Source organism: Petromyzon marinus, chromosome 79, assembly GCF_048934315.1.
Source record: "Petromyzon marinus isolate PM22_M1 ecotype Great Lakes invasive population chromosome 79, UKy_Petmar_22M1.pri1.0, whole genome shotgun sequence".
NCBI classification, from domain to species: domain Eukaryota; kingdom Metazoa; phylum Chordata; class Hyperoartia; order Petromyzontiformes; family Petromyzontidae; genus Petromyzon; species Petromyzon marinus.
Genome location: NC_133745.1, coordinates 20,992,179 through 21,064,267, shown reverse-complemented (window position 1 = coordinate 21,064,267; position 72,089 = coordinate 20,992,179). Strand labels below are relative to the sequence as shown.

General features: G+C 44.1%; 2 protein-coding genes across 2 annotated transcripts in view; one reads left to right on the top strand and one right to left on the bottom strand.

Annotated features, from left to right (window-relative positions):
* The first annotated feature begins 15,589 nt into the window (after positions 1-15,589).
* LOC116958549 (uncharacterized) lies at positions 15,590-57,407 on the top strand. The gene is made up of 32 exons (XM_032981258.2): positions 15,590-15,919; positions 16,061-16,144; positions 16,424-16,579; positions 17,074-17,229; positions 27,966-28,124; positions 28,914-29,069; positions 29,358-29,513; positions 30,008-30,166; positions 30,755-31,090; positions 31,245-31,328; positions 31,606-31,764; positions 32,351-32,788; positions 33,542-33,610; positions 33,728-34,060; positions 34,202-34,285; positions 34,565-34,720; positions 35,214-35,372; positions 35,962-36,393; positions 36,824-36,892; positions 37,340-37,492; positions 39,335-39,766; positions 40,795-41,211; positions 42,257-42,415; positions 43,894-44,310; positions 45,356-45,514; positions 46,999-47,415; positions 48,257-48,388; positions 49,384-49,556; positions 50,387-50,457; positions 51,976-52,127; positions 54,372-54,508; positions 55,831-57,407. Exons 12-32 carry the CDS (start codon positions 32,599-32,601, stop codon positions 55,930-55,932), a joined length of 4,413 nt encoding a protein of 1,470 aa, XP_032837149.2. The 5' UTR covers positions 15,590-15,919; positions 16,061-16,144; positions 16,424-16,579; positions 17,074-17,229; positions 27,966-28,124; positions 28,914-29,069; positions 29,358-29,513; positions 30,008-30,166; positions 30,755-31,090; positions 31,245-31,328; positions 31,606-31,764; positions 32,351-32,598; the 3' UTR covers positions 55,933-57,407.
* A 9,954-nt stretch (positions 57,408-67,361) lies between these two features.
* LOC116958557 (uncharacterized) overlaps positions 67,362-72,089 on the bottom strand; it is a 183,495-nt gene continuing 178,767 nt past the window's right edge. Inside the window, exon 35 of the mRNA XM_076057101.1 lies at positions 67,362-71,541. Coding sequence (XP_075913216.1) covers positions 71,385-71,541 — 157 coding nt within the window. The 3' untranslated portion in view covers positions 67,362-71,384. The remainder of the gene's footprint in view (positions 71,542-72,089) is intronic.

Below are 72,089 nucleotides of genomic sequence, written 5' to 3'. Positions count from 1 at the left end.
ACAAGGAGCCAGAACCATCACCCCCAACTCCAGGCACAGGTACGATATTGGAATTAGTTGCAAAATCAAATATGGATACTATATTAAATGCAATCATACATTCAATTCAAGCAACCATATGCTCCGGTAGGTTCGGGACATTGCCGGTTACTAAAGTCTATCGTAGGGTCATGAAGCATTGTAAAAGTGTGATTTTGTCCTGCTTTATAGTCTTCTGGTCCCATACTTGGCACATTTCACTGGAACAGGGTGGGACTAATGAACTCTAGGCTGGGTTCATAGCCGAATAGGAGTAACTTACCGAGCAGTAGGTCAGCTTGTTACCGCTTGAAACTACCAACTATGTGGGCAGTGCTGGAGATTAAGGCAGCGTATCTACGTAAAAGTGGATCATGCTAAAAGAAGGAGTTGGCAGCTCACTGTTCTTTAGCTTTGAGCCTCCACAACATTCTAAAGGTTTACGTATGGTTAATTCAGGATGAAGACACTCATTGTATACTTCCTGTGCAAAATGATATACAAAGTTTGTATTACGCTCATAGCAATGGAGCATTCATAGTTTTGATAGAAATTTTAGCTTTCAGAACATTACCGTGGAGAAAAAGGAGTTGATATATAGTAGTCGTTTGAAAACTGATTTAAAATGTATCTTTGCAGAAGACTGTACTCCAGGATGGTCTGATTGGTACGATGAGCAATATCCTGATGAAGAAAATGGCGGAGATGAGGAATCTTACCAGAAGGTCATAGCCTCAGGGAAAGTGGTTTGTCTGCCTGACTCACCAGTGCAAAACATTGAATGCAAAGCAGAGAGATTCCCCAATACCCCATGGCAGGAATTGGGCCAGACAATCACTTGTGACAAGAATAAAGGACTGAAATGTGTAAATGAGGATCAAGGAGGACTGCCATGTTACAACTACAAGGTCAGATTCTGCTGCTCCAGAGCAGGTGGACCTCCTGCACCAAGTCCATCTTCACGAAGCCAAGGTACATTGGTAAAATGAGTTGCAAAGCACATGGTTAATATATTGATATCATCATATCCACGATGTTTTCTGGGTTAGATCGCATTAATATAAATTAGTTTTTAACTCCGCTACCACCCGACACAGCCAATTAGTAAGGTTTGCGCTCCTCTTCCAGAACCAACTGCATCGAAGGACAAGACACCCCCACCTCCAACCACCGGCAACAAGGAGCCAGAACCCTCACCCCCAGAAGGGCCAGGTGTGATAAATTTTATAAGATTATATATACAGGAAGTATACTGCTTATGATCAAATCAAACAACGGGACTTAATTTGTTAGATCTCAGAAACTAATTAAGACTTGCTTATGGATAGGTGTTGGATAGGTGACAATCTGTGTAACAGATGTCATAGGATGATTATTTACAATATAGACTTCACAGAGCAGAATGCCACACCTCTTAATTGTGATGTACTTCCATGCTCCCTCATCGGACGTTTAATAAACCCCACTGAAGAGCATGATGAAGGATGGTAAAATAACCCCCCCAACGCAGACACTCTGGGGAGGATTTAATTGAGCAGTGTATTGGCAAACAGCTATACATGATTTAGTATAACTTTCAAGTAAATTATTCGTAATGCAAATTGGAAATATCGACTGAAGGTTGCTTACAACATTTTACAAGGTTCAACTGAAAATGCATGAGTAATCTGAATTCTGTCAACATCCATCCCTTGCTTTTTTTTCAAAGTGACACCCAAACCCCCGGTTGAGGAAAAGCCAACAAAGCCAGCTCCAGAAGAGAGTGGCGCTCCTCCTCAAGAACCAACTGGACCGAAGGACAAGACACCCCCACCTCCAACCTCCGGCAATAAGGAGCCAGAACCATCACCCCCAGAAGGGCCAGGTGTGATACATTTTACGAGATTATATATACAGGAAGTATACTGCTTATGATCAAATCAAACAACGGGACTTAATTTGTTAGATCTCAGAAACTACTTATGACTTGCTTATGGATAGGTGTTGGATAGGTGACAATCTGTGTAACAGATGTCATAGGCTGAATATTTACAATATAGACTTCACAGAGCAGAATGCCACACCTCTTAATTGTGATGTACTTCCATGCTCCCTCATCGGACGTTTAATAAACCCCACTGAAGAGCATGATGAAGAATGGTAAAATAATCCCCCCAACGCAGACATCGTGGGGAGGATTTAATTGAGCACTTTATTGGCAACTAAGTATACATGATTTAGTATAACTTTCAAGTAAATGATTCGTAATGCTAATTTAAAATATCGACTGAAGGTTGCTTACATCATTTTACAAGGTTCAACTGAAAATTCATGAGCAATCTAAATTCTGTCAACATCCATCCCTTGCTTTTCTTTCAAAGTGACACCCAAACCCCCGGTTGAGGAAAAGCCAACAAAGCCAGCTCCAGAAGAGAGTGGCGCTCCTCCTCAAGAACCAACTGGACCGAAGGACAAGACACCCCCATCTCCAACCTCCAGCAACAAGGAGCCAGAACCATCACCCCCAACTCCAGGCCCAGGTACGATATTGGAATTAGTTGCAAAATCAAATATGGATACTATATTAAATGCAATCATACGTTCAATTCAAGCCACCATATGCTCCGGTAGGGTCGGGACATTGCCGGTTACTAAAGTCTATCGTAGGGTCATGAAGCATTGTAAAAGTGTGATTTTGTCCTGCTTTATAGTCTTCTGGTCCCATACTTGGCTCATTTTACTGGAACAGGGTGGGACTAATGAACTCTAGGCTGGGTTTGTAGCCGAATAGGAGTAACTTACCGAGCAGTAGGTCAGCTTGTTACCACGAGAAACTACCAACTATGTGGGCAGTGCTGGAGATTAAGGCAGCGTATCTACGTAAAAGTGGGTCATGCTAAAAGAAGGAGTTGGCAGCTCACTGTTCTTTAGCTTTCAGCCTCCACAACATTCTAAAGGTTTACGTATGGTTAATTCAGGATGAAAACACTCATTGTATACTTCCTGTGCAAAATTATATACAAAGTTTGTATTACGCTCATAGCAATGGAGCATTCGTAGTTTTGATAGAAATTTTAGCTTTCAGAACATTACCGTGGAGAAAAAGGAGTTGATATATAGTAATCGTTTGAAAACTGATTTAAAATGTATCTTTGCAGAAGACTGTACTCCAGGATGGTCTGATTGGTACGATGAGCAATATCCTGATGAAGAAAACGGCGGAGATGAGGAATCTTACCAGAAGGTCATAGCCTCAGGGAAAGTGGTTTGTCTGCCTGACTCACCAGTGCAAAACATTGAATGCAAAGCAGAGAGATTCCCCAATACCCCATGGCAGGAATTGGGCCAGACAATCACTTGTGACAAGAATAAAGGACTGAAATGTGTAAATGAGGATCAAGGAGGACTGCCATGTTACAACTACAAGGTCAGATTCTGCTGCTCCAGAGCAGGTGGACCTCCTGCACCAAGTCCATCTTCACGAAGCCAAGGTACATTGGTAAAATGAGTTGCAAAGCACATGGTTAATATATTGATATCATCATATCCACGATGTTTTCTGGGTTAGATCGCATTAATATAAATTAGTTTTTAACTCCGCTACCACCCGACACAGCCAATTAGTAAGGTTTGCGCTCCTCTTCCAGAACCAACTGCATCGAAGGACAAGACACCCCCACCTCCAACCACCGGCAACAAGGAGCCAGAACCCTCACCCCCAGAAGGGCCAGGTGTGATAAATTTTATAAGATTATATATACAGGAAGTATACTGCTTATGATCAAATCAAACAACGGGACTTAATTTGTTAGATCTCAGAAACTAATTAAGACTTGCTTATGGATAGGTGTTGGATAGGTGACAATCTGTGTAACAGATGTCATAGGCTGATTATTTACAATATAGACTTCACAGAGCAGAATGCCACACCTCTTAATTGTGATGTACTTCCATGCTCCCTCATCGGACGTTTAATTAACCCCACTGAAGAGCATGATGAAGGATGGTAAAATAACCCCCCCAACGCAGACACTCTGGGGAGGATTTAATTGAGCAGTGTATTGGCAAACAGCTATACATGATTTAGTATAACTTTCAAGTAAATTATTCGTAATGCAAATTGGAAATATCGACTGAAGGTTGCTTACAACATTTTACAAGGTTCAACTGAAAATGCATGAGTAATCTGAATTCTGTCAACATCCATCCCTTGCTTTTTTTTCAAAGTGACTCCCAAACCCCCGGTTGAGGAAAAGCCAACAAAGCCAGCTCCAGAAGAGAGTGGCGCTCCTCCTCAAGAACCAACTGGACCGAAGGACAAGACACCCCCACCTCCAACCTCCGGCAATAAGGAGCCAGAACCATCACCCCCAGAAGGGCCAGGTGTGATACATTTTACGAGATTATATATACAGGAAGTATACTGCTTATGATCAAATCAAACAACGGGACTTAATTTGTTAGATCTCAGAAACTACTTTTGACTTGCTTATGGATAGGTGTTGGATAGGTGACAATCTGTGTAACAGATGTCATAGGCTGAATATTTACAATATAGACTTCACAGAGCAGAATGCCACACCTCTTAATTGTGATGTACTTCCATGCTCCCTCATCGGACGTTTAATAAACCCCACTGAAGAGCATGATGAAGAATGGTAAAATAACCCCCCCAACGCAGACATCGTGGGGAGGATTTAATTGAGCACTTTATTGGCAACTAAGTATACATGATTTAGTATAACTTTCAAGTAAATGATTCGTAATGCTAATTTAAAATATCGACTGAAGGTTGCTTACATCATTTTACAAGGTTCAACTGAAAATTCATGAGCAATCTAAATTCTGTCAACATCCATCCCTTGCTTTTCTTTCAAAGTGACACCCAAACCCCCGGTTGAGGAAAAGCCAACAAAGCCAGCTCCAGAAGAGAGTGGCGCTCCTCCTCAAGAACCAACTGGACCGAAGGACAAGACACCCCCATCTCCAACCTCCAGCAACAAGGAGCCAGAACCATCACCCCCAACTCCAGGCCCAGGTACGATATTGGAATTAGTTGCAAAATCAAATATGGATACTATATTAAATGCAATCATACGTTCAATTCAAGCCACCATATGCTCCGGTAGGGTCGGGACATTGCCGGTTACTAAAGTCTATTGTAGGGTCATGAAGCATTGTAAAAGTGTGATTTTGTCCTGCTTTATAGTCTTCTGGTCCCATACTTGGCTCATTTTACTGGAACAGGGTGGGACTAATGAACTCTAGGCTGGGTTTGTAGCCGAATAGGAGTAACTTACCGAGCAGTAGGTCAGCTTGTTACCACGAGAAACTACCAACTATGTGGGCAGTGCTGGAGATTAAGGCAGCGTATCTACGTAAAAGTGGGTCATGCTAAAAGGAGTTGGCAGCTCACTGTTCTTTAGCTTTCAGCCTCCACAACATTCTAAAGGTTTACGTATGGTTAATTCAGGATGAAAACACTCATTGTATACTTCCTGTGCAAAATTATATACAAAGTTTGTATCACGCTCATAGCAATGGAGCATTCATAGTTTTGATTAAAAAAAATTTAGCTTTCAGAACATTACCGTGGAGAAAAAGGAGTTGATATATATAGTAATCGTTTGAAGACTGATTTAAAATGTATCTTTGCAGAAGACTGTACTCCAGGCTGGTCTGATTGGTACGATGAGCAATATCCTGATGAAGAAAATGGCGGAGATGAGGAATCTTACCAGAAGGTCATAGCCTCAGGGAAAGTGGTTTGTCTGCCTGACTCACCAGTGCAAAACATTGAATGCAAAGCAGAGAGATTCCCCAATACCCCATGGCAGGAATTGGGCCAGACAATCACTTGTGACAAGAATAAAGGACTGAAATGTGTAAATGAGGATCAAGGAGGACTGCCATGTTACAACTACAAGGTCAGATTCTGCTGCTCCAGAGCAGGTGGACCTCCTGCACCAAGTCCATCTTCACGAAGCCAAGGTACATTGGTAAAATGAGTTGCAAAGCACATGGTTAATATATTGATATCATCATATCCACGATGTTTTCTGGGTTAGATCGCATTAATATAAATTAATTTTTAACTCCGCTACCACCCGACACAGCCAATTAGTAAGGTTTGCGCTCCTCTTCCAGAACCAACTGCATCGAAGGACAAGACACCCGCACCTCCAACCTCCAGCAACAAGGGGCCAGAACCATCACCCCCAGAAGGGCCAGGTGTGTTCCTTTTGTAAGATTATATATATACAGGAAGTATACTGCTTAGGATCAAATCAAACAACGTGACTTAATTTGTTAGATCTCAGATCTAATTACGACTTGCTTATGGATAAGTGTTGGATAGGTGACAATCTGTGTAACATATGTCATAGGCTGAATATTTACAATATGGACTGCACAGAGCAGAATGCCACACCTCTTAATTGTGATGTACTTCCATGCTCCCTCATCGGACGTTTAATAAACCCCACTGAAGAGCATGATGAAGCATCGTCAAATAACCCCCCCAACGCAGACACCGTGGGGATGATTTAATTGAGCAGTGTATTGGCAAATAGTTACACACGATTTAGTATAACTTTCAAGTAAATTATTCGTAATGCAAATTGAAAGTATTGCCTGAAGGTTGCTTACAACATTTTACAAGGTTCAACTGAAAATGCATGAGTAATCTGAATTCTGTCAACATCCGTCCCTTGCCTTTTCTTTCAAAGTGACACCGAAACCCCCGGTTGAGGAAAAGCCAACAAAGCCAGCTCCAGAAGAGAGTGGCGCTCCTCCTCAAGAACCAACTGGACCGAAGGACAAGACACCCCCACCTCCAACCTCCGGCAACAAGGAGCCAGAACCCTCACCCCCAGAAGGGCCAGGTGTGATACATTTTATAAGATTATATATACAGGAAGTATACTGCTTATGATCAAATCAAACAACGGGACTTAATTTGTTAGATCTCAGAAACTAATTAAGACTTGCTTATGGATAGGTGTTGGATAGGTGACAATCTGTGTAACAGATGCCATAGGCTGATTATTTACAATATAGACTTCACAGAGCAGAATGCCACACCTCTTAATTGTGATGTACTTCCATGCTCCCTCATCGGACGTTTAATAAACCCCACTGAAGAGCATGATGAAGAATGGTAAAATAACCCCCCCAACGCAGACATCGTGGGGAGGATTTAATTGAGCAGTTTATTGGCAAACAGCTATACATGATTTAGTATAACTTTCAAGTAAATTATTCGTAATGCAAATTTAAAATATCGACTGAAGGTTGCTTAAACCATTTTACAAGGTTCAACTGAAAATTCATGAGCAATCAAAATTCTGTCAACATCCATCCCTTGCTTTTCTTTCAAAGTGACACCCAAACCCCCGTTTGAGGAAAAGCCAACAAAGCCAGCTCCAGAAGAGAGTGGCGCTCCTCCTCCAGAACCAACTGCATCGAAGGACAAGACACCTGCACCTCCAACCTCCAGCAACAAGGGGCCAGAACCATCACCCCCAAGTCCAGGCCCAGGTACCATATTGGAATTAGTTGCAAAATCAAATATGGATAATATATTAAATGCAATCATATGTTCAATTCAAGCCACCATATGCTCCGGTAGGGTCAGGACATTGCCGGTTACAAAAGTTTATCGTAGGTTCCTGAAGCATTGTAAAAGTGTGATTTTGTCCTGCTTCATAGTCTTCTGGTCCCATACTTGGCTCATTTTACCGGAACAGGGTGGGACTAATGAACTCTAGGCTGGGTTCGTAGCGGAATAGGAGTAACTTACCGGGCAGTAGGTCAGCTTGTTACCACGAGAAACTACCAACTATGTGGGCAGTGCTGGAGATTAAGGCAGCGTATCTACGTAAAAGTGGGTCATGCTAACAGAATGAGTTGGCAGCTCACTGTTCTTTAGCTTTCAGCCTCCACAACATTCTAAAGGTTTACGTATGGTTAATTCAGGATGAAAACACTCATTGTATACTTCCTGTGCAAAATTATATACAAAGTTTGTATTACGCTCATAGCAATGGAGCATTCATAGTTTTGATAGAAATTTTAGCTTTCAGAACATTACCGTGGAGAAAAAGGAGTTGATATATAGTAATCGTTTGAAAACTGATTTAAAATGTATCTTTGCAGAAGACTGTACTCCAGGATGGTCTGATTGGTACGATGAGCAATATCCTGATGAAGAAAACGGCGGAGATGAGGAATCTTACCAGAAGGTCATAGCCTCAGGGAAAGTGGTTTGTCTGCCTGACTCACCAGTGCAAAACATTGAATGCAAAGCAGAGAGATTCCCCAATACCCCATGGCAGGAATTGGGCCAGACAATCACTTGTGACAAGAATAAAGGACTGAAATGTGTAAATGAGGATCAAGGAGGACTGCCATGTTACAACTACAAGGTCAGATTCTGCTGCTCCAGAGCAGGTGGACCTCCTGCACCAAGTCCATCTTCACGAAGCCAAGGTACATTGGTAAAATGAGTTGCAAAGCACATGGTTAATATATTGATATCATCATATCCACGATGTTTTCTGGGTTAGATCGCATTAATATAAATTAGTTTTTAACTCCGCTACCACCCGACACAGCCAATTAGTAAGGTTTGCGCTCCTCTTCCAGAACCAACTGCATCGAAGGACAAGACACCCCCACCTCCAACCACCGGCAACAAGGAGCCAGAACCCTCACCCCCAGAAGGGCCAGGTGTGATAAATTTTATAAGATTATATATACAGGAAGTATACTGCTTATGATCAAATCAAACAACGGGACTTAATTTGTTAGATCTCAGAAACTAATTAAGACTTGCTTATGGATAGGTGTTGGATAGGTGACAATCTGTGTAACAGATGTCATAGGCTGATTATTTACAATATAGACTTCACAGAGCAGAATGCCACACCTCTTAATTGTGATGTACTTCCATGCTCCCTCATCGGACGTTTAATTAACCCCACTGAAGAGCATGATGAAGGATGGTAAAATAACCCCCCCAACGCAGACACTCTGGGGAGGATTTAATTGAGCAGTGTATTGGCAAACAGCTATACATGATTTAGTATAACTTTCAAGTAAATTATTCGTAATGCAAATTGGAAATATCGACTGAAGGTTGCTTACAACATTTTACAAGGTTCAACTGAAAATGCATGAGTAATCTGAATTCTGTCAACATCCATCCCTTGCTTTTTTTTCAAAGTGACTCCCAAACCCCCGGTTGAGGAAAAGCCAACAAAGCCAGCTCCAGAAGAGAGTGGCGCTCCTCCTCAAGAACCAACTGGACCGAAGGACAAGACACCCCCACCTCCAACCTCCGGCAATAAGGAGCCAGAACCATCACCCCCAGAAGGGCCAGGTGTGATACATTTTACGAGATTATATATACAGGAAGTATACTGCTTATGATCAAATCAAACAACGGGACTTAATTTGTTAGATCTCAGAAACTACTTTTGACTTGCTTATGGATAGGTGTTGGATAGGTGACAATCTGTGTAACAGATGTCATAGGCTGAATATTTACAATATAGACTTCACAGAGCAGAATGCCACACCTCTTAATTGTGATGTACTTCCATGCTCCCTCATCGGACGTTTAATAAACCCCACTGAAGAGCATGATGAAGAATGGTAAAATAACCCCCCCAACGCAGACATCGTGGGGAGGATTTAATTGAGCACTTTATTGGCAACTAAGTATACATGATTTAGTATAACTTTCAAGTAAATGATTCGTAATGCTAATTTAAAATATCGACTGAAGGTTGCTTACATCATTTTACAAGGTTCAACTGAAAATTCATGAGCAATCTAAATTCTGTCAACATCCATCCCTTGCTTTTCTTTCAAAGTGACACCCAAACCCCCGGTTGAGGAAAAGCCAACAAAGCCAGCTCCAGAAGAGAGTGGCGCTCCTCCTCAAGAACCAACTGGACCGAAGGACAAGACACCCCCATCTCCAACCTCCAGCAACAAGGAGCCAGAACCATCACCCCCAACTCCAGGCCCAGGTACGATATTGGAATTAGTTGCAAAATCAAATATGGATACTATATTAAATGCAATCATACGTTCAATTCAAGCCACCATATGCTCCGGTAGGGTCGGGACATTGCCGGTTACTAAAGTCTATTGTAGGGTCATGAAGCATTGTAAAAGTGTGATTTTGTCCTGCTTTATAGTCTTCTGGTCCCATACTTGGCTCATTTTACTGGAACAGGGTGGGACTAATGAACTCTAGGCTGGGTTTGTAGCCGAATAGGAGTAACTTACCGAGCAGTAGGTCAGCTTGTTACCACGAGAAACTACCAACTATGTGGGCAGTGCTGGAGATTAAGGCAGCGTATCTACGTAAAAGTGGGTCATGCTAAAAGGAGTTGGCAGCTCACTGTTCTTTAGCTTTCAGCCTCCACAACATTCTAAAGGTTTACGTATGGTTAATTCAGGATGAAAACACTCATTGTATACTTCCTGTGCAAAATTATATACAAAGTTTGTATCACGCTCATAGCAATGGAGCATTCATAGTTTTGATTAAAAAAAATTTAGCTTTCAGAACATTACCGTGGAGAAAAAGGAGTTGATATATATAGTAATCGTTTGAAGACTGATTTAAAATGTATCTTTGCAGAAGACTGTACTCCAGGCTGGTCTGATTGGTACGATGAGCAATATCCTGATGAAGAAAATGGCGGAGATGAGGAATCTTACCAGAAGGTCATAGCCTCAGGGAAAGTGGTTTGTCTGCCTGACTCACCAGTGCAAAACATTGAATGCAAAGCAGAGAGATTCCCCAATACCCCATGGCAGGAATTGGGCCAGACAATCACTTGTGACAAGAATAAAGGACTGAAATGTGTAAATGAGGATCAAGGAGGACTGCCATGTTACAACTACAAGGTCAGATTCTGCTGCTCCAGAGCAGGTGGACCTCCTGCACCAAGTCCATCTTCACGAAGCCAAGGTACATTGGTAAAATGAGTTGCAAAGCACATGGTTAATATATTGATATCATCATATCCACGATGTTTTCTGGGTTAGATCGCATTAATATAAATTAATTTTTAACTCCGCTACCACCCGACACAGCCAATTAGTAAGGTTTGCGCTCCTCTTCCAGAACCAACTGCATCGAAGGACAAGACACCCGCACCTCCAACCTCCAGCAACAAGGGGCCAGAACCATCACCCCCAGAAGGGCCAGGTGTGTTCCTTTTGTAAGATTATATATATACAGGAAGTATACTGCTTAGGATCAAATCAAACAACGTGACTTAATTTGTTAGATCTCAGATCTAATTACGACTTGCTTATGGATAAGTGTTGGATAGGTGACAATCTGTGTAACATATGTCATAGGCTGAATATTTACAATATGGACTGCACAGAGCAGAATGCCACACCTCTTAATTGTGATGTACTTCCATGCTCCCTCATCGGACGTTTAATAAACCCCACTGAAGAGCATGATGAAGCATCGTCAAATAACCCCCCCAACGCAGACACCGTGGGGATGATTTAATTGAGCAGTGTATTGGCAAATAGTTACACACGATTTAGTATAACTTTCAAGTAAATTATTCGTAATGCAAATTGAAAGTATTGCCTGAAGGTTGCTTACAACATTTTACAAGGTTCAACTGAAAATGCATGAGTAATCTGAATTCTGTCAACATCCGTCCCTTGCCTTTTCTTTCAAAGTGACACCGAAACCCCCGGTTGAGGAAAAGCCAACAAAGCCAGCTCCAGAAGAGAGTGGCGCTCCTCCTCAAGAACCAACTGGACCGAAGGACAAGACACCCCCACCTCCAACCTCCGGCAACAAGGAGCCAGAACCCTCACCCCCAGAAGGGCCAGGTGTGATACATTTTATAAGATTATATATACAGGAAGTATACTGCTTATGATCAAATCAAACAACGGGACTTAATTTGTTAGATCTCAGAAACTAATTAAGACTTGCTTATGGATAGGTGTTGGATAGGTGACAATCTGTGTAACAGATGCCATAGGCTGATTATTTACAATATAGACTTCACAGAGCAGAATGCCACACCTCTTAATTGTGATGTACTTCCATGCTCCCTCATCGGACGTTTAATAAACCCCACTGAAGAGCATGATGAAGAATGGTAAAATAACCCCCCCAACGCAGACATCGTGGGGAGGATTTAATTGAGCAGTTTATTGGCAAACAGCTATACATGATTTAGTATAACTTTCAAGTAAATTATTCGTAATGCAAATTTAAAATATCGACTGAAGGTTGCTTAAACCATTTTACAAGGTTCAACTGAAAATTCATGAGCAATCAAAATTCTGTCAACATCCATCCCTTGCTTTTCTTTCAAAGTGACACCCAAACCCCCGTTTGAGGAAAAGCCAACAAAGCCAGCTCCAGAAGAGAGTGGCGCTCCTCCTCCAGAACCAACTGCATCGAAGGACAAGACACCTGCACCTCCAACCTCCAGCAACAAGGGGCCAGAACCATCACCCCCAAGTCCAGGCCCAGGTACCATATTGGAATTAGTTGCAAAATCAAATATGGATAATATATTAAATGCAATCATATGTTCAATTCAAGCCACCATATGCTCCGGTAGGGTCAGGACATTGCCGGTTACAAAAGTTTATCGTAGGTTCCTGAAGCATTGTAAAAGTGTGATTTTGTCCTGCTTCATAGTCTTCTGGTCCCATACTTGGCTCATTTTACCGGAACAGGGTGGGACTAATGAACTCTAGGCTGGGTTCGTAGCGGAATAGGAGTAACTTACCGGGCAGTAGGTCAGCTTGTTACCACGAGAAACTACCAACTATGTGGGCAGTGCTGGAGATTAAGGCAGCGTATCTACGTAAAAGTGGGTCATGCTAACAGAATGAGTTGGCAGCTCACTGTTCTTTAGTTTTGAGCCTCCACAACATTATAAAGGTTTACGTACGGCTAATTCAGGATGAAGAGTCTCATTGTATACTTCAATGCAATCTATAGAAACTCAAAACTACTTACCTGTCCTAACAAACATTATTTTGAGAGATATAATATTGAGTGATGATGATGTGTATTATTTTACGCGATACACACCATAATTCACGTATATTTTTTGCAGAATGGATTGTTCCTGCAACACAGCAACCAATTGAGGCTACAAAACCAAATGAAACACCCACCAAACAAGGTAAGGATTGGAGTGTGGTAAGATAGTCTTGAGGCCTGTTTTAATGCATACCAATGGTTTCAATATTTTACAAAATCTGTTTGAATTTCATCACTGATTAATGTTATATGTTTGCAGAAGATTGTGCTTTAGGCTGGTCTGAGTGGTACGATGATCAATATCCTGATGAAGAAAATGGCGGAGATGAGGAATCCTACCAAAAGATTATAGACTCAGGGAGAGAGGTCTGTCTGCCTGACTCATCAGTGGAAAAAATTGACTGCAAAGCAGAAAGATTCCCGAATACCCCATGGCAGGAATTGGGCCAGACGATCACTTGTGACCAGAGCACAGGCTTGAAGTGCTTCAATAACGATCAGGACTATTTGCCATGTTACAACTACAAGATCAGATTCTGCTGCTCCAGAGCAGGTGGACCCCCTGCACCAACTCCATCTAAAGCAAGCCCAGGTACCATTCTGAATGCTAAACTCATTTATTGTGCTGTACGTCCATGCTCCCACGTCTTTTAAATGTACGTTCTTTCAACATCTATATCTTGATTTTCTTTCAAAGTGACACCGAAACCCCCGGTTGAGGAAAAGCCAACAAAGGCAGCTCCAGAAGAAAGTGGCCCTCCTCCTCCAGAACCAACTGCATCGAAGGAGAAGTCACCTCCAACCTCTAGCAACAAGGAGCCAGAACCATCGCCCTCAGAAGGTCCAGGTGTGTTCATTTTGTAAGAGTATATATAAAGGATCTATACTGTTTAGGATCAAATCACACAGAATGTCACTGAATTCGTTAGATGCTAGAAACTAAACATGGTGACGCATGGATGATTTTAGATGGGTGACTACCTGCATAATTGATGTCATGAGGCTGAATATTTCCAATGTGGACTACAGAGGACAAAATGCCAGAAACCTTTATTTTGCTGTACTTCCATGCTTCCCTGTCCATTATTCCCACACTCGCACTAAAGAGAATGATGAAGCACCGTCAAATAACCCCACAAACCCAGATAGCGTGGGAGGCTTTAATTGAACAGCGGATTGGAAAAACTGTACATTATTTTGGAACACTTTCAAGTTGTTCAATTGAAATGCAGATTAAAAGTAACGTCTGAAGGTTGTTTACAACTATTTGCAAGGGGTAATTGGGATTGCATGCGCAATCTTCATTCTATCAACATCCATCCCTTGCTTTTCTTTCAAAGTGACACCGAAACCCCCGGTTGAGGAAAAGCCAACAAAGCCAGCTCCTGTTGAGAGTGGCCCTCCTCCTCAAGAACCAACTGCACCGAAGGACAAGACACCCCCACCTCCAACCTCCAGCAACAAGGAGCCAGAACCAACACCCCCAGAAGGGCCAGGTGTGTTCATTTTGTAAGATTATATATAAATATACCGGCTGTATACTACTTAGGATCAGATTACACAATGTGAACATAATGTGTTAGATCTCATAATCGAATTAGACTTGCACCTGGATGAGGTTGGGATGGGTGACTACTTGTGTAATAGATATCATATGCTAATGTTTAACAATGTGGCTGGAGAGGGCAGAATGCAACGTACCTTTATTGTTCTGTATGTCCATGCTCCCACGTCTAAACAATCTACATTACGTCAACATCGATCCCTTGCTTTTCTTTCAAAGTGACACCGAAACCCCCGGTAGAGGAAAAGCCAACAAAGCCAGCTCCTGAAGAAAGTGGCGCTCCTCCTCCAGAGCCAACTGGATCGAAGGACAAGACACCCCCACCTCCAACCTCCAGCAGCAAGGAGCCAGAACCATCACCCCCAACTCCAGGCCCAGGTACCATGGTGGAATTAGTTGCAACATCACATGTGGATAATATTTGACATACAATCACATGTTCAGTCAAAGCAACCATATGTTCTGGTTGTGCCGGGACATTCCCAGTTTCAAAAAGGCTATGCTAGTGTCCAGAAGCATTTTAAATGTGGGCTTTTGTCCTACTTTACAGTGTTCTGGTCCCAAACTTGGCTCATTTACTGTAACAGGGTATGACTCACAGACTCTAGGCTGGGATGGTAGCAGAATAGGAGGAACTTTCGGAGCAGTAGATTAGCCTGTGTCAGAGTAATCGAGCGACCGTATCTTCGTAAAAGTAGGGGGTGCTAACAGAAGGGGTATGGCAGCTCACCAGGATTTCGGGTTGATACTCAACGAAAATTCAGTAGCTCTATGTACAGTCCATTCATGATGATGACTCACTGTATGCTTGCTGTACGTAAATACATATTTCGCTATACACGCCTACCAACGGCACATTAATAGGTATGATGCATTTTAAAGCTGTCAGAACATTATCTTATAGAAATGTAGTTGATATATACATAGTAACCGTTTGAAGACTGATTAACAATGTATCTTTGCAGAAGACTGTACTCCAGGCTGGTCTGACTGGTACGATGAGCAATATCCTGATGAAGAAAATGGCGGAGATGAGGAATCTTACCAGAAGGTCATAGCCTCAGGGAAAGTGGTTTGTCTGCCTGACTCACCAGTGCAAAACATTGAATGCAAAGCAGAGAGATTCCCTAATACCCCATGGCAGGAATTGGGCCAGACAATCACTTGTGACAAGAATAAAGGACTGAAATGTGTAAATGAGGATCAAGGAGGACTGCCATGTTACAACTACAAGGTCAGATTCTGCTGCTCCACAGCAGTTGGACCCCCTGCACCAACTCCATCTAAAGCAAGCCCAGGTACCATTCTGGAATTAGTTGCAAAATCACATGGATAATATATTAAATGCCATCATTTTTTTTGTTGGATCAGGTGAATGTGTATTTAAATGCACCACCACCTGGCACAGCCAATCAGTGAGGTTTGCATTCTTCCTACAGAACCAACTGCATCGAAGGACAAGACACCCGCTCCTCCAACCTCTGGCATCAAGGAGCCAGGATACTCAAACCCAGAAGGGCCAGGTGTGTCCATGCTCTAAGAATATATATATACACAGGATGTATAATGCTCATAATCAAATCACGCAAAATGCGACTACATTTTTAGATCTCAGAGACGAAGTATGATTGTAACTGGATGGTATGAATGGGTGACCACGTCCGCTAACATGATTCATAAACTGAAAGTTTTAGGCTGCAGAGGTCTGAATGCTAAACACATTTATTGTGCTGTACGTCCATGCTCCCACATCTTTTAAATGTACGTTCTTTCAACATCTATATCTTGATTTTCTTTCAAAGTGACACCGAAACCCCTGGTTGAGGAAAAGCCAACAAAGGCAGCTCCAGAAGAAAGTGGCCCTCCTCCTCCAGAACCAACTCCATCGAAGGAGAAGTCACCCCCACCTCCAACCTCTAGCAACAAGGAGCCAGAACTATCGCCCGCAGAAGGGCCAGGTGTGTTCATTTTGTAAGAGTATATATATAAAGGATGTATACTGTTTAGGATCAAATCACACAGAATGTCACTGAATTCGTTAGATGCTAGAAACTAAACATGGTGACGCATGGATGATTTTAGATGGGTGATTCCCGGCATAATTGATGTCATAAGGCTGAATATTTACAATGTGGACTACAGAGGGCAGAATGCCAGAACCCTTTATTGTGCTGTACTTCCATGCTTCCCCGTCCATGATTCCCACACTCGCACTAAAGAGAATGATGAAGCACCGCAAATAACGCCGCAAACCCAGACAGCGTGGGAGGCTTTAATTGAACAGCGGATTGGCAAAGCTGTACATTATTTTGGAACATTTTCCAGTAACTCATTTGAAATGCAGATGAAAAGTATCGTCTGAAGGTTGTTTACAACATTTTACAATGGGTAATTGAGAATGCATGCGCAATCCTCATTCTGTCAACATCCATCCCTTGCTTTTCTTTCAAAGTGACACCAAAACCCCCGGTTGAAGAAAAGCCAACAAAGCCAGCTCCTGATAAGAGTGGCCCTCCTCCTCAAGAACCAACTGCACCGAAGGACAAGACACCCCCATCTCCAACCTCCGGCATCAATGAGCCAGAACCATCACCCCCAGAAGGGCCAGGTGTGTTCATTTTGTAAGATTATATATATACTAGCGGTAAGTACCCGGCGTAGCCCGGGTAAAAAATCTATTTCAAAACTTCCCTTTAAAACCGTACATATACATACACAGATAGTAAGCTATTATGAAAGCCCTGTGGGCCGTTTGTCCATTTCTCCACCAATGAAATTATAAGAAGCTTGCACAAGTCCAGAAAGTTATAGAAAGTGGGGGGTAAATAGTTGATCTAAAAGGTTTCTGAAAATTGTCGACCCCCCCCTCAAAAATATCTTTACCCCCGCGTAGGTATATATACCCTACATAAAACAGAGGAAGTAGTATCTATTGATTCTGTAGTTGTATCTACTGACTGTATCTACTGAGCCTGTAGTACCTACTGTGTAGTAGTATTTAGTGACTGTAATAACTACTGACCGTAGCAGTATTTACTGGGCCTACAGTAGTATCTACTGACTCTACAGTAGTAACGACTAACTGTCTAGTAGTATCTGCTGACTCTATAGTAGTATCCACTGACTATAGTAGTAACTACTAACTCTAAAGCAGTATCTACTGACTGTATAGTAGTAACTACTGACTCTATAGCAGTAGTTACTGACCGTAGTAGTATCTACTGACTGTGTAGTAGTATTTGCTAACTGTAGCAATATTTACTGACTGTAGTGGTATATACCGACTGTTTTAGTATCTACTAACTCGATATAGCAGTATCTACCAACTCGATAGCAGTATCTACTATTACTACAGCACTGCATACTGACTGTGGTGCTACCTGCTATGATTACAGCAGTGCATACTGATTGTGGTGGTATCTGCTATTATTACAGCAGTGCATATTGTGATGGTACCTGCTATGATTACAGCAGTGCATACTGACTGTGGTGGTACCTGCTATGAATACACCGTGCTGTGGTGGTACCTGCTATGATTACAGCAGTGCATACTGCTGTAGTGGTACCTGCTATGATTACAGCAGTGCATACTGACTGTGGTGGTACCTGCTATGAATACACCGTGCTGTGGTGGTACCTGCTATGATTACAGCAGTGCATACTGCTGTGGTGGTACCTGCTATGATTACAGCAGTGCATATTGTGGTGGTACCTGCTATGAATACACCGTGCTGTGGTGGTACCTGCTATGATTACAGCAGTGCATACTGCTGTGGTGGTACCTGCTATGATTACAGCAGTGCATATTGTGGTGGTACCTGCTATGATTACAGCAGTGCATACTGACTGTGGTGGTACCTGCTATGAATACACCATGCTGTGGTGGTACCTGCTATGATTACAGCAGTGCATACTGCCGTGGTGGCACCTGCTATAAATTACAGCAGTGCATACTGCTGTGGTGGTACTTGCTATTACAGCATTGCATGCTGACTGTGGTGGTATCCTGCTATGACTACAGCAGTGCATACCGACTATGGTGGTTCCTGCTATGATTACAGCTTTCACTACAATAGTACATGCTGACTCTATCTATCTTATATATGAAAGGAAAAGTTGTGAATATGTGTCTGTTCGAAATGTCTGTTCATTTCACCTGAAGACGGCCGCTTGCATTGTGGCCGAAACGTCGTGAGAATTTTATCGTGTTATTTTATTATTTTATTCTCATTCTACGTGACTTTACCGAAAGAATCAAAGAAGATTTTGATTTAAAGCTTTCGTGACTGCAGTAATTCATATTCTTAGCTCTTTCAGTAAAGTCACGTTGAAGGGAAACAAGAAAATAATAAAATATATATAAAACAATAAAAATTCTCACGACGTTTCGACCATAACACAAACGGTCGTCATCAGGTGTGTCGGTTTGCATTAATTTTTTTATTTTAAAACGGTGGATTTATTTCTTTATAAAAAAACGTCAGCGCCACGCGCAGCGATTTGGCAGTTTATTTAGAAGGACTAGTCCATCTATGTTCTGAAAAGAGGAGGGGGGAAACGATACATTAATGTATGCTGTCTGAAAGCCACTGTAAGTGTGAACAATCAATTAAGACCTGAAATGGTTTATCAAATCTTTCCAATGATTGCTAAGCCAGAATTCATCTTCTCGGTTGAAATTGTCTCTGTGCTTGTATATGTGGATAGCCTCATGAACGAATCTCTCATGGTAGCCAGATGGCTTACAAAGAACCTCTGTCTTGGAAAAGTCAATGTCATGTGAGCCTACTGAATTATAACAATGATCCACCACGGCCGAGGTGTTGGTCTTACCGTGTTTAAGGTCTGCTTTGTGTTCACGAATGCGGTCCGAGACATGGCGTTTGGTTTCTCCAATGTAACTACTACCACAGAGGCAACTTAGTTTGTAGACACCAGTGTACTGTATGTCCAGAATCACATCTTTTACAGACAGAACCAGATCACGGATTTTATGTAATGTGTTGAAACGGACCTGGATCTTGTGTTTATTCAAGATTTTGGAGATCTTTTTTGTGATCCCCACAATGTAGGGTAAAGTGATGGTTTTGAAAGGCTCTTCAAGAGGGTCCTTCTTCATGGTTTGAGTGATAGCTTTGCGGATTGTATAGTCAGAGTAACCATTAGCCTTAAGAGCTTGGTGTACGTGCTTGAGTTCACTGCCTATGTGTTCCTGGTCGGATATGCATTGGGCTCTATGATACAGAGTCTTGATGAGATAATTCTTGTGTGATGGATGGTGGTGGGAATCCGGTTTCAGATAAGCATCCATATGGGTAGCTTTCCTGTAGACAGAGTGGCTCATTGAACCATCAGGTCTCTTTTTAATTAGGACCGCATTCGTGAACACAAAGCAGACCTTAAACACGGTAGGACCAACACCTCGGCCATGGCAGATCATTGTTATAATTCAGTAGGCTCACATGACATTGACTTTTCCAAGACAGAGGATCTTTGTAAGCCATCTGGCTACCATGAGAGATTCGTTCATGAGGCTATCCACATATACAAGCACAGAGACAATTTCAACCGAGAAGATGGATTCTGGCTTAGCAATCATTGGAAAGATTTGATAAACCATTTCAGGTCTTAATTGATTGTTCACGCTTACAGTGGCTTTCAGACAGCATACATTAATGTATCGTCTCCCCCCTCCTCTTTTCAGAACATAGATGGACTAGTCCTTCTAAATAAATTGCCAAATCGCTGCACGCGGCGCTGACGTTTTTTTAATAAATAAGTACACCGTTTTAAAATAAATAAATTAATGCAAACCGACACACCTGATGACGACCGTTTGTGTTATGGTCGAAACGTCGTGAGAATTTTTATTGTTTTATATATATTTTATTATTTTATTGTTCCCCTTGAACGTGACTTTACCGAAAGAGCTAAGAATAAAAACCAAAGAAGATGTTTAGCATACTTGCCAACATGCAACCAAATTATATTATCATACACTCACTCACACAACCACTGACCCATTCACTCATCATACACTCACTCATCATACGCTGACTCACTGACACATCATACACTGGGAGTTGCATGCTGCCAGCTATGGCTGCTAGTTTGGTCATACATGTTATTTATATCGTTTATTGTTAAATGAGAATCGCAGTTCCTATGATTACTGTTGTAAAATTGTTTTTGAAGCTTTTTTTTGGTTATTTCGAAAACATATGGTTAATCTATCTTATGGTTGGCATTGTTTGACTTGCATCACACTGGGATTTGAGCACACAGCGTTGTAATACTTTTTTTGTAAGATTTGCTGGTTTATCCATTATGTCTGTTGCGCGTCGTTGCTTCAAGACGATTCCAAAGGAATCTACAACCTTCGATTCCTTTGCGCGATTTAAAGAATCGATTCTTGGCGCGCTCGGGTTCATAGTTCATATATTTGGTATAGCCCTGTGAGCCATTCGGCTCTTGAATCGGGTGCAACCGCCACAAACAAAAAAAAACATGAACAAGAAAACATCTTAAAGTGATTATGTGACTGTGCAAACAGAAAATACAGGAAAAAAATATCAAAATATTCCTGAAATAGCACCGTACACCAACGCTGTGTGCAAAAATCCCAGTGGGATGCAAGTCAAATAACAACAAACACAAGACAACTAAGATTAAGGCCATCAGTCTAACTCCGTACTACAATAAACAAAAACATGGCCAAAACAAAAAAAACTTTTCGAAATCACCAAAATAAAAGCCATAAATCCAATGTAACAGTGATCATAGGGACTGTGACCGAATTTTTAACAATAAACTACATAAATAAATTATAACACCAAAATCTAGAGCCATATTTTAGGCCACTGAATAGCAGTGGCAACTAGGGTTGTACAACTCCTCTAGAGCAGTTTTGAGTGAAGATCTCATAGGTAGTGATTCAAGTTGCAGTTTATTGGCAATAGCATTCCAGACCCTGGGGGCATCAATAGCAAAGGCCCTTCCTCCAGTTTTTGTACGGCAATATGGAATGTGAAGCTGGTAAATGAGCGAAGACCTGAGGTCAAATTTGTTCTTTGAAACAGAGAGGAGATCCAGTAGGTAGTCTGCGGAATTTTTTGTAAGTACATCGTGAATAAATAAGATCTGGTGCACAAGCCGTCGAACATTAAGAGATGTTAAGTTTGACCCAATGTAGAGATCACAGTGGTGAGTCCTATATGGGCAGTTCAATGCAAATCTTAAGGCCGAGTGATAGATGGAATCAAGCTTCTTCAGTACAGTACTTGGGGCTGATTTATACACGATGTCACAGTAGTCAAGTAGAGGCAGTATGGTAGCTTTTATCAATTCCAAACGGAACATTGGGGGGAAGCAGTGCTTGTGTCGATACAGAAAACCCATTTTTATTTTTGTCTTTTTACCAATATAATCAATGTGATCTTCAAAACTAAGTTTTGAATCCAGGATGACCCCAAGATACTTATAGATCTTGACTTGCTCTATTTGATAATTATTCAAGGAATGTAATTTGGGAAAAATAACTTCCTGCTTTAGTCCCGGAGAGAAGCATAGCACCTTGGTTTTGGAGGTATTCAGGACTAGTTTAAGAGAAACTAGCTGATGCTGTAGTTTGTTGAAATCACCCTGGAGCTTAGCAATCATGTCATCCGGAGAGCGGCCAGCAGTAATCAGTATCGTGTCATCTGCAAAAAGATTTACCCTGGAATGATCCAGTTCAGTGCCCAAGTCATTGACATAAAGAGAGAACAAGAGGGGGCCGAGGATGGAACCCTGTGGAACCCCTTTTGTTATCTTAACACTGTTTGACCTCCAACCATCTGTGAATACAGTTTGGGTGCGAGAAAAGAGGTAATTTTTTAACCATTGTACTGTGTTCTCGGAAAAACCGAGGCAACTTAGTTTACTAAGCAGGGTGTTGTGGTCTACTGTATCAAAAGCTTTGGACAGGTCAAGAAAAAGACAGGCACAGTACTGCTTATTATCAAGGCTATTGTAAATTTGATTCAAAGAGTCTAATGCAGCAGATGTGGTGCTGTATTTTTTCCGGAACCCAGATTGTTTTAGATGTAGTAGATTGTTGGTGGACAGGAAACTGATAATTTGGTAGTTCAATAATTTTTCAAAAATTTTCATCAATGGGGACAAAATTGAGATAGGTCGGTAGTTATTGGGATCATCTTTAGGGCCCCCTTTGTGAAGCGGACGGACATAGGAATGTTTACATTCTAGAGGAACTGATGCTTCTTTGATGAACAGGTTGAAAATATGGGCTATAGGTTTGTATATTAGGTGATCATCAGTTAGTAGAGCAAAGACAGGGAAACTATCTGCTCCAGTAGAGGAGGACCCTTTGAGGTAGGACAGTTGTTTCAGAACATTACTTTCGTGGATTGGTTGGAAACTAAATTCGTTGAATGTTTGGACAGGGGTGTAGGAATTTGCAGGAGCAGGGGTGACTCCCAATACATTATCAAAAAGATTACCAGCTTTAGAAAAATTAAGGTTAAAATTGTCAACTATTTTTGGGGGATCTGAAAAATATTCCCCATTTCGGTGAAGCTCAACGGGCAGATTTTCTATTTTGGATGCCTTTTCGATAGATTTGATTGTTTTCCAAAAAATCCTGGCATTTCCATGTGATTCCAGGAGAGTGGAGGAAAAATAGGCATTTTTTGCATGCTGTATTTTTTTTACGCATCTATTCCTTAAAATCCTGTATTCTAGCCAGTCATTTACCAAATTACTTTTCTGAGCACATGCCCAAGCCTTGTCCCTAGTTTTCATGAGCTTTTTAATCAAAGGATCATACCATGGTGGGCGGTTGCCTTTAGTTTTAAATCTAACCAACGGAGCACGTTTGTTAAGAATTTGGAGAAACGTGTACCTGAAAGTCTCCCAAGCCGTAGTCAGGTTGGGGATATCACAGACCTTATCAATATCCGAGTGAAGCACATCATTTGTAAATGCCTGAGTGCTGAAGTGCCTCAAAAAGTGCTTCTCAACAATTTTAGGGGGGGCTTTAGGTCTGGCTGATGATCTCACACTAAAAATGAAGGAGTGATCACTAAGGTTATTACCCAGAACACCAGTCAGTGCGAAATTGTGAGGGGCATTTGTCAATAGGACGTCAAGCAGAGTTGACTGTCCCGGATTTTTTAGGTTGGGTCTTGTGGGGACATTTATTAATTGAAACAAGTTAAATTCATCAATAAAATTTGTGGCCACGGCCGGCGGGTTTAGCCAATTCCAATTTAGATCACCCACTAAAATTATTTCACCTTTAGGGAGGCCCCCAAAAAGCTCTCTCAGTGCCGATGCAGCTTCAACATCCTTCCCACAAGGCGGTCTATAGCAGCACACTACCAATAACTGTTGATTATTTGGGAGAGTTATTCTGAGAGCCAGACCTTCAAAGCAACATTTTTTAAACAAGGAGTGAGCTGGTGAACATGCAATAGTGTTACGAACATAGATGGCAATTCCACCTCCTTTAGATCCTCGGTCAAGCCGAAAAAGGTTGTAGTTTTCAATCATAATCTGCAAATCATTGACGGCAGGAGTGAGAAATGTTTCTGTTAGGCAAAAAATGTCCGGATCAAGATTTGCCACTTCTAGTTTTAGTTGACTTAATTTAATCACAAGCCCTCTGATGTTGACATGTAGAACACCAACACCTTTCCTGCCAGAAAAATCTACAGAATTATACGAGCTCTTTTCATTTGGGCCAGGATGAAGCTCAATACCACCCACGAATAAGAAAAGTAGAATTAACAGTTTGCATAAGTATTTTCTGTGAAAGGATGAAGAGCGGCGAACCTTGGACAAATAGCAGCAGCTCGCAGATGGTGTTATTTTTAAGAGCAGAATGAAGTTTGGAAGGAGTGCTGGTGAAGTAATGGGACAAAGATAGGGTTTAAAATGATACAATGATGGAGTGTAGAAGTGTCTATGAACTGTTTAATTTGCAGGTGTAGTGGCAAATCGAGCAACAAGTATTGACGCAAAATAACGAGGGTAGCCGTTTGTAGAGTTGAGTGTGGCACTAGATATGGCCGGGAGGGACAGCAGTAGGACACACAGCAGGAGAATTGCAATCTCTAAAATATCCGGGGTATACACAGATTTACACACAAGTGGAATAGAAAAATATATATACTTGTAGGCCGAGCGTGAGAAAAACGTCTTGCCGCACTCGTAACACATGCACGGCTTCTCGCCCATGTGCTAGGGTTTAACAGCGCCCACCTCCCTCTCCCAGACAGCAGATTCTTGGCTGTTGTAGGCTCGGCTGAGCCGCTTGCACCGCCTCCTTTCCCCGCCGCAGGATGGTGCTCGAGCTAGCCCTTCTTGAGCTCAGCCCACGACTGGAATGTCGTTTCTTGGCCTGCTCCACGTGAATGAGTTAGCTGCGGGGTTCGCCACGGTGTGACACATCAGCTGAGCGTCAGCACGCTCCAGGGACCACTGTCAGCGGCAGGTGGGTTGGCCTCCCAGCAGGTGGGTAGGCCTCCCAGCGGCAGGTGGGTAGGCCTCCCAGCAGGTGGGTAGACCTCCCAGCAGGTGGGTAGACCTCCCAGCAGGTGGGTAGGCCTCCCAGCAGGTGGATAGGCCTCCCAGCAGGTGGATAGGCCTCCCAGCGGCAGGTGATAACGAGTGTGATGATGATGACGAGTGTAGTGATGACGAGTGTGGTGATGACGAGTGTGGTGATGGTGATAACGAGTGTGATGATGGTGATAACGAGTGTGATGATGGTGATAACGAGTGTGATGATGGTGATAACGAGTGTGATGATGGTGATAACGAGTGTGATGATGGTGATAACGAGTGTGATGATGGTGATAACGAGTGTGATGATGGTGAGTGTGATGACGAGTGTGGTGATAACGAGTGTAGTGATGATAACGAGTGTGGTGATGATGACGAGTGTGATCAACTACAGCAGCAGCAGTAGCAACAACGACTACAGCAGCAGTAGCAACAACAACTACAGCAGCAGTAGCAACAACATCGACTACAGCAGCAGCAGTAGCAACAACGACTTACAGCAGCAGTAGCAACAACAACGACTACAGCAGCAGTAGCAACAACAACGACTACAGCAGCAGTAGCAACAACATCGACCCGGGGCTTGCATAGAGACCAAGCCAAGCTGCCGTGGCGCTGGGTGGCTTCGCGAGGCTCGCGGCCCCAGGCTTCAAAGTTTAACTTCTCTCTCTCAGGCCCCAGGCTTCAAGGTTCAACTTCTCTCTCTCAGGCCCCAGGCTTCAAGGTTCAACTTCTCTCTCTCAGGCCCCAGGCTTCAAGGTTCAACTTCTCTCTCTCAGGCCCCAGGCTTCAAGGTTCAACTTCTCTCTCTAAGGCCCCAGGCTTCAAGGTTCAACTTCTCTCTCTCAGGCCCCAGGCTTCAAGGTTCAACTTCTCTCTCTCAGGCCCCAGGCTTCAAGGTTCAACTTCTCTCTCTCTCAGGCCCCAGGCTTCAAGGTTCAACTTCTCTCAGGCCCCAGGCTTCAAGGTTCAACTTCTCTCTCTCAGGCTTCAAGGTTCAACTTCTCTCTCTCAGGCTTCAAGGTTCAACTTCTCTCTCTCAGGCTTCAAGGTTGAACTTCTCTCTCTCAGGCTTCAAGGTTCAACTTCTCTCTCTCTCAGGCTTCAAGGTTCAACTTCTCTCTCTCAGGCCCCAGGCTTCAAGGTTCAACTTCTCTCTCTCAGGCCCCAGGCTTCAAGGTTCAACTTCTCTCTCTCAGGCCCCAGGCTTCAAGGTTCAACTTCTCTCTCTCTCAGGCCCCAGGCTTCAAGGTTCAACTTCTCTCTCTCTCTCTCAGGCTATACTTCACCACCCTGGTCAATGTGTACTGACCATACTTCACCACGCTGGTCAATGTGGGTGGGTGAGTGGGTGAGTGAGTGGGTGGGTGAGTCGGTCCACTGCTGAACGAAGGCCTCTCCACCACACGTCGGCCATGATCATACCTCACCAAGCTGGTGAATCAATTCACACGCCCCTACAGGCGGCGGGCGTGGCGAATTATCTTTTCATTTGTATGTTATCTTTTTAAGTTTTCAGACGTTTTTAAATATATTTCCCCGCTAGTAGCAGTATATATATCGACTCTATAGCACAAAGTACTCACCTGACAGATTGCCGTGACGAGGCCTGGTCCCGTGCAGAGTCCCCGGCCTTGCCTAGATTGCCCGGCCGGCCGAGGCTGGGGGCTGGGACGCTATCCCCCCCCCCCACCCCGCGCTACAATAATACTATTTAATCGCTATAATTTTAGTATCTACCGAGCCTATAATGGTAAGTGCACACATTGGGGTGGAGGGGGAGAGAAGAGGACGTTACACATTGATGAATTTACCTCAGCGACGCGTGTACATTTTCGTGCATTTTGAACGCGAATGAGAAATGGCCCCCACCCTCCGGCGTCTGTGCGTTGCCAGGAGCAACTCGCGTCAGCGTTTCGCGCATGCGCAGCAGCGAGCCGCTCGGCATAAATAAATAAATATAGATCAATCGCGCCAAAGCGCGATTTTAACCACTTTAAAGTTTAGGGATAGAAAAACGGAATAGCCTATTCCCACCGCGGGGCCTGGGGCGTGCCGCCCGGCAAATTTTTTTCTACGCGATCCCCACGGTCCGAGAGCCAAATCCCCCGCAAGCGAGCGTACGCAGATGGACAGACATACGGACAGACAAAAAATGCCTTTTATAGGTTAGAAGAAGATATGCAGGCTGTATACTACTTAGGATCATATTACACAATGCGACTTCATGTGTTAGATCTCATAATCAAATTAGACTTGCACCTGGATGAGGTTGGGATGGGTGACTACTTGTGTAACAGATATCATAGGTTAAATTTTTACAATATGGCTGCAGAGGGCAGAATGCCACGCACCTTTATTGTTCTGTATGTCCTTGCTCCCACGTCTAAACAATCTGCATTCTTACTCTTTGGTTTTATTCGGTAAAGTCACGTAGGTAGAAAAACTAATTAAAATAAAAGAAACTATTAAAACACGACGTTTCGGCCACAACACAAGTGGCCTTCTTCAGGTGAAGGAACAGAACTGTCGGGACGACAGTACTTGAAGTGCTTGAAGCTCTGTCGTCCCGACAGTTCTGTTCCTTCACCTGCAGAAGGCCACTTGTGTTGTGGCCGAAACGTCGTGTTTTAATTGTTTCTTTTATTTTATTTAGTTTTTTTTTACCTATGTCACTTTACCGAATAATACCAAAGAGTATGAATTATTGCAGTCACGAAAGCTTCAAATTTAGAATCTGCATTCTGTCAACACCCATCCCTTGCTTTTCTTCCAAAGTGACACCGGAACCTCCAGTAGAGGAAAAGCCAACAAAGCCAGCTCCAGAAGAGAGTGGCGCTCCTCCTCAAGAACCAACTGCACCGAAGGACAAGACACCCCCACCTCCAACCTCCAGCAACAAGGAGCCAGAACCATCACCCCAAACTCCAGGCCCAGGTACCATGGTGGAATTTGTTGCAAAGTTACATATGGATAATATATAAAATGCAATCGAATATTCAATGAAAGCAACCATATGCTCTGGTAGGGTCAGGTCATTGTCAGTTACAAAAGGCTATCGTAGGATCCTGAAACATTGTAAAAGTGTGATTTTGTCCTGCTTTATAGTCTTCTGGTCCCATACTTGGCTCATTTTACTGGAACAGGGTGGGATTAACGGACTCTAAGCTGAGTTTGTAGCAGAATAGGAGTAACTTACCGAGCCGTAAGTCAGGCTATTTCAGAGTGACACTACCAACTATGTGGGCAGTGCTGGTAATTCAGGCAGCATAACTACGTAAAAGTAGGTGGTGCTAACAGAAGGGGTTGCGAGCTCACTGTGCTTTAGCGTTGATCCTCCACAACATTCTGAAGCATTTCCTATAGTTTATTCGGGATGAAGATACTCATTGTATACTTCCTGTGCGTAATGATATAAAAGGTTTGTTCTATGCCCAGTTTTGTTATTGTTGCTAGTTTTGTATGAATATATTTAGCCCAGCTGTATAATACTATTGATCAAATAGCGCAGAATGCGCGTACATTTCTCAGATCTCAGAAATCAAATAGGGTTGCCCTGGATGGCAGGAATGAGTGACCCCATTCGTAATATGTGTTATAGACTCCATGTAATAGGCTGCAGAGAGCAAAATATCACATTTTCTCTATTCGTGCTGTACTTCCATGCTCCCAAGTCAATGGAATGCACATTCTGTCAACATCCTATTTCTTGCATTTCTTTCAAAGTGACACCAAAACCCCCGGTTGAGGAAAAGCCAACAAAGCCAGCTCCTGAAGAGAGTGCCGCTCCGCCTCAAGAGCCAACTGCACCGAAGGACAAGACACCCCCACCTCCAACCTCCAGCAACAAGGAGCCAGAACCAACACCCCCAGAAGGGCAAGGTGTGTAAATGTTGCTAGTTTTTTATGTATATATCTTTATACCAGACGTATAATACTTACAATCAAATAGCACGGGATGCACAAGCATTTCCCAGATCTCAGAAACGAAATAGGGTTGCCCTGGAAGTCAGGAATGGGTTACCATATCCGTAAGATTTGTTATAGACTGCATGTTATAGGCTGCAGAGGGCAGGAGACCACGTTCCTTTATTTTGCTGTACTTACAAGTTCCCAAGTAAATGCAATGTAAATTCTGCCAACACCCAATCCCTTACTTTTCTTCCAAAGTAACACCAAAACCACCGGTTGAGGAAAAGCCAACAAAGCCAGCTCCTGAAAAGAGTGGCGCTCCTCCTCAAGAACCAACTGGACCGAAGGACAAGACACCCCCACCTCCAACCTCCGGCAACAAGGAGCCAGAACCCTCACCCTCAGAAGGGCCAGGTGTGTTCATTTTATAAGATTATATATACAGGAAGTATACAGCTTAGGATCAAATCAAACAACGTGACTTAATTTGTTAGATCTCATGAACTAATTAAGACTTGCTCCTGTATAGCTTTTGGATAGGTAACAATCTGTGTAACAGATGTCATCAGCTGAATATTTACAATATGGACTGCACAGAGCAGAATGCCACACCTCTTTATTATGCTGTACTTCCATGCTCCCCATTCCTCGGTCAATAAGCCGCACTGAAGAGGATGATGAAGCACCGTCAAATAACCCCCCCAACCCAGACACCGTGGGTAGGCTTTAATTGAACAGTGTATTGGCAAAGATCTGTACATTATTTAGTATCACTTTCCAGTAACTTATTCGTAATGCAGATTTTAAGTATCGTCTGAAGGTTGCTTACAACATTTTACAAGGTTCAACTGAAAATGCATGAGTAATCTGAATTCTGTCAACATCCATCCCTTGCTTTTCTTTCAAAGTGACACCCAAACCCCCGGTAGAGGAAGAGCCAACAAAGCCAGCTCCAGAAGAGAGTGGCGCTCCTCCTGCAGAACCAACTGGATCGAAGGACAAGACACCCCCACCTCCAACCTCCGGCATCAATGAGCCAGAACCATCACCCTCAACTCCAGGCCCAGGTACCATGGTGGAATTAGTTGCAAGATCACATGTGGATAATATATTACATACAATCATATGTTCAGTCAAAGCAACCAAATGTTCTGGTTGTGCCGGGACATTCCTGGTTTCAAAAAGGCTATGCTAGTGTCCTGAAGCATTGTAAATTTGGGCTTTTGTCCTACTTTACATTGTTCTGGTCCCAAAACTTGGCTCATTTACTGGAACAGGGTATGACTCACAGACTCTAGGCTGGGTTGGTAGCAGAATAGGAGGAACTTACGGAGCTGTAGGTCAGCCTGTGTCAGAGTAATTGAGCGACCGTATCTTCGTAAAAGTAGGTGGTGCTAACAAAAGGGGTATGGAAGCTCACCAGCCTTTCGGGTTGATAGTCAACGAAAATTCGGCAGCTCTATGTACTGTCCATTCATGATGAAGAGACTCACTATACTTGCTGTATGCAAATACATATTTTGTTGTGCACTCCTACCAACGGCACATTCATAGGTATGATGCATTTTATAGCTGTCAGAACATTACCTTATAGAAATGTAGTTGATATATACATAGTAACCGTTTGAAGACTGATTAAGAATGTATATTTGCAGAAGAAGACTGTACTCCAGGCTGGTCTGACTGGTACGATGAGCAATATCCTGATGAAGAAAATGGCGGAGATGAGGAATCTTACCAGAAGGTCATAGCCTCAGGGAAAGTGGTTTGTCTGCCTGACTCACCGGTGCAAAACATTGAATGCAAAGCAGAGAGATTCCCGAATACCCCATGGCAGGAATTGGGCCAGACAATCACTTGTGACAAGAATAAAGGACTGAAATGTGTTAATGAGGATCAAGGAGGACTGCCATGTTACAACTACAAGGTCAGATTCTGCTGCTCCAGAGCAGGTGGACCTCCTGCACCAACTCCATCTAAAGCAAGCCCAGGTACCATTCTAGAATTAGTTGCAAAATCACATGGATAATATATTAAATGCCATCATTCATAATTAAGTTTTTTTGGGTTATAACAGGTAAATTTGTATTTAAATGCACCACCACCTGGCACAGCCAATCAGTGAGGTTTGCACTATTCCCCCAGAACCAACTGCATCGAAGGACAAGACACCCGCACCTCCAACCTCTGGCATCAAGGAGCCAGGACCCTCAAACCCAGAAGGGCCAGGTGTGTCCATGCTCTAAGAATATATATACACAGGATGTATATTTCTCAGATTTAAATCACGCAAAATGCGACTACATTTTTAGATCTCAGAAACGAAGTATGATTGTAACTGAATGGTATGAATGGGTGACCACTTCCGCTAACATGATTAATAAACTGCAAGTTATAGGCTGCAGAGGGCAGTATGTTATATCCATTTATTGTGCTTCATGTCCATGCTCCCACGTCTTTTAAATGTACATTCTTTCAACGTCCATCCCTTGCTTTTCATTCAAAGTGACACCGAAACCCCCGGTTGAGGAAAGGCCAACAAAACCAGTTCCTGAAGAGAGTGGCGCTCCTCCTCCAGAGCCAACTGGATCGAAGGACAAGACACCCCCACCTCCAACCTCCAGCAGCAAGGAGCCAGAACCATCACCCCCAACTCCAGGCCCAGGTACCATGGTGGAATTATTTGCAAGATCACATGTGGATAATATATTACATACAATCATATGTTCAATCAAAGCAACCATATGTTCTGGTTGTGTCGGGATATTCCGGGTTTCAAAAAGGCTATGCTAGTGTCCTGAAGCATTTTAATTTGGGCTTTTCTCCTACTTTACAGTGTTCTGGTCCCAAACTAGGCTGATTTACTGGAACAGGGTATGACTCACAGACTCTAGGCTGGGTTGGTAGCAGAATAGGAGGATCTTACGGAGCAGTAGGTCAGTCTGTGTCAGAGTAATTGAGCGACTGTATATTCGTAAAAGTAGGTGGTGCTAACAGAAGGGGTATGGCAGCTCACCAGTCTTTCGGGTTGATACTCAATGAAAATTCGGCAGCTCTGTGTACAGTCCATTCATGATGAAGACTCACTGTATGCTTGCTGTACGTAAATACATATTTCGCTGTACACTCCTACCAACGGCGCATTCATAGGTATGATGCATTTCATAGCTGTCAGAACATCATCTTAGAGAAATGGAGTTCATATATACATAGTAACCGTTTGAAGACTAATTAAGAATGTATCTTTGCAGAAGAAGACTGTGCTACAGGCTGGTCTGACTGGTACGATGATCAATATCCTGATGAAGACAATGGTGGAGATGATGAATCATACGAGAAGGTCATAGCCTCAGGGAAAGTGGTTTGTCTGCCTGACTCATCAGTGGAAAAAATTGACTGCAAAGCGGAGAGATTCCCTAATACCCCATGGCAGGAATTGGGCCAGACGATCACTTGTGACAAGAGCACAGGCCTGAAATGCTCTAATGACGATCAAAGCATGTTTATATGTTACAACTACAAGGTCAGATTCTGCTGCTCCAAATCAGGTGGCCCCCCTCCACCACCCATTACTCAGGCCCCAACCAAATGGGCCCCTGAGAAACCACCAACTGCAGCTGCTCCGGAAACAACGAAAAGGAAGCCAAAGTCCCCACCTGTGCCTAAAGAGACCATCACTATCGGTGAAGGTAACTATGACAATGGTAACATGAACATCAATTCTCTACTAGTTAAAATAAATCACGTCAGTAACATTACCGACCTTCATCTTGTAAACATTCCACCAATCAGAAGTATTGTATCTTTATTGACATCAAAGACAACTTTTACTTAACATTGAAACCGATACTTTGGGAAATAAGCATAATGCTTGGGCAGTTTTTCTAATATTTGACTTATGAATATATTCGAAACACGTGAGATCAAAAAGATTTTAAATTATATTAAACACGTTTTGTGATGGCACATGATAGGTTATAATCCACGTTAAAATAATAGACGTTTGAAAAGTAAACAAATTCAAGTAAAATACATTGCCCGTGTATGCAAGCTATATAGATAAACATCATGCTACAGGTATACACGTATTTAATACACACACTACACCTGGCTAATTTCCCAATTGCTGATGTTAACACAGTGCTCCAGATACTAATTTGCTGAAGTTTTTGTTCCAATATTCCATGCGTCCCTATGAGTCAATGTTTAGAACGTTTTTAACAAAATCAAACGTAAAAGGGCAGCCATTTGGTCAAATGATGCAGGATTCATTTCAGTTTGTAAACCCAACATTTGCATGGGTCCACTTCAATGAAATCAATAGAAACTCATAACTACTTACCTGTCCTAACAAACATTATTTTGGGAGATGTAATATTCAGTGATGATGATGCGTATTATTTTTTGCGATACACACCATAATTCATGTATATTTTTTGCAGAATTGATTGTTCCTGCAACACAGCAACCAATTGAGGCTACAAAACCAAATGAAACACCCACCAACCAAGGTGAGGATTGGAGTGTGGAAAGATAGTCTTGAGGCCTGTTTTAATGCATACATATGGTTTAAATATTTTCCATAATCTGTTTGAATTTCATCACTGATTCATGTTCTATATTTGCAGAAGATTGTGCTTTAGGCTGGTCTGACTGGTACGATGATCAATATCCTGATGAAGAAAATGGCGGAGATGAGGAATCCTACCAAAAGATTATAGACTCGGGGAGAGAGGTCTGTCTGCCTGACTCATCAGTAGAAAAAATTGACTGCAAAGCAGAAAGATTCCCGAATACCCCATGGGAGGAATTGGGCCAGACGATCACTTGTGACCAGAGCACAGGCTTGAAATGCTTTAATAACGATCAGGACTTTTTGCCATGTTACAACTACAAGATCAGATTCTGCTGCTCCAGAGCAGGTGGACCCCCTGCACCAACTCCATCTAAAGCAAGCCCAGGTACCATTCTGGAATAAGTTGCAAAATCACATGGATAATATATTAAATGCCATCATATTTTTTGTTGGATCAGGTAAATACGTATTTAAATGCACCACCACCTGGCACAGCCAATCAGTGAGGTTTGCACTCGTCCCCCAGAACCAACTGCATCGAAGGACAAGACACCCGCACCTCCAACCTCTGGCATCAAGGAGCCAGGACCCTCAAACCCAGAAGGGCCAGGTGTGTCCATGCTCTAAGAATATATATATACACAGGATGTATATTGCTCAGAATCAAATCACGCAAAATGCGACTACATATTTAGATCTCAGAGACGAAGTATGCTTGTAACAGGATGGTATGAATGGGTGACCACGTCCGCTAACATGATTTATAAACTGCAAGTTTTAGGCTGCAGAGGTCTGAATGCTAAACACATTTATTGTGCTGTACGTCCATGCTCCCACGTCTTTTAAATGTACGTTCTTTCAACATCTATATCTTGATTTTCTTTCAAAGTGACACCGAAACCCCCGGTTGAGGAAAAGCCAACAAAGGCAGCTCCAGAAGAAAGTGGCCCTCCTCCTCCAGAACCAACTCCATCGAAGGAGAAGTCACCCCCACCTCCAACCTCTAGCAACAAGGAGCCAGAACCATCGCCCGCAGAAGGGCCAGGTGTGTTCATTTTGTAAGAGTATATATACAGGATGTATACTACTAGGATCAAATCACACAGAATGTCACTGAATTCGTTAGATGCTAGAAACTAAACATAGTGACACATGGATGATTTTAGATGGGTGACTACCTGCATAATTGATGTCATGAGGCTGAATATTTACAATGTGGAATACAGAGGGCAGAATGCCAGAACCCTTTATTGTGCTGTACTTCCATGCTTCCGCGTCCATGATTCCCACACTCACACTACAGAAAATGATGAAGCACGGTCAAACAATCTCACAAACTCAGACAGTGTGGGCAGGCTTTAATTGAACAGCGGATTGGCAAAGCTGTACATTATTTTGGAACACTTCCCAGTAACTCATTTGAGATGCTGATTAAAAGTATCGTCTGAAGGTTGTTGACAACATTTTACAAGGAGTAATTGAGAATGCATGAGCAATCTTCATTCTGTCAACATCCATCCCTTGCTTTTCTTTCAAAGTGACACCGAAACCTCCAGTTGAGGAAAAGCCAACAAAGCCAGCTCCTGAAGAGAGTGGCCCTCCTCCTCAAGAACCAACTCGATCAAAGGACAAGACACCCCCACCTCCAACCTCCGTCAACAAGGAGCCAGAACCATCACCCCCAACTCCAGGCCCAGGTACCTTGGCGAAATTAGTTGCAACATCACATGTGAATAATAGATTACATACAATCATATGTTCAGTCAAAGCAACCAAATGTTCTGGTTGTGGCGGGACATTCCCGGTTTCAAAAAGGCTATGCTAGTGTCCTGAAGCATTGTAAATTTGGGCTTTTGTCCTACTTTACAGTGTTCTGGTCCCAAACTTGGCTCATTTACAGGAACAGGTTATGACTAACAGACTCTAGGCTGGGTTGGTAGCAGAATAGGAGGATCTTAAGGAGCAGTAGGTCAGCCTGTGTCAGAGTAATTGAGCGACTGTATATTCGTAAAAGAAGGTGGTGCTAACAGAAGGGGTATTGCAGCTCACCAGGATTTCGGGTTGATACTCAGCGAAAATTCGGCATCTCTATGTACAGTCCATTCATGATGAAGAGACTCACTGTATACTTTCTGTATGTAAGTACACATTTCGCTGTACGCTCCTACCAACGGCGCATTCATAGGTATGATGCATTTTATAGCTGTCAGAACATTACCTTATTTAAATGTAGTTGATATATACATAGTAACTGTTTGAAAACTGATTAAGAATGTATCTTTGCAGAAGACTGTGCTCCAGGCTGGTCTGATTGGTACGATGAGCAATATCCTGATGAAGAAAATGGCGGAGATGAGGAATCTTACCAGAAGGTCATAGCCTCAGGGAAAGTGGTTTGTCTGCCTGACTCACCGGTGCAAAACATTGAATGCAAAGCAGAGAGATTCCCTAATACCCCATGGCAGGAATTGGGCCAGACAATCACTTGTGACAAGAATAAAGGACTGAAATGTGTTAATGAGGATCAAGGAGGTCTGCCATGTTACAACTACAAGGTCAGATTCTGCTGCTCCAGAGCAGGTGGACCCCCTCCACCACCCATTACTCAGGCCCCAACCAAAGCGGCCCCTGAGAAGCCATCGACAGAAGCTTTCTCAGAAACAAAGAAAAGCAAATCAGAGTCGCCACCAGCGCGCGAAGAGACCACTGCAGCTGCAGGTAAACTTGGAGTGAGATTAGTGATCAGCATTGATTTTAATGAGCAAACATGTTCTTCATATTCTTGGTTCTTTCGGTAAAGTCACATAGAAGGGAAAGAATAAAAATATTAAACAATAAAATTATCACGACGTTTCGACTGCAACTCAAGCAATCCTCATCAGGTGTGAAAACCACAACAAGAAATGTTATTGCTTGTGTTACAGTTGAAACGTCGTGAGAATTTAATTGTTTTATATTTTTATTATTTTATTGTTTCCCTTCTATGTGACTTTACCGAAAGAACCAAGAATATGAATCCCTGCAGTCACGAAAGCTTTAAATCAAAATTTTCTTCATACTAAATACATGTCATTGCATTTATAAAGTAAATTGGAAATACCAAATCTATATAGTTTGATGTATTTAAGTTCTGTCGTTTTATTTGCAGGCCGAAGTGTTCCTGTGACACAAGAAACAGAACAGGCACCGCGGCCATCTGTAAAACAAACACCTAAAGGTAAATCATGGAAAATGGTGACAGCATATTTTAATAAAATAAGTGTTCGTTTTTCTAATATTTTTTTTAAAAGGCCATTTAAATCATAATTGTCTAGATGGCATTCATGAAACTTGTATTACATTTTAAAGACAGTATTTGACAGATATCCTTACCAAATGTAAGTTAGTTACATCATATTTGGATAATATGACATTTGACCAGGGATTATTGACGTTCACATCTTTTTCATTCAGTTTGCATAGGCCACTTACACGTACCAATGTAAAAAAAATAAAAACAGGGATTTAGCAGTGATTTCAATTGATCACACTTGATCAGAATTTAATTGGTCTGCATTGTGCCAGAGTTTCATTATCACCATTGTAGGGAATATGGATTAATAAGACTCATAGTTGAACCTCCCCACACCAATTGCATTTTCTCTCTTCCGCTTTTCGCTCAAAGTGACGTCCTTACAAGCAGTTGAAGAAAAGTCAACGGAACGGAGTAATGTAGTGAAAAGCTCTGCAGCTCCGAGTCAAAACACTCCAGATGTCTCCACCAAAGCACCACAAACCTCAAGCACAGAAGCAATATCTACAACGGCGGAAGATGACGGTACATTGTTTTCCCCAAATAATGGCCTGCATCATTTAATAAGTTTTGATCAATAGAGTTTTTTTTTTAATCCAGGTAGTTACGTATCCTCGGCCAGCATAATGGTGAATATGAATTTCACCACAAAAATATATGCTCCATATTTAATAATCATTCTTTATGAAGTTTTTTTTTATATCTTGTCGAGTTGAAAAACTGTACATTTTCATACATAGGCTTTCACAACAATATGAATTATAATTTGTTTGATAATTGTTTTTGTACCCTTTTATCTGGCAACAAAACTGACACTTTTTTTTACAAAGAGCCATGTTTGCATTGATCACAATACCTGCGGTCGGAATGCAAACCAAAGACATAACTCTGATAATGTATTGGCACTGTCCTTGAAATTGATTGGTCCACACCCGAGACAGCTTTCCTTAGAGCCCAGTCTCACATTGGTGTTGGACCGGATGACGCCAAAAGACGCACAACTCAAAGACAATGCACCATCAGAGTATGAGACCTCGGGGTAAGCCTTTTGGCGTCATCTGGTCCAACACCAATGTGAGACTGGGCTCTAAGGAAAGCTGTCTCGGGTGTGGACCAATCAATTTCAAGGACAGTGCCAATACATTATCAGAGTTATGATTTTTGTTTGCATTCCGACCGCAGGTATTGTGGTCAATGCAAACATGACTCCTTGTAAAAAAAGGTGTCAGTTTTGTTGCCAGATAAAAAGGTAAAACAATTATTATAATTAGTTTCCTTTGATTTTGATTTAAAGCTTTCGTGACTGCAGTAATTAATATTCTTAGCTCTTTCGGTAAAGTCACATTGAAGGGAAACAATAAAATAAATATTATTATTATTTTATTGTTTCCCTTCAACGTGACTTTACCGAAAGAGCTAAGAATATAGTTTCCTTTGGGTAAGATCGTGCAGGTATAATGCCAACTTTGAACTATAACCCTCCACTACCGGACAGAGCCAATGAAATGAAATTGTCACGTGGGAAAATATGACAATCGATTTGGTTTACTGTACAATGTTGCATATTTGTATTGCTGGCGACTGAGGTATATGTAGATATGTGAAAATATACATATATATAAAACGGAGTTACACCATGCACAAACAGGTTACTGGACAAATTACCAACAGATTAAAAAGAAAAAAAATGCTTTACTGTATGTTATAAGAAAGTAAATGTGATATTAAGAATACATTACTGCACGTGAACATTTGGGATGTGTGAACATCGATATAAAATGTCAGTCACAGCATGCACAAATACTGCACTGGGTGTGAGCAGTTAATTGGTCAGGGTGGATATGCGATGGTCAGATGTGCAACCATCACATCCACTATTTTGACGCTTTTGGTGTAGGCTCTTTCAACAGCAGTTTAGAAATAATACCTTCTGAGGTTTCCGAGTGGCTCAGAGGTTAGAGCACTAATACGGTTTTGGGCGTGAATTCAGGCAGCCAAAAGTATGCTGTGTCCTGTGATGTGATGCCCACAGAACAATTGGGATAAAAGTGTGGAGAATACGAAAACGTTTTAATATATCCTTTTGGTTTTTCGGTAAAGCCACGTAGATAGAAAAAAATAATCAAAACAATAACAATATCTCAATGTTTCGATCGCAACACAAGCAATCGTCTTCTTATCAGCTGAAGACGATTGATTGTGTTGCGATCGTAACATCGTGACATTGTTATTATTTTGATTTTTTTTTCTATCTACGTGGCTTTACCGAAAGACCCAAAGGATATGAATTACTGCAGTCACGAAAGCGTTAAGTCAATGCTTTAATGTATGTGAAAATGTCTCGTTGGAAAATGTACGCTTTTGCAGAAGAACATTGCGGTACGGGCTGGTCCAAGTGGTTCGACGAGCATACTCCAACTGAGGCAAATGGAGGCGATGTGGAAACCTACCAAATGGCCATAGAGACGGGGGAAGTGGTCTGCCCGGTGAACTCCTCGGTAGAAAAAATCGACTGCAGAGCGGATAAGTTCCCACATACGAATTGGAAAAAACTATGGCAAAAGATCACCTGTGATAAGGAGACTGGCTTGAGATGTGCGAACGAAAACCAGGGCATATTGATGTGCTTCAACTACATGGTCAGGTTCTGCTGCTCTGAGGTGGTGAGTCCTCTTCCGATCACAACTAATGCTCCATCCAGGAAGGCAACGAAGCATCCACCCAAAACAGTCGGTCCCTGGACAACTCTAATGGAACCAGAGAAATCAACAATTCCAAGTCTGACCACCGCGGTTGCAGGTAACTCTATGACACGTGACATTATTTATTCATCAATTGTTGAGCATCAGCCGAAAATGGGGCAAGCGGTTATCAACAAACAGTTTTGAAGGTATAATAGATGCACGTTAATGTACGCATTGCATTGAACGAGGATGTAGGCACATAGGAAAAGAGGCAATAGAAGGGAATTCCAAAGTAAAGCATTGCAAGGGAAGACGCACACAGATACAATTGTGTCACCTGCTCTATGTTGGTTGAATACGATATGGATGAGATGCAAGTCAGCTCTGGTAGACAAAATCTTCAACATGGGTGCATGAATTTTAATTTAAAGCTTTCGTGACTGCAGTGATTCATATTCTTGGTTCTTTTGGTAAAGTCACGTTGAAGGGAAACAATAAAATAATAAAATATATATAAAACAATAAAATTCTCACGACGTTTCGACTGTTCGTGTTGCAGTCGAAACGTCGTGAGAATTCTATTGTTTTAGATATATTTTCTTATTTTATTGTTTCCCTTCAACGTGACTTTACCGAAAGAACCAAGAATATGGGTGCAGGAAGTTTATGGGAACAGTGACCACAGTAGCCACAATAGTGCCAACAACTCCTTTGTGCAACGTGTCCTATTCAGTGATGAAGATGTGTATTGTTTTATATTGGAAACACCTTAATTAATGTATATTTTGTGCAAAAGTGATTGTTCCAGCAACACAGCAACACATTGAGGCAAAAAAATCTACTTAAACACAATTATGGGGTTTGGTAACAGTCATTCGGCCTGTTTTAACTCCTTTGTGCAACGTGTCCTATTCAGTGATGAAGATGTGTATTGTTTTATATTGGAAACACCTTAATTAATGTATATTTTGTGCAAAAGTGATTGTTCCAGCAACACAGCAACACATTGAGGCAAAAAAATCTACTTAAACACAATGATGGGGTTTGGTAACAGTCATTCGGCCTGTTTTAATGCATACATATGGCTTAAACATCCCCCAAAATGTTTGCGTTTGAAGACTGATTAAGATTATATCTTTGCAGAAGAAGACTGTGCTACAGGCTGGTCTGACTGGTACGATGATCAATATCCTGATAATGAAAATGGCGGAGATGATGAATCATACGAGAAGGTCATAGCCTCAGGAAAAGTGGTTTGTCTGCCTGACTCATCAGTGGAAAAAATTGACTGCAAAGCAGAGAGATTCCCTCATACCCCATGGCAGGAATTGGGCCAGACGCTCACTTGTGACAAGAATAAAGGACTGAAATGTGTCAATGAGGATCAAGGAGGACTGCCATGTTACAACTACAAGGTCAGATTCTGCTGCTCCAAATCAGGTGGCCCCCCTCCACCACCCATTACTCAGGCCCCAAACAAAGGGGCCCCTGAGAAACCACCAACAGCAGCTGCTCATGAAACAACGAAACATAAACCCAAAAAGACCCCTGCAGCTGAAGGTAACTACACGACATTGGGACGGCACGATCATGCACTCCTCAGTTGTGTAAAGAAAACAAGTCAGTAAGATTGATCGTTGACCTTGAACACATGAATGCAATAGGAGGTAATGTATTTATTGACTTGAACGAGGCTATACGCACATGGGCAGTAGAATGGAAGCAGCAAACCCGACGGTGGTTGGTTTTCCACCAATCAAAGGGCTGCCAGGTGGTGGAAAACCAACCACCATCGGGTTGGCTGCCCACCACCTGCATTACCATTGGCTGCTGACATTTGGGCTACGCCCATTTCAAACCCTTTATAAACAGTTTGCCTTTGGGAGCTAACCCCCCTTTTCCAGAAGATGATCGCTTGGGTTGCGATCGAAACGTCGTAGGTTTTGGTATTTTACTTAAAGCTTTCGTGACTGCAGGAATTCATATTCTTTGCGTCTTTCGGTAAAGTCACGTAGATAAGTTCAAAGAAACTAACAAAAAATCACCTAACTGCGTGACTTTACCGAAAAACCCAAAGAATATTTTAGTGTTTTGTTATTTTCTTTGAACCTATCTCTCTGATTTTACCAAAATACCCAAATAATCTCTATTTGATGGTTGAACACAGTATGGATGAGACACAACAGTCAAGTCTGGTAGACCGAGTCTTCAAAACGGGTGCAGGAATCAACGAGTGAAGTTTATGGGAACAGTGACCATGGTAGTCACTATAGAAGAGAGATAAAGACTCCAAACCTGCCATAGCAACAACTCCTCTGTGGACATTTCATATTCAGTGATGATGGTGTCTAGTGTTGTATTATATACATATACACCCGAATCCATATATATTTTGTGCAGAAGTGATTGTTCCAGTAACACACCAACAAATTGAGGATGAGGTTGGAATGGGTGAATGCTTGTGTAACAGATATCATAGGCATTTTTTTACAATATGGCTGCAGAGGGCAGAATGCCACGCACCTTTATTGTTCTGTATGTCCATGCTCCCACGTCTAAACAATCCACATTGTGTCAACATCCATCCCTTGCTTTTCTTTCAAAGTGACATCAAAACCCCCCGTTGAGGAAAAGCCAACAAAGCCAGCTCATGAAGAGAGTGGTGCTCCTCCTCCAGAGCCAACTGGATCGAAGGACAAGACACCCCCACCTCCAACCTCCAGCAGCAAGAAGCCAGAACCATCAACCCCAACTCCAGGCCCAGGTACCATGGTGGAATTAGTTGCAAGATCACATGTGGATAATATATTACATACAATCATATGTTCATATTCCTGGTTCTTTTGGTAAAGTCACGTAGAAGGGAAACAAAAAAATAATAAAAATATAAAACTATAAAATTCTCACGACGTTTCGACTGCAACACAAGCAATCATCATCAGGTGTGAAAACCACAACAAGAAAATTTGAAAAAAGTGGTTGTTTTTTAACGTTACCACCACGGATAGCGATTTGACAGTTTGTTCAGATGTACGAGTCCATCTATGTTCGTTAAAGAGGAGGGGGTTGACGAAAAATAATGGCTGCGGTCTGAAAGCCACCTTAAGCGTGACCAATCAATTAAGACCAGAAATGGTTTATCAAATCCTTCCAATGATTTCTAAGCCAGAATCCATCTTCTCGGTTGAAATTGTCTCTGTTTGTATATGTGGATAGCCTCATGAACGAATCTCTCATGGTAGCCAGATGGCTTGCAAAGAACCTCTGTCTTGTAAAAGTCAATGTCATCCACATATACAAACAGAGACAATTTCAACCGAGAAGATGGATTCTGGCTTAGCAATCATTGGAAGGATTTGATCAACCATTTCCGGTCTTAATTGATTGATCACGCTTAAGGTGGCTTTCAGCCCCTATCCAATATTTTTCGTCTCCCCCCTCCTCGATTCCAAACATAGATGGACTCGTCCATCTGAACAAACTGTAAAATCGCTCTCCGTGGTGCTAACGTTAAAAAAACGCCACTTTTTTCAAATTTTCTCGTTGTGGTTTTCACACCTGATGATGATTGCTTGTGTTGCAGTCAAAACGTCGTGAGAATTTTATTGTTTCATATTTTTATTATTTTATTGTTTCCCTTCTACGTGGTGACTTCACCGAAAGAACCAAGAATATGAATCCCTGCAGTCACGAAAGCTTTAAATCAAAATCATATGTTCAGTCAAAGCAAACATATGTTCTGGTTGTGCCGGGACATTCCCGGTTTCAAAAAGGCTATGCTAGTGTCCTGAAGCATTTTAAATTTTGGCTTTTGTCCTACTTTACAGTGTTCTGGTCCCAAACTTGGCTGATTTACTGGAACAGGGTATGACTCACAGACTCTAGGCTGGGTTGGTAGCAGAATAGGAGGATCTTACGGAGCAGTAGGTCAGTCTGTGTCAGAGTAATTGAGCGACCGTATCTTCGTAAAAGAAGGTGGTGCTAACAGAAGGGGTATGGCAGCTCACCAGGATTTCAGGTTGATACTCAACGAAAATTCGGCAGCTCTGTGTACAGCCCATTCATGATGAAGACTCACTGTATGCTTGCTGTACGTGAATACATATTTCGCTGTACACTCCTACCAATTGCGCATTCATAGGTATGATGCATTTCATAGCTGTCAGAACATCATCTTAGAGAAATGGAGTTCATATATACATAGTAACCGTTTGAAGACTAATTAAGAATGTATCTTTGCAGAAGAAGACTGTGCTACAGGCTGGTCTGACTGGTACGATGATCAATATCCTGATAATGAAAATGGCGGAGATGATGAATCATACGAGAAGGTCATAGCCTCAGGAAAAGTGGTTTGTCTGCCTGACTCATCAGTGGAAAAAATTGACTGCAAAGCAGAGAGATTCCCTCATACCCCATGGCAGGAATTGGGCCAGACGATCACTTGTGACAAGAATAAAGGACTGAAATGTGTCAATGAGGATCAAGGAGGACTGCCATGTTACAACTACAAGGTCAGATTCTGCTGCTCCAAATCAGGTGGCCCCCCTCCACCACCCATGACTCAGGCCCCAACCAAAGGGGCCCCTGAGAAACCACCAACAGCAGCTGCTCATGAAACAACGAAACATAAACCCAAAAAGACCCCTGCAGCTGAAGGTAACTACACGACATTGGGACGGCACGATCATGCACTCCTCAGTTGTGTAAAGAAAACAAGTCAGTAAGATTGATCGTTGACCTTGAACACATGAATGCAATCGGAGGTAATGTATTTATTGACTTGAACGAGGCTATACGCACATGGGCAGTAGAATGGAAGCAGCAAACCCGACGGTGGTTGGTTTTCCACCAATCAAAGGGCTGCCAGGTGGTGGAAAACCAACCACCATCGGGTTGGCTGCCCACCACCTGCATTACCATTGGCTGCTGACATTTGGGCTACGCCCATTTCAAACCCTTTATAAACAGTTTGCCTTTGGGAGCTAACCCCCCTTTTCCAGAAGATGATCGCTTGGGTTGCGATCGAAACGTCGTAGGTTTTGGTATTTTACTTAAAGCTTTCGTGACTGCAGGAATTCATATTCTTTGCGTCTTTCGGTAAAGTCACGTAGATAGGTTCAAAGAAAATAACAAAAAATCACCTAACTGCGTGACTTTACCGAAAAACCCAAAGAATATTTTAGTGTTTTGTTATTTTCTTTGAACCTATCTCTCTGATTTTACCAAAAGACCCAAATAATCTCTATTTGATGGTTGAACACAGTATGGATGAGACGCAACAGTCAAGTCTCGTAGACCGAGTCTTCAACACGGGTGCAGGAATCAACGAGTGAAGTTTATGGGAACAGTGACCATGGTAGTCACTATAGTAGAGAGATAAAGACTCCAAACCTGCCATGGCAACAACTCCTCTGTGGACATTTCATATTCAGTGATGATGGTGTCTAGTGTTGTATTATATACATATACACCCGAATCCATATATATTTTGTGCAGAAGCGATTGTTCCAGTAACACACCAACAAATTGAGGATGAGGTTGAAATGGGTGAATGCTTGTGTAACAGATATCATAGGCATTTTTTTACAATATGGCTGCAGAGGGCAGAATGCCACGCACCTTTATTGTTCTGTATGTCCATGCTCCCACGTCTAAACAATCCACATTGTGTCAACATCCATCCCTTGCTTTTCTTTCAAAGTGACATCAAAACCCCCCGTTGAGGAAAAGCCAACAAAGCCAGCTCATGAAGAGAGTGGTGCTCCTCCTCCAGAGCCAACTGGATCGAAGGACAAGACACCCCCACCTCCAACCTCCAGCAGCAAGGAGCCAGAACCATCAACCCCAACTCCACGCCCAGGTACCATGGTGGAATTAGTTGCAAGATCACATGTGGATAATATATTACATACAATCGTATGTTCATATTCCTGGTTCTTTTGGTAAAGTCACGTAGAAGGGAAACAAAAAAATAATAAAAATATAAAACTATAAAATTCTCACGACGTTTCTACTGCAACACAAGCAATCATCATCAGGTGTGAAAACCACAACAAGAAAATTTGAAAAAAGTGGTTGTTTTTTAACGTTACCACCACGGATAGCGATTTGACAGTTTGTTCAGATGTACGAGTCCATCTATGTTCGTTAAAGAGGAGGGGGTTGATGAAAAATAATGGCTGCGGTCTGAAAGCCACCTTAAGCGTGACCAATCAATTAAGACCGGAAATGGTTTATCAAATCCTTCCAATGATTTCTAAGCCAGAATCCATCTTCTCGGTTGAAATTGTCTCTGTGTTTGTATATGTGGATAGCCTCATGAACGAATCTCTCATGGTAGCCAGATGGCTTGCAAAGAACCTCTGTCTTGTAAAAGTCAATGTCATCCACATATACAAACACAGAGACAATTTCAACCGAGAAGATGGATTCTGGCTTAGCAATCATTGGAAGGATTTGATCAACCATTTCCGGTCTTAATTGATTGATCACGCTTAAGGTGGCTTTCAGCCCCTATCCAATATTTTTCGTCTCCCCCCTCCTCGATTCCAAACATAGATGGACTCGTCCATCTGAACAAACTGTCAAATCGCTATCCGTGGTGCTAACGTTAAAAAAACGCCACTTTTTTCAAATTTTCTCGTTGTGGTTTTCACACCTGATGATGATTGCTTGTGTTGCAGTCAAAACGTCGTGAGAATTTTATTGTTTCATATTTTTTTATTATTTTATTGTTTCCCTTCTACGTGGTGACTTCACCGAAAGAACCAAGAATATGAATCCCTGCAGTCACGAAAGCTTTAAATCAAAATCATATGTTCAGTCAAAGCAAACATATGTTCTGGTTGTGCCGGGACATTCCCGGTTTCAAAAAGGCTATGCTAGTGTCCTGAAGCATTTTAAATTTTGGCGTTTGTCCTACTTTCCAGTGTTCTGGTCCCTAACTTGGCTGATTTACTGGAACAGGGTATGACTCACAGTCTCTTGGCTGGGTTGGTAGCAGAATAGGAGGATCTTACGGAGCAGTAGATTAGCCTGTGTCAGAGTAATTGAGCGACCGTATCTTCGTAAAAGAAGGTGGTGCTAACAGAAGGGGTATGGCAGCTCACCAGGATTTCAGGTTGATACTCAACGAAAATTCGGCAGCTCTGTGTACAGCCCATTCATGATGAAGACTCACTGTATGCTTGCTGTACGTAAATACATATTTCGCTGTACACTCCTACCAATTGCGCATTCATAGGTATGATGCATTTCATAGCTGTCAGAACATCATCTTAGAGAAATGGAGTTCATATATACATAGTAACCGTTTGAAGACTAATTAAGAATGTATCTTTGCAGAAGAAGACTGTGCTACAGGCTGGTCTGACTGGTACGATGATCAATATCCTGATAATGAAAATGGCGGAGATGATGAATCATACGAGAAGGTCATAGCCTCAGGAAAAGTGGTTTGTCTGCCTGACTCATCAGTGGAAAAAATTGACTGCAAAGCAGAGAGATTCCCTCATACCCCATGGCAGGAATTGGGCCAGACGATCACTTGTGACAAGAATAAAGGACTGAAATGTGTCAATGAGGATCAAGGAGGACTGCCATGTTACAACTACAAGGTCAGATTCTGCTGCTCCAAATCAGGTGGCCCCCCTCCACCACCCATTACTCAGGCCCCAACCAAAGGGGCCCCTGAGAAACCACCAACAGCAGCTGCTCATGAAACAACGAAACATAAACCCAAAAAGACCCCTGCAGCTGAAGGTAACTACACGACATTGGGACGGCACGATCATGCACTCCTCAGTTGTGTAAAGAAAACAAGTCAGTAAGATTGATCGTTGACCTTGAACACATGAATGCAATCGGAGGTAATGTATTTATTGACTTGAACGAGGCTATACGCACATGGGCAGTAGAATGGAAACAGCAAACCCGACGGTGGTTGGTTTTCCACCAATCAAAGGGCTGCCAGGTGGTGGAAAACCAACCACCATCGGGTTGGCTGCCCACCACCTGCATTACCATTGGCTGCTGACATTTGGGCTACGCCCATTTCAAACCCTTTATAAACAGTTTGCCTTTGGGAGCTAACCCCCCTTTTCCAGAAGACGATCGCTTGGGTTGCGATCGAAACGTCGTAGGTTTTGGTATTTTACTTAAAGCTTTCGTGACTGCAGGAATTCATATTCTTTGGGTCTTTCGGTAAAGTCACGTAGATAAGTTCAAAGAAAATAACAAAAAAATCACTTATCTGCGTGACTTTACCGAAAAACCCAAAGAATATTTTAGTGTTATGTTATTTTCTTTGAACCTATCTACGTGACTTTTCCAAAATACCCAAAGAATTTCTATTTGATGGTTGAACACAGTATGTATGAGACGCAACAGTCAAGTCTGGTAGACCGAGTCTTCAACACGGGTGCAGAAATCAACGAGTGAAGTTTATGGGAACAGTGACCATCGTAGTCACTGTAGAAGAGAGATAAAGACTCCAAACCTGCCATGGCAACAACTCCTCTGTGGACATTTCATATTCAGTGATGATGGTGTCTAGTGTTGTATTATATACATATACACCCTAATCCATATATATTTTGTGCAGAAGCGATTGTTCCAGTAACACACCAACAAATTGAGGGTCAAAAACCAACCACGGTGGCCCCCAAGAAACGATCAACAGCAGCTGCTCCGAAAACAACGAAACATAAACCCCAAAAGACCCCTGCAGCTGAAGGTAACTACACGACATTGGGACGTGAACATCGTACATTTTCCAGTTTCGTAAAAAAACGAGTCTGTCATATTGACCCATCACCTTCAAAACACAACTCCAATAGAAGTTTAATGCATCATTATCGGCGTATGAGATAATTTTATTTAATCGTTGCAACCTTATTCAAGACAAGAGGATTATTTTATAGTCCGATTTTGGCATTGCATTTCCCTAACATTAGAATATTAGAATATTGACCAGATGTTAAAAAGAAATGAAATCAATATCTGCAGTATAGTCAATAACACCCCCCCCCCCCAGTGGTAGCTGTCCCTGTACAGCACAAGGCGTGTTTAAGAGGTCATTAGTCTGCCAGTAGGTGGTAACCGACTGCCCCCATCTACATGGGGTTGACAGATTTTTTTCCTACCATAACATGTCACATCCCACTCTGTGCTTTTTAATTCTCTAAATACACGAGTAAGTGATCATCTGAGGTTCATAAATACAATATTTGAAGCAACATTCCTAAGTGCCTATACAATGAAGTCTTTAACGTTGCATATTATCAGCTATGGTATTGATCAGATCCATGAACAGAAGCTTAAGTGTGCGAAGAAGCATGGATACATTTATGCTTGGAATTGCTTCGAGACAAAACGAGTGACACGTGGATGAGAAAACGCAGGTTAAGTTAATAATTAAAACTGTTCAGCAATCTAAGTGGGCTTGGGTCGGGACACGTCATGGCTAGAGGGTACTATGGCTGATGGTCCAGAATAATAATGGAGTGGCATTTAGGGAATAGGAGACATCTGCGGGAATCCACCGAGTTGATGAAGCAATAAAATCAGTGCACACGTTGGGTGGATCGTTACATTGCAGGATCATCAAGAGATGATGGCGGTTCGAGAATATGTTTATCCAGCAGTGGATTGACCATGGCTGCTGATGATGATGATGATGACATGTTCGAAGATAAGCGCAAGTGTGATCTGATCTCTGTGTACTTTTAGTGAAACCGACCAAGTCGAAGACAACCTCCACCACAATGTCAACCACCAAGAAACCAGAGCAACTGGAATCATACAATGTCCAGTTCACCATTATCAATCGTCAGTTTGATCAGGATCTCTACAACCCTGAAAAGCCACTCTACATTGAATATTCCAGAAACATCACCACGGAGGTAAGATCTGCTGTATTCATATCAAGAGTTTTCGTGATGGTCACCATATCATGAAAGTTGATATTCTATCGTATTGGGAAAAAAAATGATACCGCCGTAACCCTACTGCTGCATCTGAATTAACTTGCGGAAAGCCTGTCTCTCATGGACCAGTGGCACGCATCTGACCTTCCATCAGACACGTCCTGCTCACATGACAGCCACCACTAATCGACTCACATTATACCCCTCACCGCCTTTATACAATATAGTGGGGATGCCATTGAGATTCAACGGCTTCCCGCACCCCCACGCAAGCAAACTCCAACAGGGCAACGCCTTTACATTGTACGATGTTTACGTGGGGGTCACACAATCCTCCTACCTATCCCCTCTCATCTCGTTCGAGTCCTCTCCACGTGCTCCTTTATCTCTCACCTCGCACCTCACTCTACTCCCCGACAATCACTCTCTGCTGCAGCAGCAGCCAAGGCTTTTGCAGAAGCCCGCAGTCAACCTTTGCTCATTCCTCTCTGTTACTCTTCATCGTCTGGAATTACCTTCTCCTACCTATCCATGTTCTTGACTCCCCCGGCTGCCGACCTTCCATGTTTTCCTCTGCCCATGACTGGACTGCCTCTTTCCCTCTATAACATATACATTCCACTGTTTCTGGTCAGGCATCTTCAGATGCAGTAGCATTTAGATGCTTTGTAAATGCATGATGTAATTGCATTGCATTACTATGTTTGACACTATTACATGAACCAATAACTGCTTGTACCAACCACCACATGTGCCATGTCTCTTGTCCGGGAAAGGCTAATATTTTGCTGTTTGTTCTCTCATAGATTACCAAGTTATTCCAGAAAGAACAGCGGGCAAGATATTTATACAGGGACTACAGCGTCTCAAGCTTCAGGTGCGAACGACATTTAATCTATATTCTTGGTTCTTTCGGTAAAGTCACGAAGAAGGGAAACAATAAAATCATAAAAATATAAAACAATAAAATTCTCACGACGTTTCGACTGCAACACAAGCAATCATCATCAGGTGTGAAAACCACAGCAAGAAAATTTGAAAAAGTGGCGGTTATTTTTAACTATATAAATATAACCGCCAAAATGTTAAAAAAGTGGCGGTTATTTTTAATGTTATAAAAATAACCGCCACTTTCTTCAAATTTTCTTGCTGTGGTTTTCACACCTGATGATGATTGCTTGTGTGGCAGTCGAAACGTCGTGAGAATTTTATTGTTTCATATTTTTATTATTTTATTGTTTCCCTTCTACGTGGTGACTTTACCGAAAGAACCACGAATATGAATCCCTGCAGTCACGAAAGCTTTAAATCGACATTTAATTTGTTTCCAAACTGCTTCATCGTTGTCCTCTGTGTAGTTTGGTTTAGATGGCGTTATTTTTCCATTTATAAGTATAACGGAGCTTAAATACCTCATCATTTCAAACCCCATACATCACTATTTCATCTCAACTATTCTAATGCACCGGACGTCTAGCCAAGGAAACCCCACATTGGCTAGCTGTCCCTGCGAAGCACATGGTGCATACAACACCGGCCTGCAAATGCGTATAGCCTGTCGGTAGGGGGCAGTGTTACTTTGTTTTTATTTCTTATTTCGTAATTTGTGAGTAATCTCCAAACTTTGGCAAATTGGCCTGTGATGCCAACGCACATGTCCTACTTTTCTTCAGATTATGTCCTGGGATCTTAAAGTCCACGGTATAGGATTTGGTTAATATGTATGGTTAATACACCTGCAGTATTTTCCTTGCTGATCTCGCCAATGAACATACACCATCACGCAAATTCTGGTCATCCTCGTAGCGAATTGTGGCTATCCATCAAAGACGGTCGGTGCATTGAACCCTTTCGGGTGCACTTCTGCGGCTGTTTCTCTTTGTTCTGATATTAGGAAGCTACCGGAGCTAAGCACATCTAAATCCTCGAGACAGAAAACAAATTCCTTGAGAACGGCTTCGTGTTTAGTTCGTTGTCCTTTCCCCACAACTCCGATTAGCACGGTTGGCTACGTACGGTGTGAAAGAAGTTCAACGTACATACATCCACGGCAGCCAAGGAGCTCAAACCACAAACCCACCGATAAAAGAGAATAGTTCAGCCACAGAAGTGACTAATGTCCTGGAGATTGTTACTTCAACCATAGATCAGATTATCAAAACCCTTTCTTGGGTTGCGCGGAGGATATTAGATTTTATTTTTCCCAATGTTTAAATACCCCCCCCCCCCCAATCAGTATAAATACCCCCCCAATCAGTATAAATGGGTACAACACAGTTGGCCATCAGGATGCGTGTGGTGGGATAAAGTGGAGGTCCCTTCTGCGAGCAGTGGACTGTACACTTTTTGACCATTACTCGACTTTATAGAAGCAGCTCTGATTCTCTCATTGCAGGATCGGCTCCATTACTGTGGAGGGCAAATGCTACTTCCTAAAGAACGGTGGTGAGAACGTGCCCACGCTGATGAAAGAGTTCACCAAAGGAACCACTAACATGACCTACCTGGGACCGTACAAGCTACGGCCCGACAGCCTCAAGGTGTATGGTGAGTACAGAGGATTGGCATGGGGCCCATCGTCTCAACCTACAGGGTTACAATTCCTGGGTAGGGTTGCCTCGACACTTGCTCAACACCGGTTAGTTTCCTCCGTGTCGCTCTGCTATCACTACTACTCCGACCAGAATGGCTGTTTTGTCTCTTCCTTCCATATCATTCTCATCCACCATACTCCAGGTGACAACACTTACATATCTTTCTGTTTCTTTCGTCGGACTGCTCAAATTTATAATTCGCCATCGTCTCTTTACACACGCGTTCTTGTAATTTGCTGAATTACAAAAACAAAAAGTGCTAGCTCTTATCTATTACAATTTTAGCAGTGCTGATTCTTGATTGTCTGTTGGAGTTTTGGGCATGTGCTCAACAACTATGATGAAAAAGAATTATATGACTTAAGATGCATAACCATATCGTTTGTTTTGCTAAATATCTTTATATAGTAAACCCTTCTTAATTCGAGACATGGGGCTCTGGCCTTGCCAAATTAGCCAATATTCCAAATTATGTACAATGTTTCCTGCCCCAATAACACAAAAAAATCCAAATGTGTTCTCTAAACTCTTCACACACCATACACATTGACACACCTGCATGAATTCGATCCAAAACTTGGGATTTGTCTCGCAGACTAAGCGATTGATGCTTCAGTCCCTTTCCATTACTTCTTGATGTAGGTGTAGACGACATTTCTGAGAGGGTTGTGGCTTGCACAGAGTGCACCAGCAAGGTAAAGGTCCAAAGCAACAGGTCTGCACTCACGCTCACCACGCGCACCGCCACTAGACTGAGTCGTTGTTTTGGTAGTGCGGCGCTGCATCGCTCCACGTGTACACCGAAATTGGACCATTCGGTACGGCAATTCGGCTCATGGTGAATTACTAATAAACACTAAATATATGCGTGGTGCAGCCGTGACGAATTATCCCAAATTATGAATGATCAAATACCGAAATAACGAGGTTTTATGTATCCTGATAATCGTTGCTCATTTTATTCTTTAAATGTGTTTTTTTTTTAACGTGGACCCTGGTTTGTGAAAAAACACATCACATCGTGGTGTTTATTGGTGAAGGCAGGCGAAACATATCTAAGAGCATAAATTACTGTGCAATGATTTCTTTTCAAGCATTGCCCTCTGTTGACAACACAGACCTGCATTAGCCCACACCTATACAATGCACGGACAAACATCTGATTTGAAGCTTTCGTGACTGCAGAAATCCATACTCTTTGGTTCTTTCGGTAAAGTCACGTGGGTAGAAAATTTTAAATAAAACAAAAAGATAATAATCTTCTTGGTTCTTTCGGTAAAGTCACGCAGAAGGGAAATCATAAAATAAAAAAAATAAAACGAAATAAAATAAAAATCACGACGTTTCGATCGCAACACAACCGGTTGTCCTCAGGCGGAAAAAAATAATCCAGCAGTGTAACTGCTGAACCAGCGAGAGAGCTGTTACAACAAGGAGGTTATACACGTGAGTTACAACAAGGTCACATAAATAACCTCGTGTTGTAACGGCTCTCTCGCTGGTCCAGCAGTTGAACTGCTGAACTAGCGAGAGAGCCGTTACAACAAGGAGGTTATACACGTCAGTTACAACAAGGTCACATAAATAACCTCGTGTTGTAACGGCTCTCTCACTGCTGAACCAGCGAGAGAGCTGTTACAACAACAAGAGGTTATACACGTGAGTTACAACAAGGTCACATAAATAACCTCGTGCTGTAACGGCTCTCTCGCTGGTCCAGCAGTTGAACTGCTGAACTAGCGAGAGAGCTGTTACAACAACAAGACGTTATACACGTGAGTTACAAGGTCGCATAAATAACCTCGTGTTGTAACGGCTCTCTCGCTGGTTCAGCAGTTCCATTGCTGGGTTATTTTTCTCGCCTGAGGACGACCGCTTGTGGTGTTGCGATGGAAACATCGTGATATATTATTTTTTTATTTATTTAAAGCTTTCGTGACTGCAGGGATTCATATTCTTAGTTCTTTCGGTAAAGTCACGAAGAAGGGAAACAATAAAATGATTAAAAAAAATCCTCACGACGTTTCGACTGCAACACAAGCAATCATCATCAGGTGTGAAAACCACAGTCGTGATCATTTTATTGTTTTATATATTGTTATTATTTTATTGTTTCCCTTCTACGTGACTTTACCGAACGAACCAGAAGAGGATTATGAACCGTGGCTAAAATTGTCTGCGGCGTGTGTCGGTGCAGTTGACAAGGAGGAGCTGTACTACACGAATATGAATACAAGTTCAAGTCCGAACAGGTCCCTATCATACTGGGTCTACTTCATCATCGCCCTCTGCTGCCTCATTCTCTTGGCCCTGATCATCGCCTACATCGTGCTGGTACGGCAACATGCCCGGTCATTATTTCGTCCTGTATAGTATTTGATGTCTTACAAAAATACAAAAATAAGCGTTAAAGTGCACAGCTTTGAAAGCTGTTTGTTCAAGCCACTGTTGATGGAAGAGCTTCCACTAGGGGGAGCTTTAGACTGTACCTCTGGGGAGTACATGTTATTTATGTTACATGTTATTTATGTCGTTTATTGTTTAAAAAATTCGGTCACAGTCCCTGTGATCACTGTTACATTGCATTTGTGGCTTTATTTTGGTGATTTCGAAAACGTTTTTTGGTTTGGCCATGTTTTCGTTTATTGTAGTACGAAGTTAGACTGATGGCCTTAATCTAAGTTGTCTTGTGGTTGTTGTTGTAGTACGGAGTTAGACTGATGGCCTTAATCTAAGTTGTCTTGTGGTTGTTGTTGTAGTACGGAGTTAGACTGATGGCCTTAATCTAAGTTGTCTTGTGGTTGTTGTTGTAGTACGGAGTTAGACTGATGGCCTTAATCTAAGTTGTCTTGTGGTTGTTGTTGTAGTACGGAGTTAGACTGATGGCCTTAATCTAAAGTTGTCTTGTGGTTGTTGTTGTAGTACGGAGTTAGACTGATGGCCTTAATCTAAGTTGTCTTGTGGTTGTTGTTGTAGTACGGAGTTAGACTGATGGCCTTAATCTAAGTTGTCTTGTGGTTGTTGTTGTAGTACGGAGTTAGACTGATGGCCTTAATCTAAGTTGTCTTGTGGTTGTTGTTGTAGTACGGAGTTAGACTGATGGCCTTAGTCTTAGTTGTCTTGTGGTTGTTGTTGTTTGACTTGCATCCCACTGGGGTTTTTTGCACACAGCGTTGGTGTACGGTGCTTTTTCAGGAATATTTTGATGTTTTTTCCTGGATTTTCTGTTTGCACAGTCACACAAAGTCACTTTAAGAAGTTTTTCTTGTTCATGTTTTTGTGTTTTTGTTTGTTGTGGTTGCACCCGATTCAAGAGCCGAATGGCTCACAGGGCTACACCAACATAAATGGAACTGAACTGAAGTATGTTGGCCTATTCTTCCACGCTGGATAGACGTTTTTAAATGTACCATATGTGACCCAATTATCGATTGACTGTGCTGTACCCATTTGGATTGCAATTCCAGTGTGAACTTCTCCTTTATGTAAGTAGCCAACTGTGCTCATCGGAGACATGCGGAAAGGCCAACCAACTAAACCCAAAAAGCATGTGCATGCATACTTGTGGATGAGGCTAAATATGGCTGATTGTTTCCGTCTATGTTACCTCACCCCCCCCCCCCAACCTCACACATACTTTTGTCCAACAATCACAGGCTCTCGTGAGATACTTCAAGAACAGAGGCGATGCCTACAAAGTGCTGAAGATCCCATGGGGAATCTACTACCCGCACTTGGACCTCCGCAAGTCTTTCTGAACACCTCCGTGCTGAAGCAATTCACGCAGCAATGGAAACATCAGCAGCAGCAGCATCAGCAGCATCAGCAGCAGCTGCAGAAATATCAGCCCACATCGGCAATGACAAAAAAAGAAAAACATTTGGCAAATCTCGCATCGCACCTGTCACCAGCAAATTACTCGAGTAACCAGAGCCCGCTGCTACCGCAGCCAACAAGGGTAATGCCTGTCACAATAGACACTTCATCATCGAAGACCCTCCTCATCGTCATCTGTGCAAACGTCATCAGACCGCATGGTCTTTTCCGGACAGATTTGCCATCACCACCAGTATCACCTAAAGCAACCAAACGTCCTCGTTTGGCAGGGATGGTTTCAGAAAGGCTGTCCCGGTGTGCTGAAGGAGCATTTGTGAACATTGGGATCTTGTCAATATTTTATATTTCCACGCCTCATGCTTAACTCATGTTAGGAGTGGAATTGGCAGATGAGTAGCTGGGGCCTGTCAGCAGGAGGTGTGGCTGACTGAGGGAGCAGCCAACAGTTCCCTACATGTTCCGGAAGGTCGACCAGAAATTTGGTAGCTATAATACCTCTCACCAGCGACATCGTCATCATGAGTCTCATCATCGATAAAACCAAGAGGCGCTGATACAACCAGAACAGCAACTACCATTATCAACAATGCTGTCACGATAACCGTCATCGTAAATCGATGCAAACGGAACAAACGATGCAACCACAACAGCCACCACCACCGCCACCACAAAACACATTGATGACGCATTACGACTGGCAACATGAACCACAATCACGTCCTCCACCAACAGCAAAAGCATCTGCACTTATAATAATATACAGGGTGGTCCATTTATAGACACTCCAATATTCGATCACTTCTCAAACGTGATCGAATATTGTGATAGCGATGGCTCCATATCCGGCAGAGGATAGTGTTAAAATGTCATCATTGTATTGAGATTGGTGGGAGATATGTAGAGGCTTTGAAATAATGTTGTTTTGCGTATGATTTCTCCATATTATTTTAGTGGGTTTACTATAAATGGATCGTCCTGCAGTGGAATATGTAATGTAACATAGTGATCATAAAGTTTTGCTCCTAGAGACATAGAAATAAGCATGGCACTTTCATAGGAGTGATAACGACTTAAATAAATTGCAGAACTAAAAACACATCTCAGCCCACCGATGCACGGGGCTTTTGGTCACCTGAGCTGCAAGTGTGACTCCCCTTCCCCCGCACCACCGCACTATTAAACATAACCCCACCATCCGCCACTCAGATATTGCTACAGTCCGTGGCGACAACTGCACCAGCCTCGGGTACACTCCGAGGAAGATTCCAATCGTGAGAATTGCACTTAATGTGGGAGGAAATTGGAAAATCCGGAAGAAAACAAACCACACGTACATCCAAAGGGACTACACTCAGCACTTGCGTAATAAAAATAATAATAAAATGCCAATTCTTTATCCAGAAAAGATGCACCGAGTCTGAGGACTCAGGAGGATGATTCTGCTGTACTGAAATTCCCAATTGCATTAATGAGTTTGGCTTCGTGTGAGCAGAATGCGGAGAACCCAGAAAACAACACAAATGCATGCATGCGGGGGTGACACAACAGCACTAGCATCTGGTCACACCACACAGCCCCAAACCTACAATACCTGGCAGAACTTGGCACTGACCAATCAAGAGACTAAGCGGGCCCGACTCCACTTAGCTTCGGAGATGTGACAAGACTGGGCATATTCAGGGTTATTCCTTCTTACAGCAGATTACTGGTTCTCTTTTTAGGTTCATAACAGACACCACACCTCTATCTTTGAGCAAGGCCGCAGCAAGGACAACTCTAGACTTCACTAATCTCTTCTACTACTCGATATGTAGCACAGATTAAATCAGCAAAGATTCACCACCGTTGACCGGATGAGGTGATAATAGCGATAAATTACAGCCCGTTTGTCAATCCAGACAACTGCACCACTGCTCTGCCACCACAATATACGTGTTCAATACAAATATAATACAAACATTTGAATTAACAATTTATCTCGCCAACGTGGATCAGATGTGGAAATTATAAATCATTAGCAAATATTTGTACATTAGCATATAGAGGCAAACGCATACACCTACACTTGCAAGATTTGTACAGATTTCATAACCCCTCGATATTCCATGTTTCCCAATTCAGGGACAGCAATTACGAGTTAATAGTCGGTTTGGTTCTGTTAACACAACGGAGCTCGTGGCTTTCTACAATGGGCATGTCACAAGGAGGAATAGCAACGTATAACAGTTCGGTATTAAGTTGTGTAAGCCAGTCAATCTAATAGTAACAGCGAATGGTTAACTGGCTCTCATCACTTGAAAGTTTGTTCATCACACACCCACACCGTGATGTGTCCTTGATGCTCCAATTCATGCATAAAATATCCACACAGTCCATGTGATGGTCTCATGCCCGTTAATGATGGTCATCCGCTGTCGGCAAGGACAGCGGATGACCATCAGGAAGCCGAACTGTTGGCTCAGCTGTGAGGCTTTTGTTTTGCACACAAGCGGCCACCCATTCACTTCGCCAAATCTTTCCTGTTCTCTACAATGTACTGCTATCATCTCCAATGCACCATGTTCTTCCTTCAATGCACTGCCACGTCCTGCCTAAGCCCAGAGCATCACAACGTCTGCTTAATCGTCAATATGAATCTGCTGTATCCATTCTCCGGGCATAGTGTTAAGCAACGTTGGGGGGGGGGGGGGGGGGTGGGGGGGATTGGGGTTCTGTACAACTTCTGCACTGCAAATGTCCTATGCAAATAAAAACAATAAATCCAAAATTTTCCTCTCATACAATGTGGACTGTTTTTTTTTTCTTCCTGGTGAGGGGCAGGGGGTGGAGAACTCTGGATGCCCAATAAGGAGGCAGGAAATTTGACAAAAAAAAAACTCGACTCAAAGTTGTCCCAAAGACTCGCATTTATAACACAACAAAGAACAGCAAATTGCATACAGCCCGCCACGCATGCGTAGTGGCATAGCGCTGGCTGCTGGCGAAAAAGGGGATATGCGGCGAACGGCAGTTCTGACATCGGCAGTCCGTGATATACGCGCGAGAGGGGGATCTAGGGCAGACATGGGCAAAGTACGGCCCCCCGGGCCGTGTACGGCCCGTTGGGCTTTTTAATCCGGCGCGCCGAACTTGTGCAAATATTATTATTAAATTAAATTTTACCTTTCTCCTGTAATGCCCCCATTTCCCCATTAGATGGCGCACTTTGACCGGGAGTTACGACATGTTTTTGTATCGTTCATGTTCGTGCAATTTGTTAAATTGCCTTGCAAATAAATGCTTCGCTACCTGTTAAAGGCCAAATACTTTCATGTAATGATTTTTAACACGTCATTTATATTTAGTTCACACAAACGCTCCATCCATCTGTTCCTGGCCCGGCCCCTCTGTCAAATTTTAGAACCCATTGTGGCCCGCGAGTCAAAAAATTTGCCCACCGCTGGTCTAGGGGGGAAAGGTCACAGAAGGGTCCCCACCAGGATCACGCCGGGAGGTTCCAGAAAGGGGGCGTGGCCGGGGGTGGAGCGAGGCCACGCTGACAGTATAAGAGGGGCCCCTGTGGGGGACCTCGTGGCTGCCGCTGTAAAGTGGGACGATCCCCGTCATGCCGCTCAAATCCATCGCCACCGTTCTTCTCGTCGTCGTCTTCGTCTTCACAATCATCCCGGGGCGCCGCTGGTCAGGTGGCCTACCGATTGTCGTCTTCACCATCATCCCGCGGCGTCGCTGGTCAGGCGGCCTACCAACTGTCGTCTTCACCATCATCCCGCGGCGCCGCTGGTCAGGTGGCCTACCGATTGTCGTCTTCACCATCCCGGGGCGTCGCTAGTCAGGCGGCCTACCGATTGTCGTCTTCACCATCATCCCGGGGCGTCGCTGGTCAGGCGGCCTACCAACTGTCGTCTTTACAATCATCCCGGGGCGTCGCTAGTCAGGCGGCCTACCAACTGTCGTCTTCACCATCCCGGGGCGTCGCTGGTCAGGTGGCCTACCGATTGTCGTCTTCACAATCATCCCGTGGCGTCGCTGGTCAGGTGGCCTACCGATTGTCGTCTTCACAATCATCCCGCGGCGTCGCTAGTCAGGTGGCCTACCGACTGTCGTCTTCACAATCATCCCGCGGCGTCGCTGGTCAGGTGGCCTACCGACTGTCGTCTTCACAATCATCCCGTGGCGTCGCTGGTCAGGCGGCCTACCGATTGTCGTCTTCACAATCATCCCGCGGCGTCGCTAGTCAGGCGGCCTACCGATTGTCGTCTTCACCATCATCCCGGGGCGTCGCTAGTCAGGCGGCCTACCGATTGTCGTCTTCACCATCCCGGGGCGCCGCTGGTCAAGCGGCCTACCGATTGTTCTAACCAATCTTGATTTGAAGCTTTCGTGACCACAGGAATCCACACACTGTGGTTCTCTCGGTAAAGTCATCACGTAGGTGGAAAATAAAATAAACCACGACGTTTCGATCGCAGCACATTAAGCGGTTGTCGTCAGGCGGGAAAAAAAAACTAGAATGTACGAGTCACAACAAGGTCGCATAAATAACCTCCTTGTTGTAACAGCTCTCTCGCTGGTTCAGCAGTTCCACTGCCGGATTGTATTTTTTTCCCCCCTTGATGATGACCGCTTGTTGGTGCTGTGATCGAAACGTCGTGATTTATTTTATTTTTCACCTACGTGATGACTTTACCGGTCTGTATATTTTTTTTATTTTAAATTTCACACTTAACTTGCAACTTAGCAATCTTTGAAATAACGTAATCAACCTGACCTTGCGTTAATAAGTGTTTTGACCGACCGTCTGTGTTGCGTTATATGGTTTCCAAATCTTGCTAAAACCTGTTTGATTTAGTGTGCTCCCACGTTTCTCTCTCTCTGTATCCCCTGTTGTGTCTGTATATATATCTGCGGTTATGTGTCTCCTCTTTCTCGTAAATTTAGCTCTTCTGTACCTGATGATGATTGCTTGTGTTGCAATCGAAACGTCATGCACTATTATGTTATTTTATTAATTCTACGTAACTTTACCGAAAAAAAAACAAAGAATATTTACCGGAGAACCCAAGACCTTTGTTCTAGCTAAGTATTTGCGCCGACAATGGACTGCCTTAACAATGAGTGCATTATCCCGATGGTGCTTGTTAAATAAAGAAGTGCCTCCAAGTCGTACTGTCTGCGAGCTAGTCACCACACGTGCACCCAACTGCATGGCAGGCTGCTGCATACAAGAACCGACAGCGACTCCTTGTTGACACCGATACACTTTGTGCTTCCCTCGTTCATTGCATTGCTGCCAGATGTGTAGGCTGTGCAGCAACAGTCTGCCATGCAGTAGCTACATTACAGCAGCCATGTCTCCCCATGTCCTTTGCGTATTGTCCTGTGTCCCCCATGCAGTTGCTAATTACAGCAGCAAATCAATATCGTCACTTCATCACCAACATGATCATCATCGTAATACTCTTTGGTTCTATTTTATTTTCACCTACGTGACTTTACCCAATAGAACCAAAGAGTATGGATCCTAGCAGTCACGAAAGCTTTAAATCTAGAATCATCGTAATAGTCAAAACCAACTCATGCATCATTATCGTCGTCATCAACATCAAACACTTACATCGATGACCGTCATCAAAGTCAACATATAAATCGCGAACACCGTCATTTGCAATGTGCAGACAAATCCTTGCTCATCGAGGGGGTTTCGCATCGCGGATTTGAACCATTTACGTCAATTCCATCGGAGATCAAAGTCACCGACTGCCGCCCCCTTGCGGCTCGACTATCCAGGGTCCACCCACAGCTCGGTGGCGCTCTCGAAACGCTTCACTTCTCCGTCACTGGGAACCGACTCCCGCTGCGCGTAGAGCAATCGTCTCCACAAGCCCGCTTCCCCTTCCCCATCCCCCCACCTTACAACCCACCACCTCGCCCCAGCGTAGCCGTCCGTGTTAATCCCTGCGTTGAGATGGCTTTGGCTGCGAGAGAGTCCCACTTTTTTCAAATGTTCTTGCTGTGGGTCTTCACACCTGACGACGATTGCTCGTGTAAGCGGTCGAAACGTCGTGAGAATTTTTATTGTTTTATATATTTTTTATTATTGCATTGCTCCCCCTTCTACTTGGTGGTGACTTTTACCGAAAGGACCAAGAATAAGAGCCCCACACGATAAGGGGGGGGGCCGGCGTCGTTGAGCTGTCATTTGTGGGCGGGTCGCTGAGGGGGCCTTCCGTCAGAAAATTAAAATAGTTGACGTCGTTTTTAGTCACGCGCGGCCCCCCTTTCTTAGCTCTGCCCCCCCCCCCCACCCCCCCTCCCCTCTCTCTCTCTCCTCCTGCTACCGATCGCTCTGTGAATCGCATCCCCACCCGCTCCCCCCTTCGGATTAGCTGACGCCCGCTCGCCTTCTGTTTGCGCGCCTCACATTTGTAGTGGGTTCGCGGGACGCGGAGACGGTGGAGTAGAGGCAGCGCTGTTTATTCAAGCTTGGCAAGGGTTACATTGGAAGGGGTAACGGCCCCTTCACCCGTACACACGCTGGTGCACCCCCTAGGCTATCAGCCTAACTCCTGTGCTCCCAGTTCCTCCAGCTACAGGCGCTAGGGGGAGGCTATCTGATCTGGCCCTGGTCAAGCACGGGTCACGGACACCCCACCAACCAGACCGACCCTTAAAAGGGCTCCGGCCCTGAGGCTCTGGGGCCGCACCACCGGCTTGCCCTGCCGGCCCTTACAAGGACAGCGGTTAGGGAAGTCCCAGGGTCTATCTAGCCGGCCTTCCTTCTTCACTGGTTCTTCATTTTTGGCCCCAACACACTGCCCCGAGCTCTCCGGCTCCCCGCCCTTTATACCCCTACACCATTGAGGGGCGGGGCTATAGCGGACGTGGATGTAGCCACCAAGGTGTGGCTGTGTGTTACTTTCCCACAACACCCCTGCACATTTACTGACAAATTCCATCCCTGTCCCCGCCCAATTACCCTTGGGTGCACCCACCACACACGCATGTAACCCCTGGGTGGCAGGAGCTCTCTCGCTACATTCCCTCTTGCCTCAGCAGTCCGCCTGCTGTATTGTTTCACCTGAGGACGATGGCTTGTGTTGCTATCGAAACTTCGTGATGAATGATTATTTTTCTACCTACGTGACTTTACCGAAATAACCAAAGAGTATGGATTCCTGCAGTCGCGAAAGGTTCAAATCAAGATTAAATAGTTTTAGCCATGACCAGACTTACCCCAACCCATATCATTACCCCTATCACTACCCACACCCCTAACACTAGCTACCATTAGAGATTCGTTCATGAGGCTATCCACATATACAAACACAGAGAAAAATTCAACCGAGAAGATGGATTCTGGCTTAGCAATCATTGGAAGGATTTGATAAACCATTTCGGGTCTTAATTGATTGTTCAGGCTTACGGTGGCTTTCAAACCGTATCCATTATTTTCGTCTCCCCCCTCCTCTTTTCCAAACATAGATGGACTCGTCCATCTGAACAAACTGTCAAATCGCTCTCCGTGGTGCTAACGTTAAAAATAAACCGCCACTTTTTTCAAATTTTCTTGCTGTGGTTTTCACACCTGATGATGATTGCTTGTGTTGCAGTCGAAACGTCGTGAGAATTTTATTGTTTTATATTTTTATTATTTTATTGTTTCCCTTCTACGTGACTTTACCGAAAGAACCAAGAATATACTACCCTTAGTGCTATTCCCTGCTTCCACCCCCCAGCTATGACCAGGCCTACCCAAACCCCTGTTTAACCTATCCCCCCATGTGCTCTTGTCACCATAACTACAACCACCACCTTTAATACCAACCCCAATCTTTATAAATCTATATAAGATCAGACATTGAACAAAATATAATGCTCATTTCATGTTTGGTTTAATGTAGGGTAATATACATCTAATGGCAGGGGTTGTCGTATTGCAAAACCCCAAAGCAAACCCTATTTTCCCCGTATGCCTTAGGAGTTTTCGGAGTGTGAAACTGCTGATTGTTACTATTTTCAAGAACGTAACCCCCGAAATAGGCAAGGTTTTGGAGTAATCGACAATTACATCACATATTCTTAGTTTTGTTGTTTCTCTTCAACGTGACTTTACCGAAAAAACTAAGAATATGAATTACTGCAGTCACGAAAGCTTTAAATCAAAAATTACATCACAGTTAACTAATATATCATGAAAAGTAACATATACATCATGAAAAACAACGTTTACAATCAACATCTAAATACAGTAAACCCTTGTTAATTCGACAGATATGGGGCTCTGGCCTTGACGAATTATCCAATATTCTGAATTATGTACAATGGTACTCGACCGTGCCTCCTGCCCCAATAAAAAAAAATATATCCAAATGTGTTCTCTAAACTCTTCACACACCATACACATTGACGCACCTGCATGAATTCGATCCAAAACTTTGGATTTGTCTCGCAGACTAATCGATTGATGCTTCAGTCCCTTTCCATTACTTCTTGATGTTGGTGTAGACGACATTTCTGAGAGGGTTGTGGCTTGCACAGAGTGCACCAGCAAGGTAAAGTCCAAAGCAAAAGGTCTGTACTCACGCTCACCACGCGCACTGCCGCCACTAGACTGAATTGCCATACCATTCGGTACGGCAATTCTTCTCATGGTGAATTACTAATAAGCACTAAATATATGCCGAAAGCGCAGCCGTGCCGAATTGTCTCCAATTGTGGATTATCAAATAACGAGGTTTTACTGTAATTATCAATAACTATCCAACAAGTAGGCTTTTCACGACTAATATTATGATTGGTATCTGATTTTTTTTTTGGGTCAGATCGTGACACTTCATTAACGTGATCTAACCCCCCCCCCCCCAAAATAAATATAAACACGAACAATCAATACGATTTGTCAGCTTCATGAACTCACATCATCACCTACATCAACACAAACATCATCATCATCTAGATGAGAATAAACACCAATGTTATTGTGACTTGCAGAGGACTTGGAGGCCTACTGGCTTCAATTCTCACCTATTAAAGCCAACCTAAGATACTTTTGTAAAGAAGCTCCTTATGGAGTATACTAGGGCCTCGCAGCTGTCTCTCTCCCCCTCCTCTGTTCCGACCTTGGATGAACTCGTCCGTCTGAACGGGGCCCGTAGCTATCCGTGTTGCTAAAGTTGAGGGTAAGAATCCACCCAATTTTTTCGCCATATAGCATTGTGATATATAACGACATATTGTTGGTAGCTTAGCTGATTGGAGAATATAGAGTTTATTGATAACATTAAGGTAATTCATATTTTAGTTTTTTATTGGTTCACTATATAGTATTCATTATACATTGTATTGTATACCCAGTTACTGTGAATAGCTCAGATGTGTAGACCTTGACTTCAACATAGCCATTTCTGTGACCAGTCACTAGCTAATCACTCAGTTATTTCAATGCTAAATTCGCCTAGTTATTTCAATGCTAAATTCTCCTGTTTGATTTGTACTAGGTGCCTCGGTGAATGTGTATGCTCTGACTTTAAACATAGCTATTTCTGTGACCAGTTACAAGCTAATCACTCAGCTATTTCAATGCTAAATTCTATGCTAATTCCTTTGTCAAGGGGTGCCTCTGCGGATGTGTATGCTTTAACTTAGCTATTTCAATGCTAAATTCTATGCTAATTCCTTTGTCAAGGGGTGCCTCTGCGGATGTGTATGCTTTAACTGTAACATAGCCATTTCTGTGACCAGTCACAAGCTAATCACTCGGCCATTTCAATGCTAAATTATATGCTAATTCCTTTGTCAAGGCGCTTTGTTTCTTCTGACACAGCTTAAAGGTCGTGATCTGAACGCGGCTTTTTTCACTCCAGCGCTGTCCTACCAGACAGTCTCGTCCCTTCACCTGATGAAGGCCGCTTGTGTTGTGGCCGAAACGTCGTGAGAATATTATTGTGTTATTTTATTTTATCAATTTATTATTTTATTCTCATTCTGCGTGACTTTACCGAAAGAACCAAAGAAGATGAATCCTTGCAGTCACGAAAGCTTTAAATCGAAATTTAAGCTCCTTAGAGACATGGATTTTTTGTAGAAGTAGGGCTTCATTTCTAACTTAGCGTATTTACAATTTCGAGTGTAACAACTGACACGCACGTAATTCCTACGGCTATCTTCACAGCCCCGATGGTTTCCAACCAAGTTGTTTCTCGAACAGCCGATGAGTCCCTGAGCAAGCGCCACATTATCCTCGTGTTTTAAACATCTTTGTCCGGATACGAAGTCTTCCGAGGCAGAATCCTGACGGCTTTTCCGGATCCAACGGGCGAGTTCGCGCACAGATTGGCCATCGCCAAACACGCCACGGGGGGAAGGAGATTCAAATCTCCTCCAGTGATAATTCAGTGCTAACGTAGGTGCCTGGTCCATCTAGGACCTATTGTTGAGATTCATGCTATCTAAGACAATGTTATGATGCTGCGGTGTTCATTCACTGTATTGATTTCGCAAGAATGAGCAGATGCTGTATTTTGTGCTGTGTTTTTCCATCAGTTTTACCTCTCTTCGTTCATTAAATACGTATGGAATCGTATGCTCACCCTGGCTCCGAAAGCTTATTGAATGCGAGGTTCACTACTCGGATAGTGTTGCAACGTAGCGCACAGCGAGGCCGAGAGAGTACGCACGCACACACCCACGTACTTACACAAGTACGCACGTACATACGTATGCACACACGTACATACGCACGTATGCACGCACCGCACGCACGCACGCACACGTACGTGCGCACGCACCGACGGCGTGGAAAAGCACGACCGAGTCTTCAAGGAATTGCCGCCACACTGGCCACTTTTATTGCACCCAAAGAAAGAAGACGCGACACGCACACGCACGAGCAACAGCAATTGCGTAACATCCGATAGGTCACCACCACCGCCACCGCCAACACCACCACCACCGCCAACACCACCACCACCGCCACCGCCAACACCACCACCACCACCGCCACCGCCAACACCACCACCACCGCCACCGCCAACACCACCACCGCCAACACCACCACCACCGCCACCGCCACCGCCAACACCACCACCACCGCCACCGCCAACACCACCACCACCGCCAACACCAACACCACCGCCACCGCCAACACCACCACCGCCACCGCCAACACCACCACCGCCAACACCACCACCGCCACCGCCAACACCACCACCACCACCACCGCCAACACCACCACCACCACCACCGCCACCGCCAACACCACCACCACCGCCAACACCACCACCACCGCCACCACCGCCACCGCCAACACCACCACCACCACCGCCAACACCACCACCACCACCACCACCGCCAACACCACCACTACTGCCAACACCACCACCGCCACCGCCAACACCACCACCGCCAACGTGCGTGTGGAGGACGTGCGCGTGGAGGACGTGCGTGTGGAAGCCCAACCCTTAGTGATGGTAGTTGGTTGCCTACAACGGCTCTTCGTTAGCGGGGGAATGGTCGGTAAGCGAACACATTGGGCTCTATGGAGGCACTACGCTACTATCTACTACACTACTATACACTATACACTACACTATAAACTACACTACTATACACTACACTATACACTACTATACACTACACTACTATACACTACACTATACACTACTACATTATACACTACACTACTATACACTACACTATACACTACTACACTATACACTAAACTATACACTACACTACAATACACTATACTCTACACTACAATACACTACACTATACACTACAACACACTACTATACACTACACTATACACTACACACTACACTACTATACACTACACACTACACTACACACTACACTACACGACTATAAACTACGATACTCTATGGAGGCCCGCCGTTAAGCGATTAGTTGTTAACTCGGCTGCTCATTAAGAGGGAGTTCCACAGTGCACAAGAACCGAGTCTCCACAAGCGAGGGTCTCGCAACTTCAACGATAGGCGCAGCTGCAAACTCTCCGACACACAAGCGGCGGACGCTGGGAGAGTTGACCGATTTGGCCGGGTGGTGGCGGGCTTCATGGAACATTTAGATTCTCGTGTTCTAACACCTTTAGTCCCGATAAAGTAATAAAGTAAAACTATTATGGATAACAGGAAACGGTTGTATTCTCGGTTCTTCGTGGTAAAGTCACCACGTAGGAGGGAAACAATAAAATAATAAAGCAATAAAATTTCTTGCTGTGGTTTTCACACCTGACGATGACTGCTTCTTGTGTTGCAGTCGAAACGTCGTGTGAATTTTATTGTTTCATATATATTTTCATTATTTTATTGTTTCCCTTCTACGTGGTGGTGACTCTACCAAAAGAACCAAGAATATGAATCCCTGCGGTCACAAAAGCTTTAAATCAAAAGTAAACGTTTAGCAAGAGGTTTTACCCTTTTAACTGGCACAAAAACTGACACCTTTATTCAAGGCATCATGTTTGCAATAACCACAACACAAGCAGTCAAAATGCAAACAAAAGAGACAACTCTGATAATAATATTGGCACTGTCCTTGAATTTGATTGGTCCACACCCGAGACGGCTTTTCTTAGAGCCCAGTCTCCACTGGTGTTGGACCAGAAGACGCCAAAAGGCGTACTAAAAAGTAAACGTTTGTTTTATATTTTAACCAGGTGCAAGGCCCCACTGAAATGCTGCGTAGCTCTTTTGGCAGAAGCGACTTTGCCGTCACAAATGATAACGGCTCAGGCAAGTGGCTTATCATGTGAACATTTGAATTGCGTGACGTTGATTCTGAATGTGGATGGAAAAAACTGGAAGGAACCGGAGAAAAATCCACGCGACCACTGGGAGAGAGAGAGAGAGAGACAGACTCCAAATATACAGCAGGCATCATCGTCACCGTCATCATCACCGTCATCGTCACCGTCATCGTCACCATCATCGTCACCGTCATCGTCATCATCACCATCATCGTCACCATCTCCATCATCGTCACCATCTCCATCATCGTCACCATCACCATCGCCATCTTCACCGCCATCTTATCTCACATTAACATACCGCGTCACATGCGAGGCGCTTTACAAGACTTATAAATGGCACAATCGTTTTTGCTAAAAGTGACACGGTGGCATGCGAGAGAAGGAGGGGGAAAGAGGGGAAAGGGGGGTGGGGGTATTGGTAGGGAGGTGTTGTGGGAACGGGAATTACGGTGGGTACCTAGGGACGGAGGTGAGGACGGGGAGACCAGTGAGGAGAGATGGGGCCCTTGAGGGAGCTTCATGCGGACGGGGAAGTTCGTTCAAGTGCAAGGTGGGCGAGTGGCGGCGGGCGGGGGAGGGGGTAGGAGGAGCGGAGAGGAGTTGGAGAGATCGCGAGCGGAGCGGGGCGGGGACCTGGAAGGAGACGAGAGAAGTGTGGCGGTGCGGCGAGGCCGTGGAGAGGTTCATAGACCGGCGTGAGGAGCTTGAACAGGCTCCGGTAGCCGATGGGGAGCAGCGTGGCAGGCCGTAGGTTGCAGCGTGCAGCCGCATCTTGGTTGTGTTTGCAGTGGAACGGACCGCACAAAGGGCTGGGAGACCGGGTAGGCGAGCGAGCGAGAGAGAGAGAGAGAAAGCTGCGGCCGTCTAACCGAGGGGAAGATGAGCGAGTGTGTTAGCAGTCTGGCGGCGGGGCTGAGGCATGAGAGGGCATAGCCTTGCGAACGCTTAGAAGGTGGAATCTGCAGGTTGCGGGTGATGGCGGAGGTGTGGGAGGCGAGGGACAAGGGAGGTGCCGTAGAGGTCGCCGTACGCTGCGGGCAGAGGGGATAGGGGGTGAGTGAGAAGTGGGGGGAGGCAGGGGGGGAAGGAGGTGATGGTGGAGGTCGGTGGAGGGGAAAGATGAATCCTGGGTTTTAGAGGAGTGAGGTCCGGAGTGAAAGCCGAGGGCTGCGAGAGGGGGAGATGAAGAAGAGAGAAGAGAAGAAGGGGGGGGGGGGCGGGGGGCCCTGGACAGAGCCTTTGGGGAATGTACCGGCTGTGGCGGGGGAGGGAGTGGAGCAGGAGCGATTGGGGGGGGGGGGGGGGGGGGAGGAGGCCGATGGATGAGCGTGACGGGAGACGCGAAGTGGAGCCAGGATTAAGCAGCGCCGGAAATTTGCCCGGGATGAATGAGAGAGATCGAGACAGAGACAGAGAGAGTAAGCATGAAGAAGAGTGGGACGACGGACCGGGGGGGGGGACGATGGACCTGCGTGTCGAAGGGCGGGGGGACATCGAGGCGGATGGGAGTCCTGCGCGGGGTCGAGTAGGTCACGCGGTGTCCTTCTGGACGGCAATGAGCGGGCCAAAAGCCAGACTTGGCGGAGTGGGGTCGGGGTTGTCGAGGCGCGAGTCTACAAGGCGCCCGAGAAAACCTTCGGGGAGCGGAGGGCGGAAGCCCCGGGGAAACCGGGCGGCGGTTCGAGACGCGGTTCACGTCGAGGGATTGGGGCGCGATGATGGCCGACTTTGACATAGGCAGGAAAGACGGCGGAGGGTTGGAGAAGAATTGAAAAGAGAGAGAGAGAGTGAGAGAGTGAGAGTGAGTGAGTAGGGAAAGGATGGATGTAAGGACGGAGGGAAGAAGGGGATAGGGGCCGGGGGAGGGAGGGGGCGATGAGGTTGGATGGACCTTGGAGGTGGTAAGGGACGGTTTCCCCCAGCGTGGCCACAGGGATGGTGGTTGAGGGCGGACGGAGAAAGAGGAGCGAACGGCGTTCGGCCTTTTGAAGGAAAGAAGAAGGGGGCCGAGGTCAGAGGTCGGAGGGCGGCCGAGGTCAGAGGTCGGAGGAAAGGGGCGGGGAGGAGTTGTGGGGGAGGGGGGGTTGTAGGAGGCTATTGAGGGTAGAGAGGAGATGGCAGGTGGGGCGACCGCGGTCAGCACAGGGCCAGGCAGGAGCAGGCGCCTGACGAAGGCATAGGTGTAGCTCCTGGTAACCATTATCGTCATCGCCACCATCATTGTCACCACCACTGTCACCACCATCGTCACCACCACCACCACTGTCACCACCACCACCACTGTCACCACCACCACCACTGTCACCACCACCACCACTGTCACCACCACCACTGTCACCACCACCACCACTGTCACCACCACCACTGTCACCACCACCACCACCACCACTGTCACCACCACCACCACTGTCACCACCACCACTGTCACCACCACCACTGTCACCACCACTGTCACCACCACCACCACCACCACTGTCACCACCACCACCACCACAGTCACCACCACCACCACTGTCACCACCACCACTGTCACCACCACCACCACTGTCTCCACCACCACCACTGTCACCACCACCACCCTCATCGTCACCGTCACCGCGGTCAGCACAGGGCCAGGCAGGAGCAGGCCCTCACAAAGTCATAGGCGTAGCTCCTGGTGGTGCCATCGTCACAGCGTAGAGTGGCGCTCCGCTGCTCCACCAAACTCTCCCTGCAGCAGCTGCAGGCTCGAACGACGGAGCGCCGGGCATGGTCCAGCCTGCGGTGAGGAGGAGAGGGGTGAGGAGGAGGGGGGTGAGGAGGAGGGGGGTGAGGAGGAGGGGGGTGAGGAGGAGGGGGGGGAGGAGGAGGGGGGTGAGGAGGAGGGGGGGGAGGAGGAGGGGGGTGAGGAGGAGAGGGGTGAGGAGGAGGGGGGTGAGGAGGAGAGGGGTGAGGAGGAGGGGGGTGAGGAGGAGGGGGGGGAGGAGGAGGGGGGTGAGGAGGAGAGGGGTGAGGAGGAGGGGGTGAGGAGGAGGGGGGTGAGGAGGAGGGGGGTGAGGAGGAGGGGGGTGAGGAGGAGGGGGTGAGGAGGAGGGGGGTGAGGAGGAGAGGGGTGAGGAGGAGGGGGGTGAGGAGGAGGGGGGTGAGGAGGAGAGGGGTGAGGAGGAGGGGGGTGAGGAGGAGGGGGGTGAGGAGGAGGGGGGTGAGGAGGAGGGGGTGAGGAGGAGAGGGGGGTGAGGAGGAGGGGGTGAGGAGGAGAGGGGTGAGGAGGAGAGGGGTGAGTGGTACGGTGACCATGTTGAACTTTTTTGCGCGCCGTACGTAGCC

Excerpts from the sequence above, each read along its gene's own strand:
- LOC116958549 (XM_032981258.2), top strand. The coding sequence starts at position 32,599 with ATGTTTATATGTTACAACTACAAGGTCAGATTCTGCTGCTCCAAATCA. Across the intron at positions 34,286-34,564 it reads CTCAAACCCAGAAGGGCCAG|TGACACCGAAACCCCCGGTT; the intron begins GTGTGTCCATGC and ends TTTCTTTCAAAG. Across the intron at positions 42,416-43,893 it reads AACCCCAACTCCAGGCCCAG|AAGAAGACTGTGCTACAGGC; the intron begins GTACCATGGTGG and ends GTATCTTTGCAG.